This window comes from Leptonotus elevatus, chromosome 11 (assembly GCF_054856555.1).
Source record: "Leptonotus elevatus isolate MCC_2025b chromosome 11, RoL_Lele_1.0, whole genome shotgun sequence".
In the NCBI taxonomy this organism is placed as follows: Eukaryota; Metazoa; Chordata; class Actinopteri; order Syngnathiformes; family Syngnathidae; genus Leptonotus; species Leptonotus elevatus.
Genome location: NC_141249.1, coordinates 15185942 through 15245897, shown reverse-complemented (window position 1 = coordinate 15245897; position 59956 = coordinate 15185942). Strand labels below are relative to the sequence as shown.

The following is a 59956-nucleotide window of genomic DNA, read 5'->3' as shown; positions in this document are numbered from 1 at the left end:
TAGCATTAAGCTAGGCGACCTCTCCAAAGACATTAGCCCTACGTTTACTAAAAGTGCTACAACCTAGTAGCTATTAATATAAAGATGTAATCAGGTCAGTAAAATGATTTAAAAAGCTCTGAGTAAACTATACCGCAATAATAAACATTATTTTTTGTTAGCATTAAGCTAGGCGACCTCTCCAAAGACATTAGCCTACGTTTACTAAAAGTGCTACAACCTAGTAGCTATTAATATAAAGATGTAATCAGGTCAGTAAAATGATTTAAAAAGCTCTGAGTAAACTATACCGCAATAATAAACATTATTTTTTGTTAGCATTAAGCTAGGCGACCTCTCCAAAGACATTAGCCTACGTTTACTAAAAGTGCTACAACCTAGTAGCTATTAATATAAAGATGTAATCAGGTCAGTAAAATGATTTATAAAGCTCTGAGTAAACTATACCGCAATAATAAACATAGTCAGTCAAAAGTGAGCATTGTTTTTGTAGTGTAGCTGATGTGGCTTGCGCGTGTCTATCTCCATACTAAATATGGCACAATTAAAGCAGGAGCAAAGTTGTTTTCAAACCTCCTGCCATGACCAGGCATATTATTTCCTAGCACACCTGCTGCGTTCTTCCAGTCTGCATGTCAACAATCAATTATTGATCATTTCATTCAAGCGCTGCGCCATCCGTCAAGCTTGCATCACCGCCGCACTGCCGCCAAGGCAGACGTTAATCGCAAAATTAGTCAGCCTTAATGACAGATGTGTCCCGAGCGTTCGAGATGTGCCCAATGTGTGTCGCTCCTGACATTGGCGGGACGCCACTGGCGGTTTAGTTTGCGTTGACCCAGTGACGTGCCCCCGAAGGCTGCCGGCCATCTCTCGAGTGTCTTAGAACTGGCGCTGACCCAGAAACATGCCGCTGACGGTCACTTTTCTTCCACTCCTTTGTGCCTCCATAATGTGTGGGTCATTTTTACGCCCTGTGTGGGTTATGACGCTTTTACATTCTGCAGCTGGGCGGATGTACTTTGACCACATCAAACACGACGTTGACTTTAGTGATTCCTACTGTATATCGCTGCAATAAAACACCGGGAAAATAATTTGTATAGAACAGATATACAGATATGGTAGCGAGCTAGTTAAATAGCTACTACAGACAAATCATCTCGTTACATCACACCTGCACTATATATATATATATATATATATAAATAATATACTCTGATTGTTTACAATGGATGTATGGACGGATCACAGTTGACAAGAATAGCCTTGGGTAATGAACCACATGCTGCTGCTTTACCAAGCCTCGAGACAAAGACACGCTTATTCTTTGCTGACACGCTCTCGTCTTCTTCATCTATCAGTTCACAGGAGGAAGTCGACTTCCTCCTGCATGCCCACACGTCTCCCCCAAGGCTTTTTTTTCTTGCCGCTATCCTCTCTCCACTCCACGGCCCCGCTAATCAACTCCCGTGCATCTCTGTATCGCTGTTGTTATTCCCGCTCGGGCTGATCTCTGGTGACTCACTAACCTCCGTCCGGGCTAGTAGGCGTGGGACTGCGAACCTACACACGGAAAAACAACGGCACGCAAACGCCCCTCGGCACCAGCTGACTCACCTTGGCCCTTTCCAGGCCGCGGCGTGCAAATCTTCAGTTCAAGTCATCGGATTAGGCCATGAAGGAAAGGTGTGAAAAGGCTAACAACACCTGCAATTAGTTGCAACATGAAGGAACGGATCTAGTGGGGAATGTTATGTGTATGTTGCTGCTGGACAATGAAAACCATGTGCAGCGCGTTAAAATATTGTGGAAAAGTCCATTTATTTGGACTAAAAGTTACTTTTTTTCTATTTTTTAATAGTTTGGCTGGTCCTATGACTCATACTCGGGTTGGAATTATAGCTCGGATTGGCAAAAAAAAGAAAAAAAGTTCCCTAATTGTGGTGATGGCAACGAACGTGTTCCGTTTTGTTGCATTGTGGCCAAAGGTAGAATCCTGGTTGGTTATTGAGCCTTTTGTTGCTGTTAATAATAGATCCTTGTTGTAGCGAGCTAGCTAGGGAGCGTCTTCTTCCTCTTCTTCTTCCTCTTCTTTTTCTTCTTCCTCTTCTCCTTCTACTAAAAAATTCTCCTCCTCTTCCTTTTTCCTCACCTCCTTCTTTTTCTTCTTTTTTCTTTGTCTTCTTCTACTAAAAATGTATTCTCCTCCTCCTTTCTTCTTCTTCCTCCTCCATTTCTCTTTTCTTCTTCTTCTTCTACTACTTCTTCCTCATTTATTTCTCTTCTAATTCCATTTCTCCTTCGTCTTCTTCTTCCATTTCTCCTCCTCCTTCTTCTTCTTTCTTATGTCTCCTATGTTGTCTACTTTTTCAATGTATCTTTTTCTTCCTCCTCTTCCACTTTTTCAGTTACAAGTATCATAACGAAATAATTAAACTCATCTCAATGCACTACGTGTAGTGCAGTTGTCTAATTTGGAAGATTATCACAATTTTCGGAAAAAAAAATCCTTTTGGATCTGGAGTCATGGTCCTGCAAAAGACCTCCAGTGTTCTGCATGAGCACTTCCTGTTGGATTATCTTTTTCTTTGGCTTTTCGTGCCTTCATTGGAATACTACTTCATACCCGAGGCCATTATGAGCACAAGAAAATGAATGGTTCGATGATTTTCATCAACCGGCATAAATATTTACATTGCATCATGTTTCTGGCTCCCAAACCAAATGTCTCTTGTGGCTCATGTGGTCTCGTGATGTCCCTTTGCGCCATTTACATCGCCGTCACATCTCCATGAGTGATTGCGAACATGCTTGTCGCTTCGTGTGCGTGTGTTTTGTTTTGTGTAAGTGCTGTGTGACGAAGGCGCTCGCAGAAGAAGACGTCCGCCGTGTTTGCAAAGTGCGTGTGCGCCACCTATGAGCTCAGCTCGCCTCGCCCCGAGGCTTGCGCGCGGAGTGGCCAGCAGATTACTCACGCGGCCAGATGAGATTGCACGCACGCACACACACGTGCGAATCACACGTACACGAGTCAGAAGTGTGCCTGCTCTTCCTTTCAGTGAGTGTGCCGCCATCACAGTGGTCGAGGCTCCGCGGTCAAAGGCCAGATGGGCAGCGCACGGCATGAGGCCGCCAGGCTCAAGGACACACAACTTAAAACTGTCTGTGTGCGCATGCAAAGCAGGTAAACGCACACGGTTGCGCTCTGCACAAGGCTTTGGAATACACACCCGTCAAGACTTCCTTAGCGGTCTGTTTTTAGCCAACGCGTGATCGCAATGTTGGCTGCTATTTGATAGCTATTCAACACGTTGACAGTTGATACTTCAATTCAAGTCCCCAAACACACACACACACATTATATTATTAACTCAAGGTCATGTTTCGTTTGTCATTCCAGTTACACTATGTGGTACTTAATACGACCTAATTATTAAATAATGATGAGTCAAAAGATGAATAACTGCTAATATCATTGCCGTCGGGCAGAATCCACATACTTCCCAAATCAGCACTTTTCAGGAGAAGCCCAAAGTGGCACGTTTGTTCAACCCATTACTCCAGCCGTTTTCACTGAAGCAACCCCCTTCGCTCCCGGCTGTTTTACTGGATTTTGACTGATTTTGCAAGTCCCAAAGAATATTGTGCTCTATTGCTATAAAAACATGGAACCTACCAAAATAAAAATTATGGTCTCTTCTTTCATCAGGAAAACAAGTATATTTGTATCTGTATCCTCCTTATCCTTCAGAAATTAGCATTACCCACATTAGCTAAGTTTCATCATTATTCACATTCCTGTTGAAAACACTGGCAAAAAGAGCTTGTTGCAACATGACCCTTGCTGATCTCTTATACTCTGCTGCCACCTGCTGGCCGTTTCTTGTAATAACTAACATTTCTGTAAGCCACCTACCTCTTCATGCCAGAAGCGGCATCAAAGCCTTCTGTATGCTCTTGCATAAAAAAACATAACACATATAAATAAGTTTTGGGGTTTGAAAATTGCATCGTCAATGAGCAAGCCATTTTTTTAATACTTAAAATTGGTCAATAGTTTGTTTAAAAAACTAAAATAGCATCCACACATGTAGACTGACCAATACTATTGATTTGTGAATGTGAAAACAGATGAGACCGTCTTCCACATCTGGCAGAAAAGGGCGAGAGCAGTCTTCTGCTAGTTACTGTTAGGATAATATTGCGAGCATGAAAGTTGAAAGGACCAGTAAAAGTTAGCTCGGAACGTTTCCATTGGTGCCGTGATCCGGATGGTCAAGGTCGAGTTGTTAGCACATTTTAAGCAACAGATAGCTGAACACAAAAGCTGCAACAGTACATACGGACAATATAACAATACACACATGTATATTTTCTTTATCCTCTGTGAAGACCTACTAATATTTGAATAATTACTAAGTCACTTCCAGTACCGGGTTTTTGCTTGACTTAATTCTTATTGCAACAAAATGAGTAGTGTTTCCGCTGACGTTGAAAAATAATATGACATGATGTTCAATTCGTCTTTTTCCCTGTAAGACGTGGCCGACGATTGTATTTCTTTCGCAAACATTACCTCGACAGAAACTTTGTTGAAACAAACTTTCACGAGAGTATTATCTACAAACATGTCTGCAGGGAGTTTGTTGTGAGACTACATACAGACCAACGACTTCATCAAAGTCATTACTCCTCTGCATCAAACATTCATCCGCTCGCTCTTTTCAGGAACTCTTGTGTGGGCGGTTTTGACTCTTGCCTCCCGAGTTTGTTTAGTTTTATTTTGGTGGAGTGGGAGTCCGCTAATGGGACCAACAGCTTTGCTTTGCCGAAGGCATAGCAGCTTGTTTTTGTCTGCCGAAGCTGGAGAGTTTTGCAGATTTTAACAAGTGTCCTGTGGTGGTCAGAAGAGAGACGTGGTTTTATGTGCTGAAATCTTGTTATTGCTTCTGGCTTGAGCTGTTTTGGATTGTTTGTATTATTGCGTACCACCAGGGAGATACATTCGATTTATAATTATGTGGGATGTACAGTAATAGTAGTTGAATATGATTGTTGGAAAAAAAAAAAATCTGTTTTTGGCCTTTGTGGTGTCTATGCTCATCATTGCTACCATGTAACGTTATACAGTGTTGAGTATGATTATTTTATCCCCTGCTGAATTTGTTTGCGCATTTTCAAAGAAATATCTCCATTGTTTACGGTTCATTAATTATTATTCCGCCATCCCCCCCCCCCCCCCCCCCGCCCCCCCAAAAAAAAACATAATTCTGGAATATAGAAAATATGACAAAAACACACACATGGCCAAGATTTCAGTCCAGGGCAGCCATCCTCCAGATCTGCCCCTGCCAAAATCCCTCCTGAGCTGTCAAAAGAAAATTGCGCACAGGTAGCTGCCAAGTCATGGGTGAATAATCATTGTGTGAGGATGTGCTGTATATTTTGAGCCGAATCTCAACGGCTCACAAAAGCGGTTGAAATATGCCTTTGAGCAAGGCATTGAGTATGTGTTTTTAACCGGCATTTTTCAAGGTGATATGAGATTTCCCCGATGAGATGATGCATACAATTTTTGTCAGTCATCCTTCTTAAGGCATAAGAATTTTTTTTTTCTTATACAGTAGTCTACAAATGCAGCACAGTGCGTCCCTCCCCTTGTTTGCAGTAGCGCACTATTTACCCCCAGCAGCTCTCACGCAGGGCACAAGTAATAAGGGCACTTTCAAATTGACAAACGACTTTCGAGTCCAGCGTTGACGTACAGCCTTTTCAACCTGCGCAGTTATCGAGGCGCATTGCCTTCATGTTTTATGTATATCGTATTTATCAACATGCGCTTGCTCAATAATTTACTGCAGAATACTGCTGGTGCTCATATGCAGACTGGGGAAGCTCCTGGAAGGGATGGCAAGCATGTGTGAAGCACGCGTGCTTAGCGTGCGCGGGGGGGATTATTATGACTGTGCTTTACTGTAGGGATCCTCCTGAGGAAAGAGCGGGAGGACAATCATGAAGGTCAGCGCACAACAAAGTAGAGCAGCGCACCTCTTCGGGAGCCAAAAAGAACAATAATGCTCAGATTCAGGTACAGTGTGACATGGTGGCGATGAGAGACAGATGAGTCAATAAAGGACAAAAGGGACATTGATGCTCTTTTGGGGGCAACATTAGACAGGGTGAAACACGGCACGGCTTCCATTTTTGCACCTGAATGTGACTTTCCCGCACCGCCTCGGGCGCCGAGCTATGATCTGTTGTTAGGATGCCTGCAGAATAAGTGGCGCTTTTTTCTTCTCTTGCTCAGAGCTTGTTGAGGAGTCAACCAGATTACCGGAACCAAAGTTAACAATGAGCGGGAATGGGGAAAGAGAGTACAGGGAAGGAAATGTGTTTGTTTTTTCAAGCTGTTTTTACTGGTTTGAGTGACTATTGATCAAATTTGCTAAAGGATATTCATTTTAAAACTACAATACAGGCCAAAACTTTGGACACACCTTCTCATGCATTTTCTTTATTTACATTGTACTTTCGCACTGAAGGCATCAAAACTATGAATGAACACATGTGGAGTTATGTATGTTATGTAAAAAAGGGGAAATCATTGAAAACATTTTATATTCTAGTTTCTTCAATATAGTCACTGTTTGCTGTGATGATTTTTTATTTTTTTTTGCACATTCCCAGAGTTCCCAGAGGTGAGAATGCAAAGCAGGAATCGGGGCAAAGGGTGGCTATTTTGAAGTTATTTTATTAATTTATTTATTATTTAAGTACATAACTCCAAGTGTTCTTTCTTAGTTTTGATGTCTTCAGTGATAATCTACAATGTAAATAGTCATGAGAATAAAGCAAACACATTGAATGAGATGTGTGTGTGTGTGTCCAAACTTTTGACCTGTACTGTACGCATTTGCCATTTCTGGAGAAATTGCTTGTGAAATCTGAAAAGTTGAGCATCGAGGCATGTCGAAGGATAAGGAATGAAATTTGAAAAAATTGTTAGCTAGGTGAATTAAATTTGCTGAAAGTTTTACATTTTCAATTGTGAATCTGTTTTGTTGAATGTGTCTTGGGAATGAATAATGTTTTTTTTGTTTTTGAGAATTTCTCTGGTGAAAATGTTGAATTTTTCGTCAAAGGGAATTTTGTAAATTGAAAGGAACTGAATGAGCTGCATGTTTTGAATTTCAAATAGGAATGATGTGGATCTGTTATGTGGAGCGTCCCATTGGGAATGAATGGGGAATTAATTTTTGGTTGAAAATATTGAATATGAATAAAACAAGTGAATATTTGTAAGGAGAAAAATAATAGCCTGCAAGGCATGAATTTTGGGAATATGTTAAAATGTGTAAGATGTGAATCAGATGAATTGTGGGGAAGTAGATGCATGTCAAAATATCGGGTGGAAGAAAAATAGGAATGACATATTTACACACAACTAAGCTTCACAAATACAGCATTTGTTCTTGACATTTTAGTCATTTATCAATCCAATTTACTGGCATTGTTTTTTTTTGTATGGTGGAAACTTTGCTTATGAATGACAACAAATCAGGTTATGCACAACATTTCTGAAGAAATACCACCTTTGTTAATGCACTAATTTCAATAAACACGACGAACAGTCTTGCTGTAGACACGCGGATCAGTTGTCAATTCGTTCCATGTGTCAGACATTACAGGCATCTTTGGTCCTCAGTGTGACGCCAAAGAAACTGTTAGCAACAGTGTTAATCATAATACAGTTGGGGGGGAAAAGGAAATACAGGAATCTTTTATGAGAACAGTCTTTTTGCTTCGGAAGTTGCACATTTTGGTTTTGGCAAAAAAGAATACAACCACCCAAAGACACTTAACATAAGTGCACCAAAACAAAGAGACAATTTATAAAATAATGTCTATAGTTAACAAAGTTTCTATGATGGCCATAGTTGGTACAGATTAATTCAGTCTCCATAGTTTCCACTGGGAATATCGATTCTAAGCAAGAGTTTCTACATTGTAATTCACTGCAGTCTGCCGCCCGCTGTTGATGTTTTTCCAATGCGAGTGACAGCAACCCGAAACATTGCAGCAAATCTACTGTAGCATGCAGCCGAAAAGGACAAAAACCAGATGAAACTGGAAAGGCACTCAGGGGAGCGCAGAGGCGGAACAATCCTAATTGGACCAGCACCAAATTATTGTAAGCCCTCATCGACGCACGCCACCTGCACTTTGAAATTTGCCATTAAGATTCATGTTTCATCCTCTGAGAAATGAAGGGAGAAGTTGTAAAATGCCCGCCGCAGTGTTTAGTGGGAATCAGTTAAGTCCTAATTGCAGAATTGCACTCACGATCAATCGACTTTGGAAAAAAAAGAAGTCATTTCCACAAGTAGTACACAAACATAAATAAAATATGTGCTGATCCATATTTTCATAAGCAGTCATCAGACATGTAACGGAATTCGCTGAAGCAGGACATTGCAGTGTACGTAGTGTGTTCACACAGCTTTCCGCTTTAAGATAATTAGATGCGTGGCGACCTTATGACTAGGGACAGTCGCTTTCATCAAAAGGGGCGTGGACATTGTGTGGTGGTGTTAAATGTCCCATTCTGGTCACCGTTTCCCGCTGGCACCCCATTAAACAAAAATGGCACTAGCGGATACACAGGTTCTTTATTTTACCGTATGGCGCGGAAGAGCATTGAATACTTCTGCTGGGGCACACCACTCACTCATTTACTCACTCATTCTCTCATTCACCCACTCTCGCATGCATGCATGCTCGCTCAGTCAGTCAGTCTCACATTCACTCACTCATACTCAGTCACTCACTCAGACTCACTAACTCACTCACTCACTCAGTCTCACATTCACTCACTCACTCAGTCACTCACTGTCAGTCTCACATTCACTCACTCTCACATGCATACTCACTCACTCACTCAGTCTCACATTCACTCACTCAGACTCACTCACTCACTCAGACTCACTAACTCACTCACTCACTCACTCACTCAGTCTCACATTCACTCACTCACTCAGTCACTCACTGTCAGTCTCACATTCACTCACTCTCACATGCATACTCACTCAGACTCACTCACTCACTCACTCAGTCTCACATTTACTCAGTCTCACATTCACTCACTCACTCACTCACTCACTGTCTCACATTCACTCACTCTCACATGCATACTCACTCAGTCTCACATTCACTCACTCAGACTCACTCACTCACTCAGACTCACTAACTCACTCACTCACTCAGTCTCACATTCACTCACTCACTCAGTCACTCACTGTCAGTCTCACATTCACTCACTCTCACATGCATACTCACTCAGACTCACTCACTCACTCAGTCTCACATTTACTCAGTCTCACATTCACTCACTCACTCACTCACTCACTGTCTCACATTCACTCACTCTCACATGCATACTCACTCAGTCTCACATTCACTCACTCAGACTCACTAACTCACTCACTCACTCAGTCTCACATTCACTCACTCACTCAGTCACTCACTGTCAGTCTCACATTCACTCACTCTCACATGCATACTCACTGAGACTCACTCACTCACTCACTCAGTCTCACATTTACTCAGTCTCACATTCACTCACTCACTCACTCACTGTCTCACATTCACTCACCCACTCACTCTCACAATCACTCACTCACTCACTCTCGCATGCATACTCGTTTGCTCAGTAACTGACTCTCTCACTCTTTTATTCACTCACTCGCATGCATACTTGCTTGCTCAGTAACTCACTCTCATACATTCTCTCATTCACTCACTCTCGCATACAGATTCTCACTCACTCTCTCATTCACGCTCTCATTCACTCACTCTCGCATGAAGATTCTCACTCACTCACTCACTCATTCACTCACACTCACTCACGCACACACACACGTGCGCACAGGTGTAAATGCGGAGCATCTCCTGACAGGAGGCAAGTGTGATATGAATATGTAAGACTAAAAGCTTTTTTTTCCCTTCTCTCTTGTCGAACTTGAATGCAGCACACAGAGAGAGAGAGAGAGAGAAAGAGAGAGAGAGAAAGAGGGGTGGGGGGGCGAGCGAGACCAGATGAGCCTCACTGAACAGCAGCAGGGTCCTGTTTCCAAAACACACACATGCACGCACCCCTACACACACATGCAACGAGCAGCATCGGTCCGAGCCGCCGGTGGCTGCCCCTCACCGCTTCGCCGAGGCACGAAGCCCGCCGGGAGACGACGAGCAGGAGAAGCCCCCCACTGACGGCAGGAGTAGAAGGAGGAGGGTCGGGGGCTTCTTTTGGGAGGCACTCGAGGAGCCAACGAGAGCGAACTGCTGCGCGAGAACAACATCACAGCATCGCGGCAGCTTGCAGATGTGGAAGGAGCGCCGTTCAAGTTCCCGTCCCGGGTGAGCCCCTCTCTCGTGTTGCGCACACTTTTTATACGTAAACGAGGCTTATCCACTTTCTATCCTTTTTCTGTGCGGCATGAAAATGTGTGCGTCCGCGTTCGCAGTTTTTGGATCCCCGCTGTCGGTGTGCCACATCACCTGCCATAGCAACAATACGTTTAGCACCAAAATGGATTTATGATGCAGGTGCCTAATGAGCTGCCCCTCCCACTTTTATGTGCTGTATTGATTGATGGCATGTGTGCCCGAACCCTCTGTGAGGGTTCAACTAATGTCCCAGTCGAGGCACTTATGTGCTGCTTAGGAAAGAAAGGTACTAAGTAGCCCACCTTTTCTCAATTTCAAAAGTCCCGATTTGATTCCCCAGACCAGCAAACGGCTCGCGACTGGAGTGCCCTTGAGCAAGGCATCTAACTGTCCCAAAAAACAAAAGAGACTCAATGACTGACTGCTTAATTTTGCCCCGGTTCTACTGCAAAATTGTTAAATTCTGTTCTAAAATTGTTGACCTTAATCACTTGCGCTTCTTCTTTTTTCGTGTCGCGCCGCTGTCACGCTTTGTCACGCGACTGGAGGTGGAACAGACGTGGCACAAAGAATCCATTTGGAAGCCTGAAGACGAAACAGAATGTGAGAAGTGACAAATGGTGACAGCGCTGCGCTACACAGAAGCCTGAGAAAGAAGCCAGGCGAGACAGCCGAGTGCAGCATGGATGACTGTAAAAAGTGCGGGTTTGATGGTTCAGGTTGTGGGTTCGATCATGACCACTTGACCACGTTGAGCAAGACGCTAGACCACCTGTTGCTCCTGATGCTGCGGCGTCAGTAAGTGAATGAGGATGAGCGATTGGAGTACTTTGAAGGTAGAAAAGCGATATGCGAATGAAGTTTCGCTAGCGGAAAAAAAATAATATATATATCTGAGAAGTGATGAACATGAAAGCGGTATTGGCACATCCAATCCTGAGATGCAGTACGAGTGACCGAGATTTTTGTTCTTTGGCATTTCAGACTCACTTCACAACAATCAGCAAAAAAAAAAAAAAAAGACGTCACATTTTTATTTCCTCTTCCATTTGCTGTGAAACTAAACATCGAATTACACATATTTAAATTAGGGATGTTCAATGCCACTTTTATTTTTTTTCAAACTGATGTCACTAGTTACAAATAGTCACTGACAAGTACTGATACGACATTTGATACATAAAATTAAAAGAAAACAAAACAAAGAATGATATCCCAATAAAGCATTTTCCCTTAAGATTGCATGAAATTAATGGCAATTTTCTATGATCTTTTTTCTATTTTGATAATAAAATACATATTATGTAAAAAACACACACAATAAAGTAAATGTAAATAAAAAAATTATTTAAAGCAAACTGCTTTGCCTTATTAAAGTATGTGTAGCTTAATGCTAACAAACAATGCAAAACGCCATGGACGAGCTAACGAACGAGCATCAGTGTTGCGGTGCTCTAACCATTTAGGCAACTGATATTTGAGCACAAATGGTGACACAACATGTAGACAATATAACAATCCTCACAGACATATACATAATCTTTATCCTCTGCGAAGAGAAAGCGATATTACTGCATGTCTGTATTATGCTTCCCCCAAGTGGCCAAAGTGAATACACCTTGATTTTCTTATTTAAAAGCACATTACAGGCTGGAACGGATTACAGGCCTTTCCATTAATTTCAATGGGGAAAGATGATTTGAGTGTTTCGAGTTAGTATATGTGGTCCAATACTGTGACATAAGCACTTAGCCAGTTAGCATGGAGTCATCAGCTTGGCTTCTGCTATCATGTTTTTTACTTTTTTTTTTATTGTCACTCCTTGTACGTCACCAGTGTTGTGTTTCTGCTGTTTGCACTGCCAACATTTTCTTCCTCTGACTTTAAATAGTGCTTCTGTTTTGGTTAGCGACAGCATCCAAATGGGCCCTGCAAGCCAAGTCGTTATTGATTGGGCCACTGCCACCTCTCGTTTTGATTGAAGACGTCCCGGACAGCTTCGGCATGTCATTATCAGCCCCACGTTGTTGCAGCGTGACGGTATGGATCGTGAAGCATCTGTCAGGAGACGCGAACGCTGCTTCGTAGCATCAACGGGACCAATCGGCTATTGGAATGAATGCAATCGGAGCAGCGGGGTGCGCCGGTGATGTCAGTAATAAAATGTCCGCTGACAGGTCAATTAGTCCTTCAGAGTGCATTGTTGAACCCCTCGTCCATTTCTTCGCCCCGCTCTTCTAATTCTGATCCCCTCGGCTGCACATAAAGCTGTCAGCGGCGCTCAAGAGCCACATTAAGTCCACTTAACGATATCGCTGCCAAGCTGCATTGTTTTCAGCTTTACGGTGGCAGTAAAGCACACGCACGTGCGCGTGCGAGACCAGGCGGCCCGACGATGCTGCTCTTGGTGAAATTAGAGCCTCGTTGTGACTTTCCCGCCGCCGCGTTGTGGAGGTTAGACAGCCAGCTGGATGCCCGCCACTCTGATCGGATGGTGCTGGAGCCTTTAGGTTCTGCAGCACCAGTTCTTGGATATTTGTCATGATGATAGCTAGTGCTCGAAACTAGAGGTTAAATAATTCATTTAAAAAAAACTACTAGACCAAAACTATTCTCACTTATTATTAGACTCGCTTATTAGGGTAAAACAAGACAAACTGGGCTGATTAATAAATAAGAGCCTACTTTCAAAAGGACTGGCCGATATGGGTGAATGTCCATCCCCCCCCCCCCACGCCCCCACACACACACACATTACAAACATTAAAAACGGAAGTCAATATTTTATATGTGCCCTCATTAGACTAAATATAAGATTATGATTAATATTGTGTTTGTAAATTATGTAATATGAATTAAGTAGTAAAATCCAACCACTTTGATCCATCTCAGTGGGCGGCCATTTTGCCACTTGCTGTCGACTGAAAATGACATCGCCTCAGTGCTCAGGTAACAACCAATCACGGCTCACCTGTTTTCCGGGTTTGGTCATGTGATGTGATGAGTAGGCACCGTGATGTCATTTGCAGTAGACAGCAACGGGTAGAGGCAAAATGGTCGCCCCCCGACTAGTGTGAGTACTTAACTCATTTGCCTTTTTAAGTGTTTTAAGTTTCCCAAAGACGCATTACGTATATGTTTTTTAATGTTTTTTTGTTTTTGTTAGAGCATACAGAAGGCTTTGATGCAGCCTCTCAACTGTAAAGAACGGTTGGAAAAAAAGGTAGTTATTACACAAACAGCCAGCAGGTGGCAGCAGAGCGAAAGAGATCAACCAGGGCCATGATGGGGAAAAAAAGCTATTTTACTCACATTTCTAAATACATTTGTGAATAATGATGAAACTCAGCTATATTCTAATGCTAACTCGGTTGAGGGTTGTCACATGCACAAATGAAGATCCCATTACAATTTGGTGCCAATCTAGACAAAGACTACACCTGTAGTCAGGATTTGCCCCTCCCTGCTTCATAATTCCAATAATGAAGTCCCGTCCGCCCTTACGCACTATATCCCCATATTAAATTAAACTTATATTGAGTTGTTTATGCTTTCGTGTTATTTAGTTTTAATGTACTTTTCTTATTCAACCGTGCATAGAGCATATTAATATTTTATAACTTTATCACATTAGATTAGATTTGCCAATATTTTCAAATTGCTATTTTACCCCTCGGGTCGGATCTGAGCGTCTAATGAAAAAATGGAAACAATCTAGAGAGTGTTTAGTTGGTAAAGTACTGCACTGGCATTGGACGTAATGTATTTAATTACACCCGTGTTGAATTCTGTAGAGTTGTCATGTGTTTTCACTTTGTTGCGATGATGTAATTTATGCTTCGGCCTACATAATTCATAACTATCTTAGCCTACATAAATAATAAATATATTGCAGCTTTTTTTTTTTTTTTTTGACGAACCGACAACGTCCGCGTTGGCGCTTAATGGCCTGTTTTGAAGTAAATGGCCGTCAGGCTCAAAGAGAGAGTGTCAGGTGTTGACGGTATTGGCTTGACGGGCTCTGAAGCTGCAGGTCAGCCAAGAGAGGAGGCCGCTCGGGTGAGGAGAAAGTCCTACTGGTCCTGCGTGCTGCATATTTCATGTTCCCCTTAGTTGAAAGAAAATGGGATATTTGTGGCGTTATGTAATGACTCAAATGGAAAGCAGGCAAATTTAGACGCTCCTAAGTAGGGCTGAGCAATTTTGAAAAATATCAAATTGCAAATTTTTTCCTCTCTGCGTTGGCGGTTGGCAATTTGATATGCAGTTATTTTTTTCCAAGGCCCTCTTCCTATATATATATATATATATATATTTTTTTTTTAGGGGAAACAATAATGGAGCTGGTCAAAACTCTCAGTAAATCACAGTAATATTAGTCATTCTTTGCAGAGGATAAAGAATATGACTGATTATGTGTGTATGTCAAAGCTAAAAGGGTTATAACAAGCAACAGCGATGCTATTTGTTAGCCCATGTATGGCATTTTGCATTGTGTGTTAGCATTAAGCTAAACAAACGCTATGTGTTGTTTTAGGTTTAGCCTGACAGTAAACTTCAAGTGTGAGTGGCAACACGACAATACTCATATCTCATCTTACTCTCATGTCCAAGCGAAAATTAGGCCAATGAAGAACTCGTACGTCATAGCACTAGTTCTTCCGCCTCAGGACCATAAACATTTTTTTTTTTATAGTTGCTTGGAAAAGGAAGTACTAAAACAGCCGTTGACAATGAGCAACATGCTGCTTCACCAAGTTGACAAATGACGTACACAGGCGTATGATTTTCTAGTTACCCACTCAAACAGACCGGGATTTACGATTTGTGGTGGCAATATTTGTTTTTATTACTGTAATAAACTAGGAAACAAAAATCTTTTATTTGCAAGGAAGAGGAACAATTGCAACGTGTCGATGCACAGAATGCAGCGTAGGTCTCCTTGTCAACATCTGCTTTCACCTACGTCATACTTCTATGACGTCATATTATTTACAGGCTAAACTAAACTCTCCCACTCGGTGAGTATAAATCAAGAGGTGGTCCAGTTTTAGTGCTGTCCCGGTATGATTCACTTGTTGTGGTTGTTGTCGCTGTCTCCAGTTCATTTCACTTTATGTGCTTCCAAAGCTGCTGGCAGATTGAAATGCTGTGACTAAGCAGCCGTAAAACAATACATTCTGTAGCGCGGATGGGCCGCCATGACGGGAATGCCACTCTCCTGCCCGCCTCGCCATCTGGATGCGACGATTCCCGACACTCCTTTCAACAGCCTGGCTCCGAGCCAGCGCCAATCCATACTCGAGCGTCGTCTTCCTCCGTCCCGTAAGCGCAACATTTGATCCATGCTTAGCGAATCAAACCTATGAATAAAACGGAATTAGATCAAAGCGCCATTTTCTCTTTTGCCTTCTCAGAAACCGTTTGTGAAACATGATATTGGAGACAGCCGCTTCTTGACTAGTTTAAAGGGGAAGTCAACCCCCCCAAAAATTTCTAAACTGTAATCTAAATGCAGCGTTTTCATTAAAGTGGAAGTCAACCTTAAATATTTCTTGACAATAATATGTTATATGTGACCTCACTAGTCTAAACATGACATTCTGATTAATGTTACATTTGTGAAATATGAGTTATGAAGTAAAATCCAGCCATTTTATCCATCTCAGGGGGCGGCCATTTTGCTTCTTTCTGTCGGCTGAAGATGACATCAATGTTGCACAGGGCTCAGGCAACAGCCAATCACAGCTCACCTGTTTTCTAAAGCTGAGCTGTGATTGGTTGTTACCTGAGACCTGAGCAACTGTGTCATTTTCACTCAACAGCCAGTGGCAAAATGGCCGCCTTTTGATATTGATAAAAACGGCTGGATTTTGCTGCTTAACTCATATTCCACTAACGCATTATCAGCCAGAATCATATTTAGACTAGTGTGACTGTATAGAACATATTATTGTAAAAAAAAAAAAGAGAGAAAAAAGGGTTGAGTTTCCCCTTAATATTACGTTTGTGGAATAAGAATTAAGCAGTTGCTCAGGACTCAGGTAACGACCTATCATGGCTCAGCTGACAAATGTCACATGTCCCAAAAAACACACCCAACAAGCTGTAGGGGTTTCAAATCATATATCATATCATATATCATGGTTCGTTCAAGGTTGCAGACGTTCACAATTTTGAACATGTTCAAAACTTCCTTGTGACAATTTTTTTTTTGCGACCATTAAAACTGTGGCCGAATGTCTTTGTGAACTTTTGTGACTTTGGACGAACCCTGATGAAAAACCGACCAATTACAGCTTGTTTCTTTGGTCATGTGACATTTGTAAGCTGAGCCACGATAGGTCGTTACCTGAGTCCTGAGCAACTTCTGATGTCATTTTCGACAAAGACATCAAGATTTGCAAACACTCGCCAACCTTCGTCGCTTACGGTGGGATACGAGCTTTAGCTTCAAAATTGCACAGATATGTTGACAAAATGTGAAATAAACAATTCCTGCAGTTAGCGAGTGAACTTTGGCAAAACACAGAACGCTCGGGGGTGCTCAAGTCAGACAACAGATGAATGAAACAGCCATAGTCATAATTAACTATATACTATTTAACCTGGTCAGATTTATTTCACTCGAAACGAAATACAGTATATACATTCTTAGCTTTTATAAACCGATATTGGCCCCTGGAGATAAAACGAGTGAATGCCCAAAGGCCTTCATTCCTTTCAGTTGGTTTACCGACCGCATTTGCAGCAGCTGAGCCCGGCAACCACGACATAGGGTTCCCGTCGACCCACTCGTGAACCAGCTGCGTCCGCCGGGCTGGCTCGAGTTTTGCCCATTCTCCGCGGTGCATTCGATAGCGCTTTAATCGGCGCTCTTCAATTATGTCATTACAGCCCAGATTGGACTCGTGCTGTAAGAAACACTGGAAGGGCTCGTCTTGTCTTTGAAATAGAATCATCCCAATTTCATTCTATTGGGCACGGAACGGAAGCCGATAACGGTGCTTTAATCAATGGAATGTGGTTAGTGTCATGTGAAAGTAAGTACACATGGCGCATGCTGACTTTCTGCACTCGAGAATCAATGGCGAGTTTCTTCTACTGCAACATGGAGGAGTGGCAAAGCGATTGATATGAAGTTGGGTTGACGGGCATAACGTTTGAAAATATTCCATCCCCCTCCACACTATCCGCTCCAAGGTTGACCTGGGATTTATTGATTAGATGGGAAAGAGCGGCTCATTTGCATTTGATCAAAACACCTGGGATCCGTTTTGAATTTTGAGGAAAAAAAAATGCATATGATGCCTCTCTTATTAAATGATGGGTTTAATTACAAGTTGTTGGATCCCCTTATTGTTGTATTATTCCCTTCTAATTGATCCTAAACTCCTCGGAGGGGTTCAAGTACGCTATATATTCATGAGATCTTGCTGAGCGCGAGGGATTTTAAATGTTAGTCCTCCTCCGTGTTGGGTTTAATGAAGCGGAGGTCAGGCGGCGGTCAGAAAGTCTTGTTGGACTTGTTGTCTTCATTACGGCTTTTTGTGAACGCTGATCTTAAAGGCTGACGAAGACCGGCTGCCAGCCGACCAAAAAAGATGTCGCATTTGACTTCGTTAGGGAAATGTTAATTGGCGCTCGGCTGCTGTTTCCCGCTGACCTTTTTCGGTCGCTTTTCACTTGGGATAACTCGCTTTTAGGAAGAATTCGATGGCTTCGTCTAACTCATGCGGACATAAGCAGATTCATAAATACGTCCTATTCCCTGATATGTGAATGACATATATATATTCTGGAGGGATCTCGATGACACACTAAAACCGTCCTATTATGAGAGGAACGCATGATATTTTTCCCCAAGCTGTCATCTGAAAGGGACGTCAAATCCTTGAATCTGCCTCATTTTCTTTCTGCATCGTTGAAACTAATAAATCAGCATGAGCGCGCGCGCGCGCGCGTGTAAGTGCGGCGGGTTGGTGTGATGAGATTGCGCCTCGCAGACGCACACGCACACGCTCGCCTCCTTCATCGGCGTTGCCTGTCAAAAGTGTTTGATTAGACGACGTCCGCTGAGATCCTTTTGTCAACTTCTCGCTTTATTTCAGGCGGCTTATGAACTGCTGTGTGTGCGTGCGTGCGTGTGTGTAGGCATGCACTCATAACCCCATTAGGTACACTTGCTAAACAAAAAAGTCTGACGCACAAAGACATCTACAGTCGCATGTATGAGAGCGCAGACTTCCGCCAAGGCTTACTCGTTTGTTTGGAAATTTATGATTACGCCGGGTAGGCAGTTCCACTCCAGCTTGCTTCATTGGCAGGCCAATTTTTTTCCTCAGCAATTACCGTGAAATTACATTTTCATCAGATAAACCTTGCTTTTCTTACTAAAAATATTAATACAGATGGCACAATGTTTTATCGCGGTATTGATGCCACGGTACGATAATCATTGGGACGGCTCACAGTGTTGCATCACTGTTTTGCAGGAAGGTTCACAGTACACAGCCTGTGCATTTTCCAACACAGGTTTTAGTCAAAAATACATCTTCAAATATATATTACCATGCATTTTCCAAGCAACCTGCCAAACAAAATTACATTTTAAACAGAACAGCTCATTAGGCACATTTAATACAGTGAATATTTTGACATCCCTTTTTATCATTTTTTGTCCTACATCAACATCATCTGGTGGGCCAGATATAATTGGTGCCGGGCCAAATTTGGCCTGCGGAGTCGCAAGTTGCCAACCACTGCTGGTAATCAGGCCCGGAGTGGGTCATCTGGACAGCTGGGTGATTTCACACTAGGCCGGGCTGTTTTGATGAGTCATGAGATTTAAATGTTTTATTGCTTACTAATACGAATGTACTACTAAACATCAATTACTATTGGTAGGCATCAAATAGATGTTCCGTAGTTTAAACAATGCGTAAAACGGACTATATAAAAGTCTTCTCCATTAACTATTTATCATATTTTAATTATTATCTGGGAAATATCCCCTACTGCCAAATATATGCCATATTAAGTTACCGGAATTTGACTGGCACGATTAGCGAATCAGAATTTAATGAGCGAGTCCAGCCCCTATTTGTCCAAAATAACACATTAACCATATGAAGCCACATTAAATACAATACATTTTGAGTATCACCCAGCGACCTTGCAAGATCGCCCCAATTGAGAAAGGGGAGACACCTATAGTTAAGGCTCTGACCAATATTTATGAGCTGTTTTACACTTTACAAGATCCATTTATTTCTTCACTCAAAGTTGGGTCAAATTGACCCAAGTAGAGGATCGGTCCATTTTTGACCCATCGTTGGGTTATTTTTTACCCAAATGTTTTTAGAGTGTATAAATGTACGAATTTAAATGCATATTGACCGGATGTATCAAATATGACACAAATCAAAAGTCATATGTCGAAGTTGACACCCCCCCCCCCCCACCACCACCAAATGTGTTTGTTTAAAAGGACGCTATTTACAAAGAATCACAATGTTCTCTCATATATTTCAGGATTTATAGGGTTAAAGAGACAACACTTCATCACAAGTGTCACTTGTAACCACAACAAAGCATGCTAGGAAAGCCTTTGCGGTGATCGTAAAGTTAGCGTCACCGTCAGTCCGCTAAGAAGCCCACCGGATGTGGTTTCAAAAAGTTTCAAAAAAGAATGCTAACTAGGAGTGAAGTGTTAGCTGCCTGAATGATGCTAGCTTAACAGCCTTTGTGTTGAAATGAGTCTTACTTTGGCCCTGGTGCTAATGTAACAAATTGACACAACAACAACAACAACATGCTAAGCTAATAAATAATAGTTATAGAAAATAGTAAGTCTTTTTTTAAATAACTCCTGTATTGCCTGTCATTAGACTATGTAGGTGTTCCTAATAAATTGTATGCTGTATGTTTTATGTAGCATGTAGCCTTATAAATAGCAAGTATGTGAGCGAACATGTCAGTGAGGCTTTGATGGCGTGCCGACACGTAGCCGGCGCATGACAAGTGAGGTGAAGAGCACGTGGAGTGGGATGAGTGGAGTGGACGTGAAGACAACATTGTGAATTGATGACAGGCGGCAGAAGCGCTGCTGGCAGACATTGCCCAAATGCCGCTCGGCTCCTCTCACGCACGCTGTCATCACGCTTTCATTTCCAAGAAACACATTGATCCTGTGACGGGTCCGCTGTCATCGCCCGCCCGCAGCTTCACGCTCAAATCAGAGCCACTTTGTTTTTCGTTTTCTTTTTTAACTCCCTCGCCGTGTCTGATGTTGTCATAGCGCATCGTCTCAAAGGAGCTCGTAAATAATTTGCGCGACGCTGGCTGCAATCGCTCTCGTTTGCGGTGGCGAAGACTTTCTCGGTGGGGTTTTCTGGCTCCGGGTTCCTGTGGTGTCAAAACAGATCTGTTTCACATGCAGGCGGTCGCCCAATTACTCGATGCCTTCAGCTATACCTAGATGGAGGCTCTTTGCATCGCCGCCATCTTGTCCTTTGCTTCTAAGTGGCGCGGTGACACAGATTGGTCAGCCCGTAAACTGGCATTTCCTCATTTAGTTTGGGCTAAATTTCTCCCTCGGGAGCTACTTGATGCGCCTTCCTGCTTCTCTTCCGCCCCCCCACCCTCCCAACCATCCAACTAAGTTTAAATTATTACAATCAATTACTTTTTACTTTTTGTCAATTTGAGGTTTTTTTACTAACCGTTTTAATGTCTCTAAATTCTCATGTGTTGCATCACTGTTGCGTAACTTTCCGCAAAGCAACTGCAGAATGTATAAGTATGACATTTAACTAACGCACAGATGGCTTTTAACAAGACAACAATGCCAACACAACATGATAGGCCCACACTCTATTCACCATCTGGGCCCCAAACAAACAAACATCATAATGACATTAACTGCGATTGGCTTGCGACCACATCAGAGTGTATCCCGCCTCTCGCCCATAGTCGGTTGGGAGTGGCTCCAGCTCACCAGTGAACCTCATGAGGAAAAATGCTATTATAAAAGCATTATAATAAACATATATTTGACAGGTGTGAATGTGTATCACACACTAGTCAGTTATAAGGATATTTATAATTGGTGTGTGTGTTCCAGAAGAGTGATTGTATAACCTGCCAATGACAGTCCACACAGTCTGCTTAAAGAGAAACCCAAGTCACAGTAAGGGGAATAATACATGCAGACTGAGTCAATGGAATCCCGGAAGGGTCCATTTACCGACAAGAAATGTTTTGTCAGCACAGGGATAAAGACAAAATGATGTCTATTTTTTTCTTTTTACAAATTAAAGTAGCTTCTATGTGCAACAAACTTGTTTAGGGCTTTACATGTCCTGTCAGCCACTATTGCAGGGTATGCCATCACAAGTATGGCTTTACTGTTATGTGATGACCAAAAAAACAACAACAACAACAACAAAAACTGTGACATTGTCACTTTGTGCTTCAATTTTGGCAGTACAGTTGGTTAAGTTTCTATACAGCTTGTGTGTTAAGTGCCGTTTATAATAAACCAATGCTAATGAGGCTTTTGCTGTTAAAAAAAAGAAGTGTAAAATAAATTGAACTAGTTCTCTTGGCTAAGCTAAATTGATTAAAAACAAGTAAAAACAGCAACAAAGAAACAATAAATACATAAAATCATCAAAGATGCTAAGTCATTTTAAGATCACTTATTGTCAGATCTCAAAATTCAGAATTAAATTAAAACAAATGCAAAAAAAAATGGTGATATTCTACTTAAATATTTAATATACACACTTTTGACATTTTTGGCTCGTCTTCCTACCTGTCAAATGCGTAGTGACTCATTTCCATTTTTTTGTACATTCTGTGTAGTATACAATTTTTCAAACACTTTCATTTCACATTCATTTATCTGATAATTTGCTGCTCATAGTTGGTTATTCTCCCCTGTAACGCAATTCAAGCCAAACTTGAAAAATGCACAGTACCACATTTTATTTTTTATTTTATTTTTTTGCACTTTTTCTGGTGTTACTCATATAACTTTCATGTTAGCTTAGCAGCTGTGCTAGCTTCAGCGTCTTCTCCTGTGCTCTGTTTTTGCTTAGTGATTCACACAATTAGCTACTCATTCTCCTCAAGTGATACTTGTCAGGAATGTGTCTTATTCCTCGTCATGTAGGCAAACATTACTGACTTAAAGAGGCAGCTCTGTACTGTGTTTCGACACGCTAGCTAGCCAGCCATAACTGGTGCAGACTACGCTAACTAATGTTAGAAATCATTCATTTGATTTCCTGCGTGTTCAAAATAAAACTCAAAGTTGAGATCTCGTGAAGAAGTTCTTGAAAGCTTTTATTCAGAAATTTCCGAAGTCACTTTGGATCCTTGCTCAATCAGCAATGACCGCAAAGTGTGTCTCTCGCTCTCTGCTCTTGCACACTTATACAAAAACAGTGTTTAGAAAGAATACTCCCCCCCCTGTCATCCTGTCCTGTCAGCAAAGTGAAATACACAACTTAGAATCCTACACCAGTTCCTATCTCAGTCCACTCCAGATGTGGGTAAACAATTGGTCCCCAGCACCTCCTTGCACCAGGAAATGTATGGACAGACCTCTGCTTGCACTTTCAAACATCCCCTCATTTAGATAACTCAGAAACCTTACTAGACATTTCTTTCCCAGAGAGGAGAACAAAGGACTATAGATTGACTAATAAATGAATTAACTGTTGTCTTATTATTACACAGCTCTAACTAATATCAAAAACGGTTAAAATATAAATTGAAACAGAAAAACAATGTTAATTACCTAACACTAAGTTAGCCTAGCGCCTAGCATTGCTCCAGTAGTTCCTGAGCAGCAAAGAAAGTAGGGGAGGATGAACTTCTTGCTTTAAGACTTACTTTCTGACATAGGCAGCTGACAAGATTTACTTGATTGTCTAATAATTAGAAATCAAGTAAATCTTTGAAACGTGTCCACAAGCAATTCAAAAGTCACTTTGCTATAATCGCAAGCCGAGTTGCTACGCTAAACGGCTAAATGATAACCGAAATGTTTTTGGAGCTGACGCTGCCTCTCCCCCTTCTCCTCGTCAATCTGCTTCCGCCTCCGTCCTTCTGTTTCCTGTCACCAAAGCCTCATCTAGTTGGCTGACAACCGGTGTCACGCGCCAAGAATCACTTTTCACTCTCATGTTACTGTTGTTGCATTTTGATTTTTTTTTTGTCCCCACCTCCCGTATAATGGGCTCCCCTAATAATCAGACAACCATGACACATCTCTCCAGCTCTTAAAAATGACAGGTTGCAACTGTCAGCCACACAAACCACGACGTGCACGCATGGCTGCCGTTTTGCCGGGCTCAAAGTGCCTCACAACCCATTTCCTCGGCTCTCCTCCCCGCATGTTTCTGTCAGGATGTGTAATCCCTCATCACCTCCTCCAAAGTATTTCACATCTCTGCTTCCTGCTGTCAGAAAGAGGCAACATCTCTCGTTGCTGCATTTTTGTCTTTTGTCGAGGTGTAGCTCTACTATACTTAACATGTTAAAGGTCAGCGCCTCCTCATGGCTATCGTTACATTCTCGTGGCTTTTAACCCGCTTTGAATGCGCCGAAGCTCCTTGTTGCGTGAGCTAATCTCTCTGAAGACGTGGCACAGATACAGTCTGGTAGCAGACAAACATCCCCTCATTACTCAAGCAGACAAAAATGCCTCGATCACGATTACGCCGTGAGTGACGAGCACCCGGATGTGATGCTTAAAGATCTTTCTCGGTGTCGGTTAATTGCCGTGCAATTCATACTGTAAGCTACACTCTCAAATGAGCATTCCTGACTTTCAAAACTTCAATTTTAACACCTGTGCAGGGAAGCAACAACTTTTAATGAGATTTACTGTTGATGAGAGCGACATCAAAACATTTTGCTCATTCACTGCTGTGGACTTTTTTTTCATCATGCTGAAGCTGTAAATAACTATTATTATTATTATTATTTATTTATTTTTATAACAAAACCGAACCAGAATTATTATCAGTCTTTTTTAAAGCGGACATTTTTTTTTATAGTCCTTCACTTGACTCGTACCTAATACCCAATATACCAAATAATAAATGGCTGTGGAAATGCATCTATAGCCAATAATAGTTGTGTCGTACCCCAGCGCAAAATAAGCCAATTTCTTTATGCGCTCCCTTGCTCTCCTCCATAATAAGTTGCATGTATTCAAGCCGAAATTGCCGGTCATCCCTAATTCTGCGCTTCAGATCTCAGCAGCAACAAGATTAAAAGTGAGCAAAGCGTGATGGGAAGTCGGGCCGGGTGGCGTTGGCAGCTCCCGTCGGCGCAGGATTAGGGGGGCGGGTCGGTGAAATAGGCCAGCGAAAATATGGACAGCAGACTATGAAAGAGAGACGGCGTCGGACAGCCCGGCGCATTTCATCAGGGCGTCATTATGCGCTAATCTTGCAATCCATGCTGGCGGTGCGTGTGTAAAACGGGGTAATTATTGGCTGGGGACACTTGTGGATATTGTTTTGGACCTCAGGGCATCAAGGCAGGAGCTCGAATGTGCAGTCTTGTCAGTATTCGGGAGACTTTGAATGTGTAGCTATAGGAAAAAGTAAAGAGTAAACGGTATTTTTCAAATCTGCAGTGAAGTATTATTTTATGTTTACTTAAGTCACGATGGTAACGAGTACCAAATATAGTGGCAACATGACAATTTTTAATTTTTTTAATAAATGTACCTGCCCAATGCTAACAAAGCTAATTAGCACTATAGCACCATGTTTGGCGTTTACGTTTACTTTGCACAACTTTCTGTTAGAGGTGTCCTGGCTGGTCCACCAATTTTGTCAACTGATAAACATTTAAAGTCATTGATGCAAATGGACTATTGATAAGGAATTATTTTGAAAGTTTTGATCATGAGACATCAGCTGCCATGCTAGTCACGTATTCCTTGCTCTCATCTGTACAATCTTGCCTTTCTCGTGAAGACAGACAACTGTTAGGTGTTTCACATAGTTGATTAGAATAATATCTAAATAATGCCACAACGCTAACTAGAATGTGACTCGGTAAAGCACAGCAAACTGATTCTAGAGGGGAGCTCGCATCCATTGACAGAGAGCAAAAAATATTCCTGCATCCTTCATCCCGATCCTCACCTCGTGTGACATTTCAAGGACCTCTTCTTTGGCTGTGTGAAATTGGCGAGCCTGCTGTCTGGTGAGTCAACCTTTGGCGGATGCGAATGAAGAGGTTAAAGGTCGTCGCGTTACGGCCGATGGGAGCCCGCATCAAATTTCTCATAAAGAGGGGGGGGGGGGGCTTTCATGTCTGCTTCCACGCGACATTTGAGCTGAAGTGTAAGCATTATGTCGGCGGCGAGTTGACGGGTAAAGATGTTGGCTGCGCCGGCTGTAACACAACTCGCCTTTTGTCCGACTGCCAGCTCGTCTCGCACCCTTCAAATTGCCTTCTCCTCCATCTCACCTTCTGCACCTTCTGATGCATCTTCACAGACGTCCTCCCACACCTCACTTTCACCGCCTCACTCCGGCTGGATACTGACCAGCACCTTCAAAATCATATTGAGTGAGCCTGGAGCGGACTTGCTAGATCATGGATTTTCTTTTTACAGGAGACGGCAGGGGCAAGTCCCAATTTAATTGTGCACCTTCAGTGGAGTAGCTACCACGTTGTGCACTCGGGTCTAATGGAAGAAACACAGTGGTTATGTGTAATACAGGTCTATGTTGTTGTGTCCTCTATTTGCATGTTGCTGCTGTTTGAAGGTTGCTATTAACTCTAGCATCTACAGTATGCTAATCTCTATTAGCCTGTCGCTAACATTTTACTTTTAAATTAAAACTAAGATAGCAGACTGCAATTAGATAGAATGATATGGATTGGTTTAGGGGTTGAACAGACGGGTCGACCTTACTCTTACGTTTAAAGCTTGGAATTGATTAAACGCGTGTTATTAGCATTTCGTCCTTCAATGGGCCAATTTACTCACCTGTCCTCTGACCTCACATGACTAGAACGCCCAATTCACACTGACGTTGCGTGAACTGTCCGTGTCCGTAAATCTGTAAATCTGTACCCGCCAAACCACAAGATCACGGGGGTTCACGCTGGAGAGTTGAGTTGACGCGATAACAACTGTGTATGTAGAGTCCTATTGGTAAACAATAGCCACACTTGCCTGTCACATCGATTTGCTTTTGGACATTATTTCTGGGACTTCTACCATGGGTAAGTACGTTTTGTGTTTTAATAGTGTTATTTTGTCATGTACAATTTATTCTGAGCTCGTTTTTTGTCTTAAATGTCCGACTCATGTCATGCTATGAAAGTTAGCTAGCTTCCCTCCCCCAAAAAATGAGTTGCAAACGGTTTTATTTTGAAATATACCGGATCTACCTTGATGCCGACGCTCAAATTCCTGTCCGGTTCGCGTAATTTCTTTAACTTCGTGAAAATCCGCATGCGGCGTCTGGAAAAAATTGAACGCTTGCGGAAACCTTCCTCAGCGCCGCATCCCTTCCGCACCCTACTGCAGCTGGTGTGAATTGACACGCAGACTCGAATGCTTTCGATTCCTTGCGACGACCGTACGGAAAACGCACCGCGCCCGTTCCGCAGTCAGCGCGAATTGGGCGTAACGCTCTTTGGAACAGGCCAACTAAGTGACAGTCTTCAGACATCTGCATGGGTTCGATAGTACAAAAATAATATGGTAGTGGATTAGAATAGCAGTTAGCCTTGCTAGCCTTGCTATTCTGATCACTGGGGCCGCTGTAGAGCGAGGCAAAGATGCTCGCACGTTTTTTTTATAATGTGGTTTTATTTCGTCTCTCTACATCACAGGTTTTCACCAATCCCGTGTGGGTCTGGAACTCAACTCCCTCGACGAACGGGGAATTACTGTGGTAGTAGGCGTAAATTAGTTTTACAACTCTGTTTACCCGGATTCAGCTTGCTATTGACACTTTTCCAGTGGACAAGCAACGTTCAAGGTCTGTCTTTATTTGTCTCCCTCAGGAGAAATTTGTTTTGGAACGAGGGACAGCTGCACGCATGAATACAATACGAGTGGGAATGCTTGTTGGCTTTGGGTTCCAGCTCACCCTAACCCTTATAGATAGGGCAGGTATGGAAAATGGGGATGAAAGCAAATTACAGACCTCTGTAGAAAATGCGATCAGATATTTTGGATCGGTTTAACATTTATGATTGCTGGCCCTTGTGTTTCTTCAGAAATCACTTGTGTCCTGCATATTGTGAGCCCAAAATCTGGCATTTTCCCCCTTCAAAACTCTTGCCTCCTCGAACCTGGAAATGTATTCTAGACCAGTGATTCCCAACCACTGTGCCATGACAGATCATCTTTGCGTTCCACAGGAAATTATTCCATTTCGATTGTTCTGAAAATCTATTTTTGCCAACAATGTATAGTAACAATCAAGTGCTCTTCCTAAAGATGGTAAACTGTACAACTACCCTAAGGATCCACCTGTTGTCACTTTCCACACTTAGTAAACAGATTATTCCAGTATTACAGGCTGTCCCAAAAGTACCAATAAACACTTATTTTTAATCTGTTTTGTTTCAGGTGTCTTTGCCGTATCTGTAAGCGTATCATTGGAGGCAATGTCATTTGGTCCTACTGAGTTCTTTTTGGTGATAGTAATTGATGGAGTGGTGTTTCCTCGGCCTCATCCCTGCCTGTCAGTCTGTCTGTCAGTTTGACTTGACAGTTGCTGTCAGCCAATCGGCTTCAGGTTGGTAGACACCATGCGAAATAGTCTTTCTGCTGGCCTCGTTTAACAGATGCACCCCTCACACCTGGGACCTTCAGCGATTCCATCAGTGCCGCGTTATTACACGCGTGCAACTTTCTCCACCTCGCCGCCGCCGTCGAGCCATGAATTATGGATTGGTTGCCACTCGGGCAGCACCGCGAGCGGCCGACGCCACAGGATTACTTTCAATTTGCGCACCGCTACCCACGCTCCCTCGCCGAACTTGTCGGGGCTGCTTCCTCACGGGACCTTCGGGGGTCTTATTTAGATTAGCGCCTGAAACTCGACGCTAGGCAATCATATATGAAGGTTGAGGAAGGAATTACCAAGGAACTGAGTGTGTGCAACAATGCTCAGGTAGTGATTCCATTCATTCATCCATGTTTGACATGTTTTTGGGATGATTTTCTGTGACATTTTTTTACAATGAAAATATGTACCTTAGTTCAATAAAGGGTATCAATGCTATATTAGCTTCTCATGCTAGCCTCTCCCAAACCTCTGGTGGCTTGTGATCAAGAGCTGCATTTAAACGTACTACATGACAACGATGGTTAATTTTATTACGTACTCATTTTGGAAAGTAAAAAGCCCCTTTTCACACTGCACTTAGCAGGACACATGCCATTAATGAGCCCATTCATTGTGTATGTGGTGAGGGGCAGATACCACGGAATAGAGCGTTGCTGGGCGTCGCAAGATGGCAAGGCCCCACCAATGGGAAAAAAATAAGAAGTTTTATTCGACAATGGCTTCATCGTGAACTCAGACAAGCGACTCCAATAGGAACTGGCAGAGTGATGCATTGCTATTTTGGCGGACTTATTTATACATAACATCATGAAGACAATGCAGGAAGCCTCAATAAATGAAATATTTCAGTGTCCTGTGCTTTGGGACACACAAGAGATGACGTACGATATTTTTTTTAGGAAGAGACTCCTCCCCTGCTCAGTATGAAATATAACTTGAAGTGGTCTTGGTGGAACTGGAGCTTAAGAATGAGATTCCTTTCACTCTTTTCAACAATGAAAGATGCATCTTGTCAAGATGCGGTCTACTTCTCCTCTAAAAAAAAAGTTTGCGTTTTTACTTCCTGGACTTCCATCATCCAGCCATCATTTCGACTTTTGACACTTAGTGAGTGCAGTGTGAAAAGGGTGTAATACTACTAGAGGCGGGTTAGGGTTAATACTCCAGCTTCCTGTCACATTCCCAAAACACGCATGTAAGGTTTAATGAAGACTCTAAATTGTACATCGATGGGAAAGTGAGTGCCGACCAGTTTAGTCCTTTATAAGAACGCCTTTGAGAATGGATGAACGGATAACTGACTGGACAGCGACTTCATATAATATTACAATTTTACTTTCACATGTTCCGCTAATTAAGGTTTTATGATGGCAACAGTTGTACTCTGTGGAATTCTTCCCACAAATTGTGTCCGTACTGTATTTCTTTTGGAAGCAAGCGGAAGTTGCCCTCTTCTTGCACCATTGTTGTCCCTTGATAACTGCTTCTAATTGGCAGCCACTTGGTAACAAGCAGCCAGAGGAAAGTAGAAAAGGACAGGCGTCCTGTTAATAAAGCCAACTAGAAAGGGCAGCGGGCGCCCGCAGGCTTCAAGAAGGATTAGAGCGCGCTCTCGGGCTTATGATGCTCAACCTTGAATGTGCGGAAAGGACAAGGAAAGAGCGAGGATGCGATGTTGACGTTGTTGACAATGTGTGTGTGCCCAAGAACATTTTCGTAAACAGCTTCCGTGCAGGTCAAGTGCATGTGGGCCTCTCTGTGGGGCACAAATAGCTGTAAACAATTTTGTTCAACTGTATGTGATTATGAGGCGGATCCAGAAAGTATTCACGGCGCTTTTTCAGAAGTACTTCTTACTGTATTATTCAACAGGCTGCATTTCCGTAACAGCAATCTTGAGTACGATTTTTGTCTCCTCTATCCACCCCTGCCTCTGTGACTTCCATTTTTAGAGAAAAATGTTACCTATGATTAACGAATGGCCTTTTAATTACTATTAGTCCGCTCACTGAAACCTCTCACGTCTCATGGGTTTTTTTTTTAAATAAAGACTCCCAAGACAATGAAGTCCACCAACCGTGTAATAGTTCTCAGTTGATGGGGCGTGGTGATGTATTAGTGCTACAAAGTGGGATGCTAATGAAAGCCAGTGTGTGAGGTCAGGTTTTGCTGCTGCTCGAGTGCAGAGTGCAAAAGGTTCTGTATGCGCTTCTTGGCAGGCCAAGTTGTGCCAGTGTGCGTTACGGTGACGCTCGGCGTTCCCTCAGCGAAGCGCCGTCGAGCTTTACGTCCCTTCTTCACTTCGCCTCCTTCATGCTAACTCGCAGTGACTTCGCTTGGAGCAATGGGGGTAAATGGGAATGTTTGTTATGTGGTCGGTAATGTCTGCTAATAGAGTACAGTGATGCCTCAAAATGCACAACATTGACAAATATAACTTTCTGAGTTCCCCAGTCATATATATATATAAATACTTCTACAGCTTTTTTATTTTTTTTATATTACGTTTAATGTGTTAGCCACTCTGTTTGCATAAGCTTCTATCAAAAGAAGGTCGTTTTAGTTCAGATGCATTCTCAAGGGAATAATAGAACTCGCTCAGACATTTGCGAATCAATCCATCGCTGGTGTTTGGGATAATCTCATTTCGATTTGGGAGAGTGTGTTGCAGCATTTAATGTCTTTTACAAGAAGAACTGCATCATAAAAAAACACACACACCAAAAAAAACACAATTGAAGCTTTGCTCCATTGTAAAATAACTAATTAAAAAAGGAATGATAGAGAAATAAAATGTGGCCTACGACCCACCAATGAATCAGTCGTGATGATATCGTACAACTTTATGAATTTGAATGAGATATTACTTTCTTACAACAGTTCTACAAGTTACTTTGATCAGTTAACAGTAATAAGTGAATACTTTTGATTTGTTATCATGCTCAACCAACACAAATAGCCTTGCAAACAGTGGCGTTAGCAGTTAGCGCGGCATGCTAACTAGCTAAAACACCAACAGCAATAAATGAATCTTGTTTGACTGTTTTACTTTCACTGAGCGAGATCGGCTATTTGTTCATTTCGGACCAAGTCGCGTCACGCTATTGCATCATTTATTTAGTGGGCGCTCCACGACGAGCATGAGTTACACAAAGTGGTTCGGAAATGGATAAAAAAAGAAACCAATTGACTTTGTAGTCGTTAGCGTTATTAGGACTTTGGATGAGTGTTTGCTCCTGTTTGTACAATTAATGTCTCTTGACTGATTGTGTCATTTAATCACATTAGCATACCTGGAGGTTTGTGGCGACATCTCTGGTCTTCTCTTCTATGACCATTCATACTTTCAACCATTAAAAAAATTAATAAATGTCCACCTTTACAATGCTAAGTTTCTTTTAATGCCAAACGTGTGAGATGAACTGACAGCTAGTCAATCAAATTGCTTGATCGGACCTAACTAATAATATGAAGTATACTCTTGATCTGTGGGGAAACAAAGGATGTTATTTTTTTAGAACGCCTTGTATTATAAGAGATATTTGAAATCTCTTTACGTGTTACTGTTGTGCTTCCAATTATATAGCCAAGGTCAGAGTGTGCACGTTATTGGGTCACGACCGCACCGCGTAACTCCCCCCTCCCATTATTGAACCGGTGCTGGTCGGAGGCTTTAGCTGAACAAGCCATGAAACAGTTGCCTCCAATTAAAGATTCATGGCTGCTTGTCGAGACACGTCGGTAGTCACCCCTTTGTGTCCTCTGGTTTCACTCTCATGTGTTGCGTATTGGACACTGGAGCAATTTTAAGGCTCCATTATGATAATGAAAAAGCCACTTGGGACCGTTCGGAGTGCTGTTTCATATTAATTTGCATACAGTGTTCCAATCAGTTAGTTCTTAATATGGAAAAAAAAAAAGATAGGAAGGGGGAACCAATTACTTACCTATTTCTTATGCTTCTTGTTACACTGCATGACACTGCACAGATTTACCAACTAATGAAGCGTTCCCATTGGCAAAAACCAGACCAGGTACTATTCTTAGTACGTTGTGTTGATGGCTGGTGTAAACCGTTGCTAAGCTCTTTTTGGTAGACCAGATGCATGATTGTAACATTTTATGGAACAAAGATAAAAACTAAAGGAAAAAAAAGAAAACTAAAAGATCATCTGTAGATGAGTATTATACTCCACATTCTCCACTTTGCTGTAGTGCCCTGTCTTTTGCTGCCCAAAGTCTCTTTTTGAATAACGCACATGCTAACATGAGATTACCCACCCTTCTGCTGTGCAGCAGTGCTGGACACTGCAGTGTTGTGTTATGCTCCACAATCTCCACTTGGCTGCATCACCCTGTTTAGCTGTTGCACAATATCCCCTCTGGGATAAAACACATGTAATGTACCCTTAACCTGTTGCTGTGTCTTAGTGCTGAACACTGCAGACTTATACTCCACTGTCTCCACTTTGATGCAGTGGGGCCGTTTTTTTTCAGACTGTCCATGTCTCCTTTTTTAATTGACTCACGTTACAAACATTTTAGGTAAAGTAATGCTCCTGTACCATTGTGCTGGATGCTGTTGTATTATACTCCATAGTCTCCTCTTGGCTGCGGTGGGCCTTGTTTTCTCCAGACTGCCCACAGTCTCCTTTTGAATGACACACACGTTACCATGATCTTATCATGTCACTGTACCATTGCGCTAGACACTGTTGCATTAGACTTCATAGTCTCCTCTCAACTGCAATGAGCCATATTTTCCCCCACATTAGCCAACATGAGGATACCCTGTTGCTGCGCCTTAGCGCTGGACAATTCAGTGTACTCCACAGTCTCCACTTGGGTACAGCACTCAATTTTTTGCTGCCCGCAGTCTCCTACTGAATACCACACATCTTATTTGTTCCAAACTCAACATTACTGTTTATTTGACTTAAAAGTAATTTAAAAAAAAAGGCTCCGTTTTACACAATGCCCCTCATCCATTTTCTGGATGGCGAGATGTATTCTAATTCCAGTGTGTGTATTGTGTGCGGTGTGTGTGTACTCTTAGCGACTGCAGGGCCTCTCAGATTGATGGACACAGGCAACGACTTCCCTCCATGTTCATGACTAATGTGTTCCTCTGAGGGATTCGTCAGCACAACACACATACACACTGTACAGCAGTTGTGTAGTTGTGCAAGTGTAGCGACGAGTGGGCATGCAAGAGCGCAGTGTGAGAGCAGCCATTTAAAGAGCCCCAGAGCATGTTGCGCCTCGGCCTCGGAGCCTTTTTTTGCCCGCCGACACCTACGCACACTCCCGAGCAGGCTTCCTGCTCATTTGTCATTTGTGGCGAGCACCTGCAGCGACGTTAGCAGACTGCCACACTCATCAGACCTTCGAGCACTCTCTCGCCGAATATCACATGGCAATATGAGTTTATTATTCTCTACAGAGTGAAGGAAAATGTATCAAAGAAAACAAAACTAACGTTACATGCCATGCTAGGTGAACATGCACAATCCAATAAGATCCAGTCGAAGAGCTTTAGCTTTCCTCACTCATTAAATATTACACATGATGCATTTAAAAAAAAAAGTATTTTAAAACTACTACTGCCTGAAATGTGCATATCAATTATTAACAATAATGTTGGTGGGTTAATTTTAATCGAGTTGATCATTAGTAAGTGAGATAGGATTTTCTTGCTTTAGATTTTTTTGTCAGATAAAAAAATATATATATATATAAGCTATAGCTAAGTTTCATAATTATTCACAAATCTATTTAAAACTGTGAGTAAATGAGCTTTTTTTCAACATGGCCCTGGTTGATCTCCTTTGCTCTGCTGCCACCTGCTGGCTGTTTTTTGTAATAACTACCTTTTTTTTCAACCGTTGTTTACAGTTGAGAGACTGCATCAAAGCCTTCTGTATGCTCTAGCATAAAAAAAACATTTAAAAAACGTATAAATAAATCTTTGGGACACTTGAAACATTTAAAATAAAACTGATTTATACGTTTTTGGGAGCAAATGAGTTAACTGATTACTGACTTTAAAGAGTAGCCAAGTTTGATTACAAGTTACCTAAGTAGTTACATTTAGTTAATATCGACCATTTTATATTAAAATGACACGTGGTTTTGACACTTAATTGGAAGTATGTTTTTACAGTGACGTTTAATTTTAATTTAATTTTAATTTTAATTAAACAAATAACATGAAAATATATTCTTTCTCGATTTCACCTAACCAAACTACTTCTAGTGGTGTAAAATGTCACATTCTCTAAAATACTGTTGATGTTTGTATGTTGAAGCATATATTCTATAAAGTAACTTTCAGGGTTTGAAGAGTAACTTTAGTCTGATTACTTTGAAAAAGTAACACGTTACATTAGTTGTTACATCACGATGTGCTTATTTTAGAGTAACGCGCGACTTTGAAACGCGTAACTGACATCACTGGAAGTGACAGCATGTGATGAAAAATAAAATGATATTAATAAATACAGTATTAATTAACTGTTTGTCGCCATTGATGTTGGATAATGCCAAAAAAGAACATGCATGTATTTGTCTTTTATGCTCAACTTTTCTTTTAGAAGTCCACACTGTGTTAGGAAGTAAGTCAATAATAAATCCCCCCAAATAACATTAATATTTCATGTGTAGGCTATAGTTCGGCCTGAAATGTTGTTTCAGTGGTGGGTCTGAAAAATGAGTTACGACAGAAAAATAGAAAGCCGAAAACAATTTACCCTTGCGTGATTTGATTTTGTTAACTGCTGTAAGTCGGAGGACTCATTGATGTCATTAGGACTCATATAAACAAACATGGTTGATGGTTCGTCCCAGGACTTTCACAACATTGTGTGCCCGCCTATTATCAGCACGAGAACGTGTTTAGTGTCCCATTTCGCATAAGCGAGTGCCCTCCTGTCAAACGCAACTCCGTGGATGATGAGCGACTATCTGCTCAGGACCGTGTTTGAGCCTAATGTGTTGACTTGCATGCAGAGGATGTGGAGGCTGGAGCGCATGTTAAGATGCAAATAAATGATGCGTTGCGGGTAGAGGGAGGAAGGAGACCCCCCCCCCCACCTCTGCAGTTTCACTGCCCACTCTACTGTCTAAATATGCCTCTATGTTGCTGTTCAACTTGTACTTGAAAGACATTCCTCTCTCCCTCTCAGTCTCGCTCCATCCCTCACTGCGGTGTTTGAATGGTGATTGAGGCTGCGGTTAAAAGCTGCTCACTTGGCCATCCGCATGTGCTTCCATTAGGATACTGTAAGTCAAAAAAAACAAAACAAAACGGGTTTTTTCTTTGATGTTTTGTAGGAAAGGTAAATCAGCCTAATCATGTCATTTAATGAACACCTACAATTCAACTCTGATGCTAAAGCCGTATGCTAATAAACACTCTGCTCGTTTGAATACATTATGACGGCCATAACGGTGGACATTTTGAAGACTTGACTGTAAAATTTACGGTGCAATTACACCCTGTGATGACATCCCAATTAAACCTTTTTTTGATCAGTGTTTTAAATATGCAAGCCGCCGCAAAGCAGCTTTACAATATAATAGATAGATAGGACATGACAATTTTACACGGAGGAGGTCCACAGCTGAGATTCAGACTCAGAAGCTCTCCACTGTGAGACACACGTGCTAACCATCATTTTTGTACTCATTTTTTTTTTTTTTTTTTTTTTTTTTTTTTTTAGAGCTCAGTATTGTTCATTCGGAAATGTCATCATCATTGCTCTTTTTTTTTTTTTTTTTTTTTTTTAAATATATATATATATATATATATACACATATATACATACATATATACATATATACATACATACATACATACATTTTTTTTTTTTTTGTGTGTGTGGGTGAGTATGTGTGTGTGCGTGCGTGCGTGCGTGCGTGCGTGTGTTTGTTAGCTCACCAGAAAACCTATTAGAAAAAAAAAAATCTCATACCGTTCACCTAAATCGAACACCAAGAGACCCGAGGGGACCGAAGAAAAACCAAGGAAGGTGAAATCCAGCACCGACCAGACACCCCCCACCAGAACTCCTCCCCAGCCCAAGAAACATCCAGACCCCAACAAATCCAAAAAACATAAAATCAGGGAGGCCTCAAGAGACCAACGGAGAGACCGAGAAAAGGAAGGAAGGACAGACGAAGCCGCGTGAGATCCGAGACACCAGCCTCCACCGATTCAATAACCTGAGGAGGAAACAGATTGTGTCTGAGTTTCGGTAGATGCTGGTGTGGTGGATCTGGCATGCATGAAAATCTCCACCAAAGAGGGGAGCCGTCGACCCCCGCCGGAACAGAGCAAGCGCAACACCTCAGGGCCCCCCAGGCCGCGGCAGCGCCAAAGGACGACCCCCGGGCCCCACCAGGGCCACCGGCCGGAGAGCAAACCCAGGAGCAGGAGCGCCCCCCGCCCCAACCCGGCCCGCGCCCCCGGCCCAACGCAGCAGGACGGGGCACTGCAGGCCCACCAGGCACCCCACCGGCCCCCAACCCCCGCCCCCCCCCCCACAACCCCCCGCCCCCCATCCACCCCCGCCACCCACCCCAACCCAGCCCCAGCCGCCCCCATGCCCCCAATCCCCCAGACACCCCCCACCCCCAGCACCCCCCCACCCCGCAACCCCCACCACCGCCCCCCCCCAACAAAGCCGCCCCCCCCCCCGACCCCACCCCGACCAACCGGCAGCCCCCCAACCCCCGACCCCCAGCCCCCGGGGACCACCCGCACCCAGGCACCGGCGCCGAAGAGGGGCCGGGCAGCGGAGCGGAGAGGGCAGCCGCGCCCACCCCACCCCCCGCCGTGTGGAAGGACGGAACACCGGGGGCAGAAGGGGGAGATGGGGGCACCGGAGGGCGGCCGACACCCCCGAACCCCAGGCCCAGCGGGGGAAGGCCCCGGTCGTCACCCCAGCGTTCTTTGTGAAAATTAACCCCTGTTACTGAGTCCGCCAGCTCGCGGACTGGCGAACTCTACCCCTAAACCGTGAATGTGACCCCACCCAGTGTATATACAAGTGTGTGTGTGTGTGGTGCATTAAAATTAGGAGCAGGTGAACCGGAGCCGATGGAAATGATATTCCCACGCTCCGATCCACCCGCCACCCAAGCATGTTGCTGAGTGTATGTGGTGCATTAAAAAAAAATAGATAGGGCGGGGGGGGGGGGGGCGGGTGGCGACACGGACAGGGGACCGCAGCACTGCTCTATACTGCGGCCCCCAACCGATGGCACCCCCACAAGCCCCCCCCCCCACCCACAAGTTGTGTGGTGTATTAAAATTGGAGGGGAGTTGTAGGGTGAAGACGGTGTTTCCACCCTACCCCACCCCCCAAAGTGTGTTATGTGCCCTATATGTCTATAAAAGTGTATTGTGCAAACCTAGTGTAGTGAGTTAAGAGGTGTGACCAGCGGGGCCCCCCCCAACCGGGCGGGGGCAGGAGGCGCACCGGCCCACCAAGCCCCCACCCACCCCACCAGGACCCCGGCGGGCATATGGGACCCGTCCGGCGGGGCGATAGGGCTCGCCCCCCGGATACTGGGTCCCGCCCGAGGTGTCAGGACGCCCACCGGAGCGGGGCGGGCACGACACCAAACCCCAGCCACCCCCGCCGGCCCCCATAGCACCGAGACCCGGGCCATGGATGGAGCCCCCGGTCCAGGGGAGGGGAAGGAAGGCGTACCGGGGAAGGGGAAGGGAGGAGGGAAGGGGACGACAAGAAGGGCAGGGGGCAGCGGCAGGGACGCAAGGAGAGGGGGAGAGGAGGAGGAAGGGCGACGAGGGAGAGGGGACAGGGAGGCGGAGGACGGGCGGGGAGAGGCGAGGAGGGAGAGGCAGCAAGGGGGAGGAAGGGGGAGGGGAGAGGGAACCACCGGGCACCCCGGCGGCCCACAGGCCCCGAACCGCGTCGCCGGGCCCAGAGCGACGGACCGCGCCGGAACGGCGCCGCCCCCGACACCAGGGAAAGCCCCGCAACGCAGCACCCCCCAAGAGACCCAGGGAACGGCCAAGACGCAGCCGCCACCCAGCAGCCAACAGAGGGGCAGACCCGCCCACTCCCCGCCAGGGGGGACAGCACCCACAGAATTAACCCACTGGCATGCCGTGAATCCGAATATCAACCCCTGGTGCCCATCGGAGGTGAATCCGCTCGATCCCGCTGGCAGCAGCCGGGTTCCTGACTATGGAAACACAACCATTAGTTACAAATTGCCTAATACAGAAACATCAATGCCAGTTATAACGCTGCTGTGGCTCTCGCTAACAGGCAGAATTAAAATCCAAGTTTAGGTTAAAAAATTCTATATACGTAGACCATGTTTCTTTAAATTTTGACATTTGGTTTTTATTTGAGGCAGATATTTTTTCCATTAAAATATGATTTATGAGGAGGTTAGACCATTGGTCGATATTCAAAGTTTGTTTATTTTTCCAGTTAACAAGAATTGTTTTTTTTGCGATAGTAAGGGCTACAAGTATAGATTGAAATTGTTTATGTGGTAAGTCAATTGTTGTTAAGTCACCTAGCAAACACAAGTTTGGAGAGAACGGTATCCTACAGTCCAAGACAGCGGAAAGTTTTTCTAAGACTTTAGTCCAGAAACACATAACCGGAGTACATAACCATAAAGCATGAAAATAAGTGTCTGTAGTGTTTTGTAAACACTGGAGACAAATGTCGGAGTCTGAGAGTCCCATTTTCTTCATCATATATTGAGTAATGTATGTTCTGTGAATAATTTTATATTGGATAAGTTGTAAATTTGTGTGTTTTGTCATTTTAAAAACATTTTCACAAACTTGAATCCAAAAGACAGATTCCGGAGCTATAGACAAGTCTGTTTCCCATTTTGAGATGGGTAAAGACGTTTTATCAGTATATGAAAGTAACTTATATATTTTTGAGAGTTTTTTTGTTGTTGTCGGAGAAAGCTTGGTAATATCTTTAGCTAAAACAGGCGGTTGGAGCGTACCCTGGAGTGTTGGAATTTGTTTCTTTATCATACTTTTAACTTGCAAATAATGTAAAAAGTTTCCGTTTTTTATTTTATATTTTTGGAGCAAGGATGTATATGATATAAACATATTATCTGAGAAGAGATGGTGGAGATGTGTAATTCCTTTCTGCTCCCACACATTCAAATAAAACGATTGGTTGTTAATTTGAAAGTCGGGGTTATGCCATAGGGGAGAAAGCCCGCTGGGCTCCACTTTGGCTTTTGTCATTTCTAGTGCCTTCCACCAGGCAGTCAGGGTGGCGGAAATCATTGGATTTTTAAAGCAGTTATGGCGCTTAATCGATGTTGTAATAAAGAGTAAATCTAGGAGTCTGAGGTTATTACAATCCTTCTGTTCTAGTTCCAGCCAACAGTTAGTATCTCTATTGGGTTGTGCCCATAAAATAATATATTGTAGCTGGTTGGCTATATAATAGTGCATAAAATTTGGTGCCTCTAGACCTCCTTTGGATTTATTTTTCTGAAGAGTAGATAGACTAATCTTTGCTTTTTTTTTTTTCCAGTAAAATTTTGTAACGGCTGAGTCCAACAACTGGAACCAGTTAGCCGTAGGTTTAAATGGAATCATTGAGAAAAAATAGTTTATTTTGGGTAAAACTTTCATTTTAATAGTGGCTATTCGTCCTATTAGAGAAATAGGAAGATTATTCCAGCGCTCCAAGTCACTATAAATGCTATCCAGAAGTGGAGTGAAATTTAAATGAACTAAATCAGTTAATTTAGGTGAGATTTTTATGCCTAAGTATTTTAAATTACCTATAGGAAATGAGTAGTATGGGTCCTGGCTTGCAGGGTTCCATGAATTTTCTGTAATAGGTAGAAGTGTTGATTTTGTCCAGTTAATAGAATAGTCTGATAACTGTGAGAATTTAGTTATTAAGTTAAATACTTCCCCTAATGAAATAGCAGGCTTTTCTAAATAAAGTAAAATATCATCGGCATATAGATTAATTTTATGTTCTGTTACCCCAGAGTGAATTCCTTGAATCATTCTTTCCTGGCGTATGGCTAATGCAAGCGGTTCAATAAATATTGCAAATAATAAAGGCGACAGTGGGCATCCCTGTCTTGTGCCTCTCTGTAGAGTAAAACTCTTAGATATAATCCCATTAGTAGTAACAGTAGCTTTAGGAGAATCATATAATACTGACACCCAGTGAATAAATGACTTCCCAAAGCCAAATTTATTTAAAACAGCAAAGAGGAAGGACCAGTTAACTTTATCAAAAGCTTTTTCTGCATCCAATGATATAATAACTGCCTTTTTATCATGCCGCTGTGACATACTAATAAGGTTAAAGAGCCTTCTAATATTATTAGTAGAGTGACGCTCTTTAATAAAGCCTGTTTGGTCGCTATGAATGATTGTCGGGATTACTGTTTCTAATCTAGATGTAAAAGCCTTAGTGATAATTTTAATATCAGTGTTAATTAGTGAAATCGGACGGTAACTTGATGGAAGGGTGGGGTCTTTTTCTGGCTTTAATAAAAGTTTAATTGCTGCTGTATTCATGTGTGGGCGTATGTGACCATTAGTTTTAATTTCTGTTACTACTCTTAAGAATAGTGGAGCAAGCATTGACCAGAAGTGCTTTAGAAATATAGCCGGATAACCATCCGGGCCGGGTGCTTTGCCATTTGGCATACTATCTAGAGCACTGTACAACTCGTTTATAGTAAGTGGTGCATCTAACATATCTTTATATTCAGTAGTTACCTGAGGTATACTTAAGCTACTGAGGAATGCCTCAATATGCTCTGGGTTAGGTTTATTAGTTTCTGAGTATAAGTTGTGATAATAATTATAAAAAATTTGATTAATTTCTTCTGGTGATTGTGTACATTCACCAGTTGTACCTTTAATAGCCGTTATAAGCGATTTTTCCCGATTACGTTGAAGTTGGTTTGCAAGAAATTTACCTGATTTGTTATTATATTCAAAGTTGTTGTATCTCAATTGTTGTATTATAAACTCTGTCTTTTTAGTTAACATATCGTCTAACTGTATTTTTGTATTTTTCAAGTCAGTCCATATTTGGTTATTTGGGTTTATTGCGTACTCATCCGTCAGTTGTTTAATTTTATCTTCCAAGTCTTTTTCTAATTTTTGATCCTGTTTCTTTTTATAAGATGAATATGATATAATTTTACCTCTAATTACTGCTTTCCCGGTTTCCCAGAGAAGAGCTGGAGATAGGTCTGGAGAGTCATTTATTTCCAAAAAGTCCGCCCATTCTTTTCTTATAATTTTGTCAAATTCTGCGTCGTTTAGTAGTGAGATGTTAAAACGCCATGTAGGTGGTGGTTTAAAGGTATAATCAACTTGTAGGGAAAGGGAGACTGGTGCATGGTCGCTAATAATAATAGGATGTATTTTTGTAACGGTTTTATCAGCAATAGAATTATTTGTAAGAAAAAAATCAATTCTTGAAAAGGACCGGTGCACAGCGGAAAAGAAGGTAAATTCCTTCTTATTTGGGTTTTTAAGTCTCCAGCTGTCGACGAGGCCAAAGTCATCCATATATTCCCCTATTACTTTTGTGGATTGTGATCGCCTTATACATGTTGTTTTATTAGAACGATCCATTAATGGATTTAAGGTTGTGTTAAAGTCTCCTCCAATAATAATAATTTTTGTACTCATTTAACAGCGGCAACCAAGATTGAGACCCATTTCCTGTTCTGTGGTTTCCTCTTTGCTATCACACATACTTTGATTCAGCTCTTGTGATGAGATAGTACAGGTGTACCTAATATTGTGGTCCGTGAGGGGTATCACTAGTGATGGCAAAATGAAGCTTCATGAAGCACTTGCGATACTTTTTGACTCCTCAAGATGGCACTCATGATTCAAAGATGCAATGCAAATGTAATCCATTTTCATTGCACTTGCCTTTATCTTTAAACCAAGAGCACCATCTAGAGGAGTCCAAAAGTATTGCAAATGCTTCATGAAGCTTCATTTTGCCATTACTAGGTATCACAGCCGGGGAGGGAATTCTTTTTTAATCCACATAACACCCCTCAACATGTGTGCGTTTTTGCATGCACATCGTGCAGGTTAACAGCCCTAAAAGCAGCGAAGACGTGAGCTCTTAAAGTCAACCATCTGCCTGTGCGCCTTTTACTGTAAGCTGTTTGGCAAACACGGCTGTGAAATGAGAGAGGAAGAATATATAGAAGAGGAGAAACCTGTGAAGAACAAATGAACACCAGGTGGGCTGGCAGGTGGTTGGCGGCCAAGACGTTCAGGTGGCGACGGCACACAGGTGCAGTGTGTGTGCTTGAGATTGCATGAGGTGTGGGGATAATGTAGTATTTGGAGTGTATTTGAGAGAATGAGAGACAGAGAGAGAGAGAGAGAGAGAGAGAGAGAGAGAGAGAGAGAGAGAGAGAGAGAGAGAGAGAGAGAGAGAGAGAGAGAGAAAGAGAGAGAGAGAGAGAGAGAGAGAGAGAGAATGAAAAACAAGCGAAAGAATGAGAGAGAAAATGGGAGAGAGAGAGAGAGAGAGTGAATGAGAGAGAATGACAGAGAGTGAATGAGAGAGACAGATAATGCCGAAGTGAATGAGAGACAGAATGAAAAAACTAGCGAAAAAATGAGAGAGCAAATTAGAGAGAACGATTTAGAGAGGGAATGAGAGAGAGTTAGACTGAAAGAGAGAGAGAGATATAGAAAGAATGATAGAACAAGAGTAAATGAAAGAATGAGGGAGCAAGAGGGTGCATGAGAGAGAGTGATTAGAGAAAAGTGGGAGAGAAAGAATGAGGGAGAGAGTATGAAAGAGAAGTGAGAATAAGAGAGGGAGAGAGAGAGAGAATGACAGAGGTGAATGAGACAGACAGAGAATGCCGGAGTGAATGAGAGACAGAATGAAAAAACAAGCGAAAGAATGAGAGAGCAAATGGGAGAGAAAGAATGAGAGAGAGAGAGAGAGAGAGAGACTAAGAGAGAAGTGAGAAAGAGAAGTGAGAAAGACAGAATGACAGAGAGAGAGAGGGAGAATGAAAGAATAAGAGAGAGGAGAGAGAGAATGAGAGAGATGTGGTGAGAACGAATGAGAGAAAATGAGAGAGAGACAATGAGAAAGGAGTAAATGAGAGAGAGCGAGATCAAGAATGAGAATGAAAGAGAGCGAGATAATGTGAAAGAGGATAACACATAGATAAAGAATGAGAGAGAGTATGAGTAAGTAAATGAGAGAAAGATAAAAAATGAGAATGAAAGAGAGCGAGAGAATGGGATAGAGTGAGAGAGAGAGCAAAAGAGAGTGCATGACAAAATCTGTCTAATGTGGTGTTTAGTGCGTCTGGAGCGAAAGTGGTATGCATGCGTGTATTTTGGTGTCAAGTTCGTGAGTGTGTGTGAACGTGACTGTAATGGAAATGTACCAGAACAGCCGGCTGCCACATGTGATCAGACAATCGTGGTGAAGCAGCATGTGGCTCATTATCCAAGGTTATTTTGAACAGCCTGTTCCAAGTAACTGGACTAATTGTCATCACCGTGCATCTTAATATTTCGTTAAAAGCAACGACCGTTTCGACTGCATTCTGTTATTTTATTTTTTTTTGAGGAATGTCTTCTTCCTGCCCAATCTTTCTAAACACCATGTGGCCTCAACGGTGAAGAGCGGGCACATATGAACACGTCGCTATGACAACGTCAGGCATAGCAGCTGCATGTCCATCCATTCCTATATGCAAATGGACTTTGTGCGTTCATTATTATTCCGAGATATGAGATGAGCATTTTAAATGTCAACACGCGGTGTTCTTCTTCAAACATATGCATGCAGACAGTCGGTACTGCGTCCCGGTTGTCCTCGGGCATCGGGTCCCTATGCGCGATACACCTCGAGGACCGCTGGACGCGCTCCAGCGCCCGTCTGCTGTGTGACCCCGCGCGCTACCAGATATGCTCTTGGAAGGCGACCGGGGAACTCGGGGAGGAGAGTCGGTGCGGCATTGTGGGTAGCCGGGCTTCGGTTTCCAGAAGATGTCTGGTATCGTCAAAGTTCATCGCATTATTACGAGCATGTGAATGTCAGAAACGTATTACACGGCCAAGATTTTGCTCCAAAAACAAATGTCAGCTGGCTGCTCGCGTCAAAGCAAAGGTTAGATGAAGCAGAAGTAATAATCGACCGGGGGTTAAAGGAGTGGGGAAAAATGTCACAGGTAATTAATGTTGTGATGTTGAGGACGAATCTGACTATTGCTGGAATTACACGTGACGGTTTTCACGATCTCAGGATGAAAACTGAAAGTGAGAAGGAAGTTTTAGAGTTTTACTGAAGTGCACAGCGAGCCCCGCGTCATCTTGATCGTTTGATCATAGCTGTTTTAGGTCAGTCTTTTCGTAGTCTCGGCTTAGTCTCCAAGTTGTTCAGCCTTTGCAGTGACGGGACCAAACCAATAGATGAGCTCTAACAAAACCAGAACCAGGAACATTTACAAACAATCATAAGAGTGTCAAAGAGGAAGCAAAAAGAAACACCGGCGAAAATGGAACTGAGCATGATGGGAACATTTGCATTGTGGAAAAAAATCCCTACAGTATGTAGTCTTGTAAATAGTGACCCGTATGAAACCAGGCTGTGGAAAAAACAAACAAAAAACTCTATAACTGGTCTTTAAACGTGAGTGTGAGATGATAGCTTTCCACAGTGGTGGCAAATCCGGGTTCAGAAAGTAAAAACCCTGCAGCAGTTTGGCTTTTGCCACAAGTGCTTCTCCTCAACCGGCAGGTAAAGGACCTCAGACAGCTTGTTTACCTGTGAAGCATTTGTGGCTAAAGCCAAACTGTGACCGGGGGTTTTACTTTTTCCGGACCTGGATTTGCCACCTCTGGTTTTCAAAGGGTCTTTTCCAAATGTTCGGATGTTTAAAAAGCACAATGAAGGAACACTAACAACTAATCAGCTATTACAAGGTCCTATATCTAGAACCTTGTCAGCCCGGTTTCCTGGCGTGGATAAGCAACTGCTGGTCGCCAGGGTTGGGGAATCCAGGTCCAGAAAGGAGAAACCCTGTCACAGATTGGCTTTAGCCACAGGTGCTAAACGAGCTGGTCTCCACCTGTTGAGTAGAAGCACCTGTGGCTAAAGCCAATCTGTTTCGGGTTTTTACTTTCTGGACCCTGCTGGTCTCCCATCGGTTGAGCAGATTTGTCGTGACCTAATCATTGAACCATTTGAGGGCTATACAAGACTAAAGTTAAAAAAACAACAACAAAAACAACAACTTCTGACTTAAGCTTACTCTGTTGCTATGGACGCTGCAGTACTAGACTAGTGTTCATGGTTTTTCACAGTTTTTCGCTTCCTCCCACATATCAAAGTAAATATACGGGAGACCATCGTTGTCCTCCATGCTAGTTGTAGCATGTCTCTGGCTGATGCCCTTAAGGCTGAGTTGTTGTTGTTGCAGTTTCTGACAGTGCGAGACGGTGTCAAACTGACAGTGTCAATGCGCATTACGCACTGGCGAAAGGGGCCCTTTGGTCAATACAGTTTTCCTGCACAGAGAATGTGGATGAATCTTGATTTTGGTGTACTCCCTCCATTTTATTGACTAGCTACATAAACAAAACCACGTCAGTTCGCGTTAGTCTTTGGTTCAGTCGCTCTTGTCATCAGTGTTTGAGTGACCGCTGATGTAACCTAATGTGTCAACCTCTCTGTCCTCTGCTGGGACTGGGCCCCGGGCACCCTCTGACCAGCTTCTCTCGCTCATGTGGAAACGTGCTTAATAGGGCAGGCCTGTACCTTTTGCATGGTTTAAATTCGCAATATTGATTTTGGTTAAAGTTGAGTAAATTGAGCCCAAAAGCAGTAGCTTCCTGATGACAAAAATGGACTGTTTTCCTTGAGTGCCTATACCAGGTGCAATTGTCTTCTTTTGTTTCCCCCCACCCTCTATCATACGGCTCTACTTGCATTTTCAGTCACTTTCTTTCATTCCGGGCTGGCTATAATCATCTCGGAATCAGGATGATTTGCAAATGAGCGCCTGAGGTGAAGGACGTTAAAGGAGTTATTAAGCCACCTGAAACGGGAGCAGGTGATCATTTTGAACGCCCGTAAAAGACACTTTCTCTTTTGCTGCATCATGTCAAACTCATCTGCTCATTAAAAGCATTTGTCTCTAGTTTCCGTCCCCTCGACTCAGAGGCAGAAGGAGATTTTTTTTCCAGCCAGTCAACTGCTTTGACGAATGCTTTTCAAAGTGTGTCTGTTGGTATTTCGGGAGGGTTGTGCATATAAAGGGATGCGCAAACATCAATGCACTATCCAAAGGATATAAAAGGACGAGTTAAGTATTGTATGTGCCTCATCTGGGATGCGTTGACTGTGATATATCGAGCCTGACGTGCTTTGATCAGTGGCCTTTTGGCCTTCGAGCTATTTGCAAGGCGTAAACGGCCGACTTCACACTCCTGCTGCGATAGGTCGGTTTGTGAAGTAATAAAACAAGTGATGTTGTTTGGATCGCTACATGTAGTCAGGATTAAGCTCAAAGGTATATGAAACGTTGAGGACAACATGGATAAAATGCGTATATATACATTTGTATGGCCAAAAGGCGGATTTCGGTCGAGCCACTTTGGTTGATTGTGACATAAAATGGGTAGTTCCCGGGTAAGCTAACAGTTAGCCTAGCTTCTTTTTTTAAATTTTCTGCCCCATGTGGCTGTCCTGTGGCTCCATGCTGCCTCTTACAGGTCAGTCTTGGTACTGCGACAAGCATCTGGTTTGGGGGGAGGAGAGTCGTGTTGGTCATATCAAGTGTTTTAAGCAATTGCCACAATGGATCCGTCTGGCACGGTAGTGACGGACATCATTTTATGTAAACCAAAGAGTAGCCTGCCAACATAAACACAGAGAGATCTGCGCTCTTATTGTGTTACTGATGAACTCATCTAATTCTTTCCATCTTGCCTTCTCAGGTGTTTGGCCCAGTGATTGTAGCTAAGAGAGGAGGAGGAGGAGAAAGCAGAAAGGGTGCCATGGGGGTCAACCTCAGACAGGATGTGGGTTGGCTCCAGCCGTTCTTCATCCTGCTGGTGATGCTCAATGTGTGGCCCACCCGGGGTCAAGTATGTCCTCAGCGGTGCGAGTGTGTCGCCAAGCTCAAGTCCGTCTCCTGCCACGGTAAGCGATTGTCTGAGTTGCCTGACGGTATCGCAGCGGACACCAGGATCCTGGACCTAAGTGCGAATAAGCTGCGCTGGGTAGAGCATGGCGACCTGCTGTCCTTTCCCAACGTGGAGAAGCTGGATCTCAGCGAGAACATGATTAGTGTCCTGGAACCAAATGCTTTTTCTAGTCTCCAGAGCCTGCAGTCGCTTTCACTGAGGGCTAACCAATTAAAACTGATCCCCATGGGGGCTTTCTCCCACCTTTCGAACCTCACCTCTCTGGACCTCAGTGGGAATAAACTTGTGATTCTTTTGGACTTTACTTTCCAAGACCTGAAGAATCTGAGGAACCTGGAAGTCGGAGACAACGATCTGGTGTATATCTCCAACAAGGCCTTCTTGGGTCTGGTGGCACTGAGAGAGTTGACCATCGAGAGGTGCAACTTGACTTCTGTGTCCAGTCAGTCTTTGTCGTACATTCACAACCTGGTGACCCTGCGGCTCCGTTACCTCGGCATCTCCACGTTAGAGGACCAGAACTTCCGTAGGCTTGGAAACCTGAGAGGCCTGGAGATCGATCACTGGCCCTTTTTGAAATACATCACCCCTCACAGCCTGCAGGGTCTCAACTTGTCGTGGTTGTCCATCACGCACACCAATATCACCTCTGTGCCCACATCGGCCCTACGAAGCCTCTCCCACCTCACCAGCCTCAACCTATCCTTCAACCCTATTTCAGTCCTGGAGTCTTGGTCACTGCGAGACCTGCTCCGGTTGAAGGAGCTGCATCTGGTCAGCACCAGGCTGGTGACAGTGCAGCCGTATGCCCTGGGTGGTCTCCGGCAAATCCGTCTGCTTAACCTCTCCGCTAACAACTTGGTGACTCTGGAGGAGGGCGCCTTCCAGTCGGTCAACACTCTGGAGACGCTCCGTTTGGACGGCAACCCTCTGGCCTGCGACTGCCGCTTGCTTTGGATCCTTCAGCGTAGGAAGACGCTGAATTTTGACGGCGCCTCCCCGGTGTGCACGACACCCTTGGAGGTGCAGGGGCGGGCTTTGGGCGCCTTCTCAGACTCGGCCCTGTTTGACCATTTCACCTGCCAGAAGCCCAAAATCCGCAACAGGAAACTGCAGCAGATATCGGCTCGCGAAGGGCAGGTGGTGTCTTTCGTTTGCAGGGCGGAGGGCGAGCCCGCGCCAGTGATCTTCTGGATATCGCCACAGCGGCGTCGCATCACTACGAAGAGCAGCGGCCGTTTGACGGTCTTAAAGGAAGGCACCTTAGAAATCAGGTATGCCCAGGTGATGGACACCGGAACCTACATCTGCATTGCCAGTAATGCCGGAGGGAATGACACGTACTTTGCCACGCTCACCGTCAGCGGGCTGCCATTAGACGCCGCCCTCATGGCCAACCGCACCTACTACGCTGGAGACCTTAACGACACGAACCTTAACGACACAAGAGTTTTCCTGAAGTTCACTCTGGACCTGAAGACCATCCTCATCTCCACAGCGATGGGCTGTATCATGTTCCTGGGGGTGGTCCTCTTCTGTTTCATTCTGCTCTTTGTGTGGAGCCGCGGGAGAGGACAGCACAAAAATAATTTCTCTGTTGAATACTCTTTCCGAAAGGTGGACGGGCCAACCACCAGCGGAGGGCAGGGCGGTGCCCGCAAGTTCAACATGAAGATGATTTGATCCTCCTGGAGAGCTTTTACTTCTTTTTTTGTTTTTATGCTATTTTGCTCATCTCTGACAGGAGATTAGGACACTTGAACGATGGCAGCTGTCTTGCTTGAGATCACTTAAGATGTGAATGTTGAGAGGACACACACACACACACACACACACACACACACACACACACACACACACACACACACACACACACACACACACACACACACACACACACACACACACACACACACCCCCACACACACACACACACACGATTGTATAATGTTCTTTCCTTAACGCTGTTTTTAAATGTCAAGGACATTAATCAGTTGCTCTTTGTGCTTGCAACATTTAACACGTTGATGTGACATTTTGGGAGAAAAACAGACTTCAGTCGCGAGAAACTATTAAGGTGTAAATGTAACATCCGTGCGTGCTTTGTTGAGAATTCTTATGGCAAGTCATGAAAATGGACAGTTGAGCTTTCGAACATGCCATTGCTATTCTCTGTGTTCAGTCCTTTTACAACTGAAAATGGAAACAACCATTTTATAGTGTTAGCATTTTAGTCAGTATCTCCCTCCAACTTACACTTTAGACCACAAATTCTGTACGAAACACTGAAGACAACAACCAATGGCAATGAGAGGGGACCTCGGTTTTTTGACGGAACTGCCACGAGACGTTTCAATGAACTAATGTGCCCAGTGGCGTGAAAATACATGATCCCGCTTAGTTACAACCTATTTTTCATTCATTCATTCATTCATTCATACCCAAACCACTTTCCCATCCGCACCTACGGACAATTGATAGTCTTCAATTAACCTACCATGTATGTTTTCGGTGATTGAAATTTCTGTCCTCGTGTTTTTCATACAAATGTTTGCCGTAATTGTGACTTTGCTATTGCATTAGCTATCGGAAATAGAAGGCAACCTGGAGGTTGTTTTGATAAGATGAGTGTTGAAACATCAGATGTTGATGATGTCATTGAGATTGAAATGAATAGAAATGGCTGCATTTGCCAATGAACTACGAATTACACTGATTTCACGAGGTCTTAGGTTTTCGACAAGTAAAACTTGATGAGGTCTCTTTCCATAACCCGAATGTCTACACAAGTCGGAACACACAATAGTCGATCACAAAAGTAGTTTTGAGCCATGAAGATACAACAATTAAAACATTTGACGTAATTGCGCAAACTATTTCTTTTTGTGCTGTTCATAACAAGGTTTGAAGAAGCTCATATGTCGGGACCGTTGTCAACCGAGGAACTCTTGCAGAGCCCATAACAAAAGAAAAGCTCTTTTCCATAACAAGCTAAAAGCCGCATTTTAAACCAGGCGTGCCATCATTACGTTAAGGATTCTACTTTAAGTTTTGTTATGTTCACATTGAGCCAATTCATTGTTTTAACAAGATTATATTTTCAGAATAATCCAAATAGATGTATTGCACCAAAACTCAATGCTAGCCTTTTTGACATTGACGTGATAGCACACCACACATAGACGGTCTTGACGGTCTCTCCGCGATAATGTTCCGGACAGTGCAGTCTTGCAGTCACTTGAAAGTGGCTCTGGATCTTCACCCTGCCTATCTGATTATGTCTCGGGTACAGAAACTTGCAGAATGGCTCGTTCAGGGACGCATTTTCAAAAATGGGCAGATAATACATTTATTTGATTTTATTTGTCACTTGATAACTGGGAAGGCACTCCAATCACATAACTATTTGTATACAAGCAATAAACAGCCATTTCCCCTAAAACCGGCCCCTAATGTACTGCCTAAAGAGACCATGTCAAAGTGTGTGCTGGGGAACATAGTGTATAAAAATGTACTATAATGTTTAGCCATTCTTTTTTCATCCTCGTGGCTTGTTTTCTACAACTGTTGTGCAATCACATTCGATCGTTCATTCAGCTGTAACTTTTCTTGCAAGTGCTCTATCCCGTGCACCCCCCCTGACTCATCAAACCGATCACGCTCCCCGAGCTCATAGAGAGCGTGACCTTGTACACAGGGACAAAGTGTTGTGATGAAAAGATGAACAAGAGCTCGGCGGGCCGCAATCTTGTTTAGATAGGAAGTGAGTTGCAAGAGAAAATTGCTAGTACTTTTACAGAAACATTTCGCTGGAAGTTCAGCGAAGGAATATTCAAGATGGAGCCTTTATACAGGAATGAATGAGAATTGACTTACACAGTGAAGTACATAGTGGCTATAAAAAGTCTACACACCCCTGTTCAAAGGCCAGGTTTTGATGATTTTTAAAGAAATATGGAGACCAAAATAAATCATTCATAACCTTTCCACAATGTATGTGCATTAAAATATATATTTTAGAGAATTAGTAATAATAAATAAAAAATTATAATAATGTGGTTGCAAAAGTTTGCTCACCGTCTTATAATTAGTATGTGGCTGTCTTCCAAATGAAACAGTCACATTCAAACCCATGTCAACAAACACCTGCCAACATTTAAAGTGCATCTGATTAACACAAATAAAGTTCAGCTGTTCTAGTAGTCTTTTTTTTGTCTGTTTGTTTTTAAGCAGAAGCCTAAATGTTTTGCGCTATAACTGACTGGCATTTGGAACTGCTCATAATTCCTTCCACCTTCACAAAGGCCACAGTTCCAGCTGAAGCAAAACAGTCCCAAAGCATGATGATACCACCACCATGCTTTTGTTGAAAAAAATATGTCAGGTAAAGCCTACTAGAACATCACAACTTGATTTGGTTTTAATCAGAGGGACTAGAAATTGTGGCAGGCATGTGCCAGCTCCCTTTTAACAAGTTTGAATGTAATTGGTGCGTTCTAAACACAGCCACATTACAGCTACAAAAGGGTGTGCACACTTATGCAACCACATTCTCTCAGTTTATTTTTACTTTGGCCTCTGAAATATTTGCAAAAATCCATGGATTTACAATATATAGCTTATAGGTCACCTTACACTTACATGCAACATTTGAACAGGGGTGTGTAGACTTTTGACATCCACTGTGATAAGTTAAACACATCACCAATTTTGTTTAGCATTTTCTTTGCCTGTTTTTTTTGTATGCTATCACAGAAAGGTGCCTATGATGCCCCCCCCCCCCACTCCCATTTAAATTTATAGACAAATCTGAAATATGTCCTTTTTAATCAATCCCAAAATACCATTTATTCATTGAATCTTGTCAAAGAATCAATTTTAGGATGCTAACAATAAACAGTTCACGATTCCAGTTCCTAATTTAAAAAAAATATATAATAATATGAATATGCTCATTAGTTGACACACTTGATTTAGTGTAAGAGGGACTTGACCTGAAGGCATATCGCTCCATCTGGAGCTCAAACTTCAACCCACATTCTATTGCTCTGCTGCCCTCTGCTGTATAAGATTGGAACAAGGTTGAAATTACAAACGATTGCATTTTTTCATTGTCTTTTGTTAAAATGATGATGTAAATATTGAAACCGCTGTCATTGTAAATTGTGCTGCTGTTTTGTATGGTGGCGTTTTATATATTTAACAAAAACAGAAAAGAGGAAGCACAGTGTTCATGAAGCATGTGATGATATGTACACTGAACCAATTTTATTGCATTTTGTTTTCATCATGACACCTGCAACACTGTGAGATGACTTGATTTTGTTTTTAAATTTGTCTTGGTCCAGTTTTAATGAGTCCAACTGTACAAAGAAAAAAAAAGTCATTTTAGAATGATTTACCCAGTGAGTAGATGGGGTCTTTATTGTTTATTTACTGGAGGGGAGTATAAAATAAATGACATTTTGTGAACAGACCAAACAAAAATGATTCACATTTGTATCTTTTCCAATTTAGGACGACACATCAGTTTGTCCTGCTTGTGATCATCTACTTTCACTATTACTTTCAAAATGGCAGATTAAAATATTCATATATATATATATATATATATATATTTATTAAAATATTGTATTTTCAGGATCAATCTTGGTGGTGAGTAAAATTAAATAGTTATCCCAGTGGAGCATAGAAAAAGAAGCTGATATGAATTTTTTTTAATTTAAAACTTTCATCCTTTTTCAAGGTCACACCAATCAAACACATTTTTTTTTATTCTTTACATGAAGTAGTTAGTTTTGACACCACTTCACAAAAACGTGACTATTAAAGCGGTTGAGGGCCCCAGGATGAAGTTTCCCTTGGGCCCCTAAATGAAGACTGGATACTTTTCAGGTTCTCCATGCTGTTCCCGTGAGGAGACGCTCTTCTCTCAAGACAAGCAGCAGTGCAAGGTGGGCTCTGCTGCTCGGCCCGCTGGACCGCCTCATTCACAGGGGGAGGTTTGAAAAGAAACCCTGCAGGAGGTGCTAAGAAGTGGTTGGGGTAAGCCCCGACTGGGTTGAACAAGAAGCCAGGCATGCTGTTAAAGGCATGCATGGGGAAGACGAGGCCAGGGTTCGAGTAGTACCCCTGGTGCTTGGCCGTGTAGAGGGGGTCATAGCGGTCTTGGATGGCTAAAAGTTGAGCACGCAGCCGGATGTTCTCCTCCCTGAGGGCCAGCAGGTGGCGCTCCAGCATCAAGCCGTGCAGCCTCCGCTTGTCGCGCGAACGTTTGGCCGCTTCGTTGTTCTTCAGACGCTTCTGCCAGTAAATGACATCTTTCTCACCCTCGGGGGTGAAGGTCCTAGTGCGACGACGTCCGGGCTTCAGGACCATGTTGCTCACCGGGAGAGAGGGGCTTGCAGGAAGTGACATAACCAATAATTAGGAACCTGAATTAAGGAGATTTGTATTATTATTGGTTGGGTTCTTGTAAATAATTAAAAACAAAATTTGTGTTAAATGATTATTATTTTTTTATACACACTACAGTTAACATATTTGGATATTTTTTCCTGAGGGATTTGTTAACTAAAATTGCTTCATCAAAATGTATTTTGCCATGTTATTAATTTATCATTAAATAATTATTTAACATGTAGCAGTTTTTTGTTTTGTTTTGACAAGTCCTCCCTCCCCTACTATACCCATGGTTAAAATTGGTAGTGCTTAGCTAATATAATGTCCTCTGGAAAATATCAGTTGGCAGACCCACGTCAACAATGAACAGCAACAATAAAAGGCCACTCTAAAATATTGGTGTTTGAGACAATTCGGCCTTTTTTTTTTGTACATACAAAAAAAGCAAAGACAAAAAAATTGACAAATTAGGCCCATGGTAGAAAATGTGACCTTTGTCCAACAACGACACCGTTTGAGGTTAACATTCGAAAAGACGTCAAAATCTTCTCATGCTTGACTATGTGAAAAGAGCATATTAATACACACACACACACACTTGCACAAGTGAACGTCTCATTCCTGTCCTCACGTCAGCTCGTGTCAGCTGCAGACATATTCTGGATTTGTTGTTGTGCATTATTATTCATTATTACGTAAATTTACCAATGAAAAACATTCCGCCAACTCCAGTTGTCGTTTTTGGATGATTTCATACAGTTTTATGCAACGTACTGTATAGTCGATCATTACAATTTTTTTTGTTAATTAAAAGCTTAAAAAGTAAATTCAGTCAGTCACATTGACTGTCACATTTAAAATCAAAGTATGATTTAAATGTTTATTTTACCATTTTATTTCATGGTAGAACAGACTGCACATTTTTTAAATTATATTTTATTATATTCCTCATTCAGAGTTTGGTATGCAAATGTTGCGAAATTATTTGATATATTTTAATTATGTGTCAATAATGTTTATAGTAATGATACTAAGGAAAGTATAATCATTTACAAAATCTATATATTTGTATTGTCCAACATTTTTTAGACATGCTTAATTACTAAACTAAAATGTAAATAACATAAATAAAAAATAAGCACAATTATTTGAGTAAAAAACAAAAACATACACTCTAGAAATGAAATATGTTCATGTTATATTCACAAAGCAGCATTTCATTTTTTTTTGTCATTTTCAATGTCCACATTATTATTTTTTTGTAACTCTTTAGTTAGCAATCTCATTAGGTTGAGTATATAGTATTGCCTGACTTGTTTCATCACTATAAATTATGAAAATAAAAAAATAAAAAATGATGCTGTTGCCTGTTAACGAGCAAGCAAACTAAATAAAGAAAAATCAAAGATTGTGCTACTTGTATTTAATTTGAATGTAATGTATGTAAATTAATTTGTATAATAATGATATAATTATTTTTATTATGTCACTGTCCAGTTAAAAAAAAACTTTATTCATGTGTTTTTTGTTTTAAATTTCTTTTTAGCTGAAATGGACAGATCATTTTTTTAAATGTGTTTTTCTGATCTAAATTGCCACAATACCACATTTTTCATTGCACATATATAAATATATGTATATATATATATATATTTATATATCTGTCTATATTATCTGGAACCAAAAATATACGTCGCGACGACAAGGATTCCAATTACTAAAAAACTGCTGCAATGGCATATCAATATGCTTAATCAATAAAAAATTATTATCAATTGACTGAACTTTACATGAGGTACCAATAGAAGTGCTGCATGGAAAAACTAACATAATAATGCATGGATTCATTAAACTGTCTATATTTATGTATATGCCTCATGCGTGAGGGACCAGATATGAAAAAAAAACAGCTCTCGGTGTGATCCAGTGCAGTTCTACTGCCTCAATAATAATCATATTGATTTATTGCCAGTCAAAAAGCGAGCATTAATATCTTTTGAAAGTGACAATGAGGCCTTACCTTGTGCACCACTGTCTCCTACTGTTGATGGGGGCACTTCATTGATGCTTGCTCTGATTGTGCCATTGTGAAACACTTGTGACTGATTTGTCTTGTGGTGACTGTCAACCTCCAGCCTGACTGTCAACCTCCATACAAAAGTATCATTCAAGTTGGTGAATGCTGATCAAAGAATTATATCATGGTGTGAACCCATGCAGTAAAAGTGATGCTTTTTGGTTATCTAAGCCAGCTACCATTTCCCTCATTTTGCAGCTCTAGTATACGTAAGCTGACATCAAATGCCAATTGACTTTGTTTTTAAATTAATTTATTCCAGGTTCAAACTGTCACCATCATAAAACCTTTATTAAATGTACAAGTAACATTATACAGTGGATATACTATATATATATATATATATATATATATATATATATAAAGTCTACACACCCCTGTTCAAATATTTCTCATTTGAATTTTTTCATTTGAATTAATCCAACGTACAGCTTGATCAACATGGTGGTGGTGGGGGGGTATTTTCAATACGCAAAGTAAAAACGCCTCTGACTAATGCTGTGGCTGACGGCAACATTGAAGGAATTTCTGGCAAGTACTGGAATTTAGAACATGTGACAACAATCGTCTGTTTTCTTCAATGGAGTAGGATGGCAAGATGGAAGGCACTGCAATTGAGTCCTTAGAAAATATGTATGGAATTATAAACAGTTCCAACTACTAATTAGTGTTAGCAAAAAACATTATAATGCAAAACAATATATATATATATATATATATATATATATATATATAAAGCCTACTATATCTGAATTTAATGAGAGGGACTTTAACTCATTCACTGCCATTGACGGCTATTGACGTCAAAAATTCATTTGAACTATTTCTATTAGTTTAACATTTTTTTCCACTTTTGTTAACAAGAGTATGGAAACCTAGAAAAAATGTTTATTGTGCATTTAGAACAGATATAAAATGTATGATTAATCGTGAGTTAACCATTGAAGTCATGTGATTAATTACAATTCAAAATTAGGAGCGTCGGGCAATTAAAATCATAATTAATTGCATGACTTCATGACTTAACTCACGATTAATCAAAAATGTTATATCTGTTCTAAATGTACAATAAAAAAAGGTTTTCATACTCTTGATAACAAAAGTGGAAAAAATGTTAAACTAATAGAAATAGTTCAAATAAATTGTTGACGTCTAAAACCGTCAATGGCAGTGAATGAGTTAAATGGCAGCTGTGTGCTGACTCCCATTTAACACAAGTTTGAATGTGATTGGTTGATTGTGAGCCACATCCTAAATTATGAGGGTGTGCATACTTTTGCAACCAATGATCAGAACTGAGATTCTATATTGACTGTGCTGAAATGTCATAATTTTCATTGGCATTCCAGTTACATTTTGAGGCAATATATTTTACAAAATGAACTTCCATTGTTTTTGAGGCCTGCTTTAATCAGACATCATGAGAGCCGTTAGCCGTTGGAAGGCAGTTTGTAAGAAAACACACACTGGAAATAAAAGGCACGCACTGGAAATATGGCCTTGCGTCTATGTTTAGAGTCCGTGTGCCGAGGAGACGGGTAGTGTTATTACTTCCTGTTGCTGCGGAGTTAAAGATTTGTCACATGGCCAAAAACCACAATGCAACTGGGGAGGCTTCATCTTCAGATTCGGAATAGATCAGTTTCTAAGTTTGATGCTTGTTTGATTTTTTTGATAGACAGGATGTCTGTCACAATATATGAATAAACAATATCAAATGTTGGGCATTATGTTAAACCTTAAAAGCCTGAATGTTGATTAAATATGTGAGACAAAATTGTGATTCTTTGTAAATTTTGAAGAAAACAAACGTATTTTATTTTTGAAAAATCTACTTCCACAGATGACTTTTGATTTGTGTCATATTGGATACATCCGGTCACAATGTTTTAAATTCGTACATTTATAACTGTGAAAAATATAATAATAAACATATTCGTATTTCTAAAAATCAGAAATAACATTTCCCACTAGGGATAGGCGAGTACCGATACCAGTTATAAGTATCGGGCCGATACCAGGACACATTTCACGGAATCGGTACTCGTGACGGTTACTAACCCTAACCCTAACCCTAACCTAACCCTAAACCCTAACCCTAACCCTAACCCTAACCTAACCCTAAACCCTAACCCTAACCCTAACCTAACCCTAAACCCTAACCCTAACCCTAACCCTAACCCTAACCTAACCCTAAACCCTAACCCTAACCCTAACCCTAAACCCTAACCCTAAACCCTAACCCTAAACCTTAACCCTAACCCTAACCCCTAACCCCTAACCCCAAACCCCTAACCCTAACCTAACCCTAAACACTAACCCTAACCAAACCCTAAACCCTAACCCTAAGCCCTAACCCTAAACCCTAACCCTAAACCCTAACCCTAAACCCTAAACCCTAAACCCTAACCCTAAACCCTAACCCCTTTTTTCGTTAAATCACATTTTGTCAGTTGTTAATGATACTTTTTTGACACCTTTTTAAAGCCACACAAATGTACCAAGAATTTCTATTGGTATTTGATTAATAAAATAATTAACCACACAAAGTCTAAACGTGTCTGTGGAATATGAGTGAAGCAGCAAAACTAACGTGTTCTTGTCCATCTCGGGGGGCGGCCATTTTACCACTTGTTGTCGACTGATGATGACATCACAGTTGCTCAGGTAATGACCAATTACGGCTCACTTGTAACTTCTGAAGTCGAGCTGTGATTGGTCGATACCTGAGCAACTGTGATATCATTTTCAGTTGACAGGAAGTGACAAAATGGCCGCCTTCCACATGTCGTGTTTAAACTAGTAAAGGAAGATACAACAAATTATTGTAAATACATTTCTAGGTTGACTTCCCCAATAAAACAATAAACAAGAATGAATTAAAACATGTTATTTTCCATGGTCCATATTTTTGTCACTCTTAATTTATGCATTAAACATTTTGGCAGCCTAATATTCCATTTAACTATGCTAAAGAAACAATAAATGAGATGCATTTTTAAAATTTGCTACAGAGCGTCCATGAGCAGCAAGAAAAGCTGCATGCTATTTTTCTGACCACAAGTATAAATAAGTGCTCGGGACAGTTTAGTGGAAAGAAACGGTCTGTTCGGACATCAAATGGAAATTTGTCTTTTATTTCAATCATGAAGCCAACCCTGCATACTGATTGCAGTTTTTAGTGTGAGTCTGTTTGGAGGCAGATGACATGAGCTCATGCAAGCATGGTGAGCTGGCGGTTAGCATGTCTGCCTTATTGTTGCAAGGTGTTGGGTTCAAATCTCAGCTCTGTTTTTTTCTCGAGTCATACACTGGCTTCACCCACGTGTTACAAAAGGACTCACGTTAGGCTTATTGGAAAGTTGTTGAAAGGGCTTACATTTTATTATTGTATTTGTAGCTTGCAGAAGAGTATATCTATATTGCATCTCATCGGACTGAGAGCTCTGTAAAGGAAACAAAGTGGGTGCCCACTCCCAGTATGACAATAACAGCATAACAGGAAATTGAACATGCTGCAACATCAAGTGAGTGTGAGCATGTAAATCATGAGAGAAGCCTGCCCAAAAAATAAAAAAATTCAATTGAATTTATCGATATCTCTTAACTCATTCACTGCCATCAATTCATAAAAGAAAACAACAATTATTAAAAATTAGGGGTGACAGGCAATTATTTTTTTCTATTTTAATTAATCGCATGACTTCACTAGTTAACTCATGATTAATCAAAAATGTTATATCTGTTCTGAATGAACAATAAAAAAATACTCATACTCTTGTTAACAAAAAAAAGAGTTTATCTAATAGAAATAGTTCGAATGATTTTTTGACGTTTATAGCCGTCAATGGCAGCGGATGAATAATAAAAAAAAAAGATTATTTAAAATTAGGGGTGACAGACAATTAACATTTTTAATTATAATTAATCGCATGACTTCACTAGTTAACTCACGATTAATCA

The 59956-nt window shown here is 42.0% G+C and overlaps 1 protein-coding gene across 1 annotated transcript; it reads left to right on the top strand.

Annotated features, from left to right (window-relative positions):
• The first annotated feature begins 10086 nt into the window (after positions 1-10086).
• lingo3a (leucine rich repeat and Ig domain containing 3a) lies at positions 10087-49403 on the top strand. Its single transcript, XM_086089877.1, has 2 exons — positions 10087-10419; positions 47305-49403. Exon 2 carries the CDS (start codon positions 47365-47367, stop codon positions 49195-49197), a length of 1833 nt encoding a protein of 610 aa, XP_085946003.1. The 5' UTR covers positions 10087-10419; positions 47305-47364; the 3' UTR covers positions 49198-49403.
• The last annotated feature ends 10553 nt before the right edge of the window (positions 49404-59956 follow it).

What these genes read in the sequence shown, in the direction of transcription:
- lingo3a (XM_086089877.1), top strand. Translation starts at nt 47,365, where the DNA reads ATGGGGGTCAACCTCAGACAGGATGTGGGTTGGCTCCAGCCGTTCTTC.